Source organism: Ctenopharyngodon idella, chromosome 21 (assembly GCF_019924925.1).
Source record: "Ctenopharyngodon idella isolate HZGC_01 chromosome 21, HZGC01, whole genome shotgun sequence".
Classification (NCBI taxonomy): Eukaryota; Metazoa; Chordata; class Actinopteri; order Cypriniformes; family Xenocyprididae; genus Ctenopharyngodon; species Ctenopharyngodon idella.
Genome location: NC_067240.1, coordinates 27,446,898 through 27,515,965, shown reverse-complemented (window position 1 = coordinate 27,515,965; position 69,068 = coordinate 27,446,898). Strand labels below are relative to the sequence as shown.

Here is a 69,068-nt window from a genome sequence, read left to right as displayed (position 1 = left end):
ACTCATGAAACACTGTCTGTAAAGGTTAATGTTTTGTATTAGAAGAGTGGAGAATGTTAATAATATAATGACACATGCAAGTGTCTGACCATACGTAAAGCCACAATTTTAGAAACGTAAAATATTCATAAAGCAGTAAATTTCTTTTGCCTGTGTCACAATTATGAGGTAAATCCGGCCTGGCTCAGCAAGGCTGTATTTATTTGATTAAAAATGAATGTGAAATACTATCAAAAAACTTTTGTATTTGAACAAATTGAACTCTTTCCCCGCCACTGACGGAATTTTCCGTCATTTATGACACAACGCTTCTCTGGGTTAGGGCTAGAAGGGATAGAGCTACGGCCAGATTGTCCCTACTGGGCATGTGCATTTAGCTCACTTTCAAATGAAAATTAGCCCAAACTTTACTCACCCTCAAGCCATCCTAGGTGTATATGACTTTCTTTCTGATGAACACAATCGCTAAAATATTAATAAATATCCTGACACATCCTTTATAATGGCAGTGAGCGAGGATCAACGAGGTGTGGGCCGGCTCTCGGAGCTGAAGAAAGTGCCTCCATCCACATCCATCCATCATAAATGTACTCCACACGGCTTCGGGGGATTAATAAAGGCCGCGTTTTTGTAAAAAAAATATCCATATTTAACAAGTTATGAAGTAAAATAGCTTCTGACGCCAGTTTACACTTTTTTCATAAGTTGAATACAGAACAGCAGAGTATATTTAAAAATGTGTCACTCTATTACAAACTACTACTAAAAGGGATATTTTTCTCTAAATTAAAGGGGACCTATTATGCCCCCTTTTACAAGATGTAAAATAAGTCTCTGATGTCCCCAGAGTGTGTATGTTAAGTTTTAGCTCAAAATACCTCACAGATAATTTTTTTATAGCATGTTAAAATTGCCACTTTTTGGGGGTGAGCAAAAATGCGCCGTTTCAGTGTGTGCCCTTTAAATGCAAATGAGCTGCTGCGCTCGGCCTAAGAGGGCGGAGCTTCAAGAGCTCGTTCTCCCCTGTCAGGATTCAGTCAGGACACACTATAATGTCAGAAACTGTGAATATATGCTGCATGGAGATAGAACAGGTATAGTTTAGTTTAATTACGGTTATAACTTATATTGTCTTCTTGTTTTTATCCACTATATTATTACAAGCCTGTTTACCGACAAGTTTTATAACGTTTATTGTACTTCACACAAAATCTGAAGCGTCTGTTTTCACTCTAGAAAATCTCTGTAAGAGCTTAAGGGGTTAGTTCACTCAAAAATGAAAATAATGTCATTAATTACTCACCCTCATGTCGTTCCACACCCGTAAGGCCCTCATTCATCTTCAGAACACAAATTAAGATATTTTTGATCAAATCCGATGGCTCAGTGAGGCCTACATTCAAAGCAATGACGTTTCCTCTCTCAAGAAGAAATGTCATTGCTTTGAATGCAGGCCTCACTGAGCCATCGGATTTCAACAAAAATATCTTAATTTGTGTTCCGAAGATGAATGAAGGTCTTACGGGTGTGGAACGACATGAGGGTGAGTAATAAATGACATTATTTTCAATTTTGGGTGAACCTACCCTTTAAAACCCAGTGCAAGTGTGCATTAAAATATTATCCATAAACTCTCTCTCTCTCCTGCATTATCATCAACATACATAGTGAAGTACACAGAAACACTTGTTACAATTAACAGTAAACAAATATATAAAGACCTTATGCCTTTTCGGGTGGTGCTTAAACTTTATATCCGTAAATCAACTCCGATGAACCGTAATAAAGTGCTCTCACCTTCATTACTGCCGTATCCAGTATCACTCTGGAGACTGTAAGCTGGATCACGAACAGTTTGTACTGATCTATCCTTGAGTAACGCATTTGTAGCACAACCTCTGTTTTGTATTGTCTCTTTGTATTGACATTCGTTCACAAAGCAGTCCGGTGTGAAATGATTCACGCAGACATAAACGAATTTCGGTAGAGTTAAGGGAGCATTTTCTTCGAAAACAAAATTAATTCACCTCGTCTTTAGCGGCTCAGATTACGGGAGTAAATGGAGAGAGCTATGTGGATTAATCCATCCAGCTACAGAACACCTAAACGCTTGGGAGACATTCTCATCAGTGCAGCAATGGCGGACTGTGTACAACTCGCTGTGAACTGGCGGTTCTGTTAAATCTGATAACATTCGTGGGCGGGGCCTGTGGCTAATGTGACGTCACACTGCCAGGAACCTGCAAACAGCTTGTTCTGAGACACTGCTTATGATTTATGGGGATTAAAAAAAAAGGAGTGGTTGGATTTTTATCATTATAGGGTGGTTGTGTACACACACTGCCAATGCCAACACACATTTATGTCCAAACACCATGCAAAAGTGAATTTTGAATAATAGGTCCCCTTTAAATTCTGTCATTAATTCCTCCCGTCATTTCAAACCTGTATTAATTTCATTTTGGTTTGAAACAACATGAGGGTGAGTATATGATGGCAGAAGTTCCCATTTTTTTTGGGTGAACCATTCTTATAAACTATTTTCCTGTATGACGCTATAGTGACATTTGCTCAGACACAGAAAGAAAACTAAGAACACCACATGTAGTGTAAATCTGTTTTTTATTGCATAGGACACCGTTTTCCAAGCAACATAAAAAGCTGCTGTTTTTACAAAATAAGTTGTAGAGTCCCATTTAGAAAAGAAAATTTCCTTGTTTCATTTAAGAGGAACAGGAATTTGGTATCTGTAGCTGCCTTTAAAAGGGTTGGGAGGAGGTGTTTTTAGATAAAAACGAGAGAAAGAAAAAAACCTAACATCTGAGTAGAATGTTTTTTCCTCTTCACATTAATCCTGCAAGGGATTCTTTGAAAAATATGAAATGCCAAAAACCTTTTCTCAATATCGACATAAATACCATAAAGCACAACTTCATTACGGAATAACCAATTGGCCAACAAAAAGATTTCCGTTTAAGCACCGCAATTCTACTTCTGAAGATACACAAATATAAAACAAAGTACAAAAATAAAAGAATGTAAAGAAATCTCAAATATGATCAAAGTGCTGCATAAAGGTTTCATAAAAGGAACAGAAAAGTGCATTGGGCGTCGTTGATCCGCTTCCAATTATCACAGAATCACGTTAGCTTATTGACTGGAGGAGGGCTGTAGAGGAGGACAGGGCGAGGTCATATCCTCCAGTCCATGTCTTCCTGTTTTCATTGGCGTTTCCTCATTATAAAGGCACCAGAGACCATCATAGAAGTCATCCATGTCTTGGTCCCCGTCCGCTTTCTGTGCTTGTTTGGTCCGGACGGCGGTCTTTGTGTTCCCGTCTCCATCATCCCCATCCTGCATGTCATGTCCTCTGAACGCCAGCATGCTGGTGGCATCTAAAATGTACACGGCGTTTGTGGGTAAGGAGAGCTGGAGGCTGGTCAGGTACTCGTCCACCATCTCCTTACAGCAGATGAACTCTGTGCTTTCGATCTAGAGTGAATGCAAACATACATGTGAGTGAAATAATGCCATAACTGCAACAGCACCGACAAAACACTTTGAATTAAGTTGATTTTTCATAACTCATTGATAGATATTTGTTCTTGTTTTAATATAAACTCACTTCATTTTGTACAGTTTTTCAAGACGTTAAGACTAAGAAGTAAATGTATCTTGATTTAAAGGTGTTTAGATATTTGTATTGGGAAAGCAGGACAAAAATACTGAGGACGTATTCATTTTTTGCAATGCATGGAACATATAATGCCATGACTTTATGAATTCAAGACTTTCTGCTCTGATTTAAGACCTTTTCAAGTGCAAATTAAGACTTTAAGACCCTGTTAAATACAACATTAATTACACTGTTAATGTAAAAATAAAAAAAGGACATGTATTGGTTGTTGTAGTTCTTGATAGTGTAAGTAACATTTATTTAAAATGTGTCAACATTAAGTGTAGCTGAAACATATTTACAATAAAAACTGAGGACTTCATTTCAGCCAGGAACATTTACAGATACAGTACACCTTACTGAAACGCATCATGTCTCATGTAATCACTCAATCAGTGTTTCAATCGCGCAAAGACGTCAATAAAACAGCTTGCGAACAACGTACACGTAACGTCACATTTACCTCAGAAAAGTTAGTGAACTCGTTAGTCAGCTAGAAAATGTTTTAACAAATCAGTCATGAAAACAAGTTATTACAGCCACCATTTGAATGTTTAGATTTCAACAAGAATTGGAGTAGAAACAGAATTATATGCAAATTAAAAACTATTACTTTTATTTGAGGGTTGGCTCATGAACAAGTTATATTAATTAATTGATTGATTATTAAAAGTTTAATTTTGGTTTCAGTAAAATACATTTTTTGTGCATCACTATCAGTTACCCATAATATTTCATCAAGCTTATCAAGTTATATTGATTTATACAACAGTTCTTTCTGGTTCTCAAATCTGATTGGCTGAGAGGTCTTTCCAGCCATGCGATATTCTACCAATATCGCCCCGGGAACCGTTTCACCGTTTGAATCACTCCGCTGTCAGCATTCTCACAGCGAGTGTCATGGCGGACGAGCAAACCCACCATATTTTTATAGATACTACTGTTATTTTGTAACGGAATGTATTTTTAAAAGTTTTTTAGGCGAGAATTTAGACCTCAGATATGCGATTTATATGTAAACATAGCACCTATTTGAAAATTTGTTTAGACGTTTTCAGAGATGTGAGCTCCCGGCTGTCAGCGACATTCAGCGCTCAAGTACCCGCTGAGAACAGCTTCATCTCGGCCAGTGCTTCAGGAATTTGCCGCTAGCTTTTATGTAGATAGTGGTTAAACATGAGGTATAATTCATTTTAGGGATATCAAACGGGCAATCTTTGGTCTTATTAATATATTGCTCCAGAGCTAATAGATTTGGCTTAAGGGCTATATTAAGTTTCATAACTTTATATTTGCTTTGAAATTAAATCGTTTACTAACTAGAGCGCTGCTTTTGTCCATTTGACTTAACTGTTTTGCTTGTGTTTATTTCCTATTTTACTTCTTATACTGTTATAATGGCTATTGTTGTTAATTTAAATATTATTGTTAAATAAACAATATTTTATATAAATAACATGCCGTATTTTTTGGCATTGAGAAATAGTCCGTTAGTGATTTCGACTTCAGTGACAGTTACATTAATAAGGCATTAGATGGCGGCAAAGACTGTCTTTATGAGTGAGTCAGTCAGTCGCAAAGACTTTTATATTGAAATGGACTGAAACAAGGAAACAAGGACGTTGTTTTTACTTTAAACAACATCTTACGAGACGCAACTGACAAATGCATTGACTAGCGCTGTCATGGGAATGTCTTAAATGTTAAAAGGACAAAGATAAAGATCGCTTTCTCAGCGGACATTCAAACTGATTTTGTGATTATGAATATAATATTGACCTGAAGAATATCAGACAGATGCAGGTAATGCACTCGCTCAGGCGATCTCTCTCTCATAATACTCTACACATTACAGTGAGTTTCAAACGACTCAACGTTTCTTCATTACTAGTTCTAAAGTGACGTTTCTGAATTACTAATGGAGGCTTGGGCTCAACTGTTAAGTGAAGTAGTTCCTCACAAAAGAGGGTTTTAAAGACAATCCTTTGTTGTTCTTATTTATTTACGCACTTGTGCCGTCGAACTGTTGTATAAATGCAATAACACACTCGTAGCCGTGCGATATCACTCTATTCGGCTTACCTACGGCCGAACCACAGCCGTGCTGATATACAGCCATATCGCATGGCTACAAGTGTGATATTGTTCATTTGTATGCTTCACTACCTGTGCTTTCCTCAGCAGGTCGGTAAAAACAGAGAACCAATCAGGCGTCAGTCTCTCCAACTCCAAAGTGATGATGGCCAAAGCCAATATGGAGCCCTTGAACTGCCAGAGCTGGTGGCAGGCCATACAGTGCTGCACCTGCCTGGTCCACAACGATGCCTGGAGGCAGGGCCTGTTCTGAGAGCCGGCCCACACCAGCTGGGGATGCCTGGACATCAACAGGCCATGGAACTGGAGGGGAAAAAACAAAGCGCTTAACCAACGGAGACAACGCCACCAAAAACCCCAATCACTTACAGAGGCGTGGGTCTGTATCTGTACTCCTTTGACATGGTTTGTGTGTTAACCTCTTCATGAGTGGGCTGTAAAAATGTGCCGTGTTCAGTAGTCTCCATGTTTTTAAACTATAACAAGTCTCTGGCTCCAATTGTCTACATCCCAGTCCTGATATTTTGAGAATTGATTCCCTGATCGTGGAGTCAGAGCTGAATATGAGTTTGCGGATTCGGCTATTGGTTAACGTCAACCAACAGCCCAGCTGAAGGCAAGTTATTACACTGATCATCACTGATGAATAATTATGGAAACTTTTTTTTAATAATGTGCACTTATGAGTTATGAAACCAGGAAATGTACATTAAAGGGGTCATGACATGGAGTTTTTGTTGTTTGTTCAGGTTCACTAATGTTAATAAAGGGCCATTCTACAGAATTGGTGCAAACTGCTGTCCCACAACCAAAAAACACATTTAAAAAGCATTTAAGTATTAAATTTTTAGATGTTTACTAAGATATTTCTATTATCTGTTGAATCCGACAATAATATTTAAAATATCCATAAGTATAATATTTATATATATATATATATATATATAAAAATCATCATTTATTGGGTACTTTCAATTGCGAGGTGGCTGTCCCGAACCCTAACCCCTAGATTTCAACTTGTGAAAATGATATCGAAATAATTTTTGCAAATTTTTCCATTGTTGTTTTTATATATATATATATATATATATATATATATATATATTTTTTTTTTTTTAAATCATGAAACTATGTAAATAAATAAATAAATAAAAATAATAATTAATAATAATTATAATAATAATAATAAGTCCCGCATTTTCATGTCACTACTGAAACAGTATATGTTTATATATACTATACTATATGTTTATACATTCCATACACTATATGGCCGAGACTGATTTTTAACCACACTTCTACATTTTTGATCAGGAAATATTCCTGTGTCCCTCCCTCTCATAGTAGATAGGTACCATCATTTTGAGTTAAATGTGTCCAAAAGTCTGAAAATCTGTGTGTAACTTTAAGGAACGTCACTACCAAACACCTTTTTTCTGCAATTAAGCAAACGTTTTTGGGTGTTATTCCATAAAATATAGGTTTTTTTTTGTGTACAACTGTTCAGAACTGTGCTAGATAACCATGTGCTGATTAGCATCTTTGAGCTAGGCTCAAAAGTACCTAAAATTGTCACTACCGAAACAGTCACGACCGATAAAATGATTGAATAACACTCAAAAAACAATGTTGTCACTACCGAAACAGTCACGACCGAAACATGGTGAAGTTTCTTTGAGTGTTATTCAATAAAATTTAGTTTTTGTGTGTGTACAGCTGTTCAAAACTGTGCTAGATAACCATGTGCTGATTAACATCTTTGAGCTAGGCTCAAAAGTATCTAAAATTGTCACTACCGAAACGTGGTGAAGTTTCGGTTGTGACATTGTTTTGAGTGTTATTTGATAAAATTTAGTTTTTGTGTGTGTACAACTGTTCAGAACTGTGCTAGCTAACCGTGTGCTGATTAGCATCTTTGATCTAGGCTCAAAAGTATCTCAAATTGTCAACTGAAACATTTCATTGTTTTGGTAGTGACAAAACGGAACACAATCATTTATTTGGGGAAAATAAACAAAATTTTACTACAGTTATGCAAATCATTAGTGTTTTAGTATGCAAGTTAAAATTCTGTAATGTGATGTGGTCACTACCAACACATTACTGTCATTACCGAAAATGTGCAGTCATTACCGAAACATGGATGTTTTGTCAAAAATAAAGTATATTGAATTATCAACTAAGATGTTATGGTAGTTTTTGGTTCAATGTATATTCGAACTAATGAATCCTTAACTTTGAAATCAGTATGATAAACTTTATGCCTTTTACAAAGAAAGATTTGATTTAAAATACAACAAATCTCATAAATTACACTTTAAATATTGTTAAAATTGTAATTGTTATTGATTTACCTGTGAAAACTTAAAAAAACCCTTTTTAATAAATTATTTATTATTGTGTTTCGGTAGTGACAAATTTGGGGAGAAGAAAAATATTACAAAACTTTCTGAAAATACAATATGAGAATTAACTGCACAATTACTAGAAAAGTGTACCTTTATACAGTTTGAATACATACAAAATTTGTGGAAAAAGACATTTTTTTCAAGACGTTTCCAACTCTGACTTTGACCAATTCTGTAGAATGGCCCATATACAGTACCGCTCAAAAGTTTGGAAACAATACTATTTTTAATGTTTTAGAAAGAAGTCTCTTAAGCTCATCAAGCCTGCATTTATTTGATACAATAACATTGTAAAATATTATTACATTTTAAAATAATGGTTTTCTATTTAAAAATACTTTAAAATGTAATTTATTTCTGTAACCAAAGCTGAATTTTCAGCATCATTATTCCAGTCTTCAGTGTCACATTTGCAATAAGTTGTTTTTGGAGCTTGAATAAATAAATGTTTTGTTTATAATGAGGAGGATGTTTTAAGCTGTGAAACTTGCTTTAATGGCACTATGACCTCTTATATGTCAAAAGATCACAGCAATTTTGATTTCTCGTCATGATCCCTTTAAGAAAGTAAATAGGGCCGATTCTGGTTGTACATTTACTTTTAATGCACAAGTTTTATAGGTTCAGCCTATTAGAAAAAGAAATAAGCCATCTCAGTCGAACAGGAATGACACAATTGTTTCATGAGTTCAGGGTAAAATACATATATATATATATCGCCTTGTGGAATGTTTCGTTAAATGTTTACTGTGGAAGTGTGACTTTCCTTTGTATCTACGGCTGTATGTGAGTGTGTGTCTTTACTCCAAGAGACAGATGAGTCACATGGACCTTGTATGGTAATATATTTAAGGTATTCTAAATTGTGGATATTTATTTGGGAAGTTTAAGGAAATTTATTTTTGTATGCTATTAGATATTTTTTCATTTCACAAGCAATTATATTTCATTATTCTATGTGTTATGGACATCTAGATATCTTTAATATGACCTATATGGGTAGATCTCACAAAAACACATCACCCAAAAATCAGTTTGCATAAAGAAAATGAAGCGCTTTTAGGACCATCAAGATTTTTTTTGCATTGTGGCATTATTCGTCAGCACAAAAATAATGCAGTGCAAGTACTTTACAATTTAAGTAATATGTATATTGTTAAGTACATTGTTTCCACATGATAATGAAGACAATTTTTACATACAGTAACAAGAAGGAAAAATGTGCCAATTTGCCATGAAAACAGTTGAACGTTAGTTAGGATAGATTTAATTTTTCATGAATAGGGATGCAAAGGGGCAGAAAATGTCCGGAAACTTTACGGAAGCTTTCCAGAAAATGTCCAGAAACTTTGCGGAAGCTTTTTAAGAAAATGCCCGGAAACTTTCCAGGATTTTTGGAAACTTTGGTGAAATGTTGGATAGTTTTTGGATATTTACCAGAAATTTTTCACCCCTTTGCATCCCTATTCATGAATGAAATGCTGATACATGCTGATGTTGTTCATTCAACCGCCTTAAAATTGAAATTGTGTCTTTACAAAATTATTCCTGGTGATAAAATTAGATGACAAAAGATTTTTTTCTGAGCTGCACTTATAATGCTTGTTTAGACCAAAAACGGCCACTGAATGGGCAGTCTTGTTCAGAAAATATTAAATATGGCATCTATCCTGACTAATGTCTATACAGAAAAATCTTAACAGTCCAAAAAAGGCTTTGTTTTCTTCATCCAAAATATATTATTGTGATTTGGGATCAAATAAGGCCCAGGTTTCACGAGTTTCTCCCATTTGTAAACTGATTTTATCATTTTCTTAACTAAGATTTTGTTTCAGGATCAGGATCTTGCGTTCTTTTAAAACCACAGAAGTATTTATATTGGGGTCTCGTTCCATGTACTTTCTAATGGCTATTTTATGGCTGTCCGTGGTGTGCCAAAACAGCAACGCTACACACTCACTTCCATTCCCTTGTTTAGCGGTTGGTCTGATTGATCCAATCATGGCTAAATGCCTCAGCCAACTCTTTGCTACATTAACTTCCACTAAAAATTCATATTTTTGGATATTTTAACCGAACCCCACTATGTAGGAAAGACGAAGTATGAAGATTGAAGTTGCGATTTCTGAGAGTATATTAGTACTGGAGATGTTTGCAGGGTTATCTATCTGCTTTACTGCTAAAGTTCAAGTCAGATCAGTGCCTTGGCTGAACACACACCTCGTACCGCCCTCGTATGCCATGCCACACGGCCACAGATATTCACATGCACAATGTTAAGGACCAAAAAACAAATTCTGCTGATGTTTGCAATGGGCACATCTAAAAAGGTTGTATGTTTTCCTGTGCTTTTTTTACCGTTAAGTTCTGATCTGAATACAAGAAAGATGGACCGTTTTATCAGTCGCTACTCACGATGTGAATGAAATCCATGGGCGTAGCGATGTAAAGGTCCCAGTGCAGCTTGTTTAATATGACTCGCTCCATGCGAAGAATCTCAGCTGTTGAGAATTTGCATCTGCTTTGCTCCAGCAAGTCTTTAACCGATGCAATCACCTGTTCAGCAACAAAACAAGAACAATAAATGCACTGGAATGGTTAAAAGTTGTGTGGGGTGTTTCTGTCGTTTCTGTATCTTGCCTCATTCTCCTCATTGATTTTTGCAGCGAGGATCAGAGACGTGATGGCCATGCATTTGAGATATTTCAACCGAGTCTGCAAAGAAAGAGGGAGCACTTAGATTCTGCAACCATCTTCTAGAAATAGGGCTGCTTGATTATGGCAAAAATCATAAATCACCATTATTTTTTGGTCAATATTGAAATCATGATTATTTAAAACGATTATTGGTGGGAAGGGTTGCCAGGTTTTTATAACAAAACCCGCCCAATTGCTACTCAAAACTAGCCCAATCACGTTTTATGGGGATTCCCCTGGTAAAAATCGTGTTCAGGGGGGTAAAATCTGCATTGTTTGGCTGGGTTTTGCTGGTAAAATTCACATTCCAGGGACTAAATTTCATGTTATTGGGGTCGCTTCAACCCGCGGCAACACTGTTAAAATCTCCCAATTCCGCGGGAAGCCCACGGACTTGGCAACACTGTTGGTGGGTGATATGATCAAAGTCTTATTTTAAGATACAAGTAATTTTAAATATCAGAGAAATTTCACAATTATCGATATTTCAACAAAAAAAAAAAAATACTACTAGGTTAACTAATGTAAGTAGGCTAAAAGGTCCTCAAAACAGTTACAGAAGACAAGTAAACAGTCAGCAATACAATAAGAACAAAGAAACTAATTCAAACAAAACAGACAAATAAATAAATAAATACAACAGAACAAAAATACAAATTAAATAAACAGTGCTTTCGGTTTTTACAGGATGATGTACTACCAGTGGTATTCAGATAAGTAATAACAGAAACTGAATAAAGTAATCAAATGTAAAATAACACTGCTGTATATATTAAATATAGACTAATTTCATCGGATGCTGCAACGGTCGTGATATGACGTCACGGTCTACAGGGTCTTCTACATGAATTTAACATTTAACATAGTAATACATTCAAAATGTTAAAATATACAACCTACTCGACTTTACTGCAAAAATATTCTTTTAATTTAGCCAAGAGGTCATGCCCTGACGAATTGATCTTCTACCGGTCGAACATCTTCACGTGATGCAAATTCGCAGGCCAGAGTTTGAACGCAGCGAAATGCAAAACTTTTCGCACAAACTTGTGTTTCCAGTCTGACGCATTCACATCTGTATGAATGGAAGACAATGGGATGAAAAGTGCAGTGTGACCGCACCTTTAAAGGGTTAGTTCACCCAAAAATGAAAATTCTGTCATTAATTACTAACCCTCGTGCCGTTTTACACCCGTAAGACCTTCACTGATCTTCAGAACACAAATTTAGATATTTTTGTTTAAATCCGATGGCTCCGTGAGGCCTACATAGCCAGCAATGACATTTCTTCTCTCAAGATCCATAAAGGTACTAAAAACATATTTAAATCAGTTCATGTGAGTACAGTGGTTCAATATTAATATTATAAAGCAACGAGAATATTTTTGGTGCGCCAAAAAAAAACAAAATAACGACTTATTTAGTGATGGCCGATTTCAAAACACTGAGGAAATGTCATTGCTCCCTATGTAGGCCTCACTGAGCCATCGGATTTTATCAAAAATACCTTAATTTGTATTCTGAAGATGAACGAAGGTCTTACGGGTGTGAAACAACATGAGGGTGAGTAATTAATGACAGAATTTTCATTTTTGGGTGAACTAACACTTTAAGACATAACCGACTACATTTACGAGGATACTCGCTAAAACAGCTTTTCGGCATTTTTGTGTGTAGGCTATTTGACCATTTAAGCGCGTATCTGAAGCCCACAGTATACTTTGCTTATAGGATTAGTTCACTTCAGAATTAAAATTTGCTGATAATTTACTTACCCTCATGTCATCCAAAATGTTCAGCTCTTTCTTTCTTCAGTCGAAAAGAAATTACATTTTTTTTTGAGGAAAACATTCCAGGATTTTTCTCCATATAGTGGACTTCACTGGGGTTCAACGGGTTGAAGGTCCAAATGTCAGTTTCAGTGCAGCTTCAAAGAGCTCTACATGATCCCAGACGAGAAATAAGAGTCTTATCTAGAGAAACAATCAGTCATTTTTTTTTTTTTTTAAATTAAAATTTATATACTTTTTAATACTTATATACTTTTTCTTATAGAACCACAAATGCTCGTCTTGCTCTGCTCTGTGATGCGCCACACATTACGTAATCATGTTGGAAAGGTCACGCGTGACGTAGGCGGAAGTACTGATCCAGTGTCTACAAAGTGAACATGCAAAGACTAAGTCAAACGGCCTTTACAAAAAAAAAAAAAAAAAAAAAAAAAAAAAAAAGTAAAACAACGATGTCGGAAGATTTTGAAGTTGGAGGAGAAAATGAGATGGAGTTTTTCACGTGTGACCTTTCCAACGTGATTACGTAATGCGTGGCACATCACAGAGCAGTGCAAGATGAGCATTTGTGGTTAAAAAGTATACAATTTTTTATTTTTTTTAGAAAATGGCCGATGTTTTCTCTAGATAAGACCCTTATTCCTCATCTGGGATCATGTAGAGCTCTTTGAAGCTGCACTGAAACTGACATTTGGACCTTCATCCTGTTGAACCCCAGTGAAGTCCACTATATGGAGAAAAATCCTGGAATGTTTTTCTCAAAAACCTTCATTTCTTTTCAACTGAAGAAAGAAAGACATAAACATATTGGATGACATGGGGGTGAGTAAATTATCAGGAAATTTTAATTCTGAAGTGAACTAATCCTTTATGCGCGTTCCGCTCCGTCTCGGAGCACGCACACAGAAAGCCGCCTAGGGAACAGTATCTCTTTTGCAGCTTAATACGCTTTTGATAACACTGTTTAATATCAAACACATCCCGTGATTTATCAACAGTAGACTGCATTTTACAACACTATTCTTGTTTTTATAATCATTGGAAGCCAAACGATTAATCGCACAGCCCTAGATAGAAATGTATAATAGTTTCACCTACTTTGACTGTTGCAAGCAGGCTGTTGAGAACACAGACTCCCAAAGCAAACGTCTCCGAGGAAAACTTGAATGTGCTGCTCATTTCTCGCAACCACACAATCACCTCATGGTACTGAGGAGGGCTGATATCTGAACCCTGAAAGCAAATGTAGAGCTCACATTTGTTTCTGACACCTGTGTTCCCTAGTGAAAAGACCAAACAGCATGATCTTTCTGTTTCAGAAGCCTGCGAATTAAAAACATGCTTCCACCTGAATGCAACCGTTCTTCAGGACAGGAGCCCTCCAAAGACGCATTTCTCTCGCCAGGGTGTTGAGCAGCAAAGTGCCCAGACGCTGACTCTCTTCTTCACCAGGAGGTTTCATGGCTGATTTGAAAACTTTTCCAATTGAAGTAATGCCTGACAAAGAAATGTACAGTGATTTAGCAGATGCTTTTATGCAAAGTGATTTATTCAAGCAAGGAAGGCAGTGTATCAGTCAATCCTTTTACCAATCATTTAGTGAATTTTCTCTTCTTTGGCATCCTGATGTTGGGGTCTATGCAATGCAAAATGGTCCCAACATCAGGCCTACAGCACAGTGTTTACAATCAATGTCCACATCTCATTAATGCGTGTTGGAATTTACTAAAAATGAATAATGCACGCTATTTTAACTGCAACAAGAACATAAGGAAGCAGAAAACATAATTTGGGAGACAATGTGAAACTAAAAGCGCACAGACGATATGGGCGGGTCGATCTGCATCCACTTGTAAACAAAGACATGGAAAGTTTTGACACATAAATTACCTTTGCAAAAGGAAACACAGCTTCTGTCATTGGCGTCCACTGCATAAATATGCACAAAATCATTCCTCCATGTCTGAAAAAGAAGCGCACTCCTTACACAACAACAGATTTAAGAAATGTTTCACTTCAAACAGCAGAACATTAATACAAGACTAACATGTGTAAAACAAGTTTTTGCAGCACGGAATGTCGAGAAAGAATTACCTTCGGAGGATGTAAGAGACGAAAAGCTCGTCAACAACTACTTCAGAGTCCAGAATCTGTTTTTGAACCAGCTTGACTCCGCCCGCGTATTTGAACCCACGCTGTCGACCCCGCCCATAATGTGACATCACGAGCGTTTGCCCCGCCCACACACTCGTCACCCACGTACTGAATTGTGTTAGTAGGTCGCACATACGGGTTCTGTTATATAAAATGGTTGAATTCATTACAGTGGGTTCATGTATTGTTTTCAGACCTATTTTTATTACATTATGATGTTTCATCATTAATTTATTTAATTATAAAAATGCCAAAATGTGTCTATTAGGGGTAGAGATATGGTGAAGTAGCTTAATTTAAAGGGATTTAAATTTATTCACCCTCATGTTGTTCCAAACCTGTACGAGTTTCTTTCTTTTGCTGAACACAAAAGAAGATATTTTAAAAAACGTTTGTAACCACCACAGTTAACGGTAGGCTAGCCATTGACTACTTCCATAGTATTTTTCCCCCTACTAGTCAATCGCTACTTCAGCTGTTTGATTGCCAACATTCTTTAAAACATCTTCTTTTGTGTTCAACAGAAGAAAGAAACTCGAACTTAAGGGTGAGTAAATGATTACACAATTTTCATTTTTAGGTGAACTATCCCTTTAAGAACATAAGTTAAAATGCCATGATATAAAACATGAGGGATGTGTGGATTTTCTATTATTATTTTAGGGTTACAGATAATGTGAATGAGGCTATGGGGGAGAAAGTGTATTTTGTTATACTGTTATTGTGTTTGTTCTGATTCTTCGTCTTTCCATCACTAATTACTCACAACTAAGTATCAATAGGCAATAATTTTGCTTATTACGCAGAGATTAGGCTACGTTTATTTGTTTATTTAATGAAGGATCTCTTCATAGAAGGAAACTCCAGCTTCTGCTGTCGTCTTTTGTCGTGTATCTACTGACACCTACTGGATACAAACATGTCTATTCATTTCAAGAAAACTATGGTATATTTCTTCTACAGAGAGAGCACAGCAAATGTTGCATGCGTCCCCATTTGCTCTAACAGCAAAATAAATGAACCCACTATTAGGCTACGTCTCAACGACTCCCTAAAAGAAGACCCTTCACAGTAACCGTGCGTTCACACCGCCGGCGAGAGCGTCAAAGTGACAGGAAGTCATTCATTTTCAATGTGAGCCAGCGGCGAGCTCCGGCGAGAGCGGCGCGTCTTGGACGGTGAGAGCGTCGAGGAGAGTTGAAGTCAGGTCAACTTTATGGTAATGAGCTATGACGCGATTCAGCGGCAACCAATTGGAATGTAGAGGTCCTCGCTTGAGAGGATTCCGATTGGTTGCCACAACTTGTCATTTACGTTGACCCTCCCGCCGGCGGCGGTTTAAACGCACAGTACAGCGTTGTTGGCAGGGCGGCCAAGGCGAATTTTAACGTTATCGCTGGAGTTCACTAGATTTACGATGTGAATTATTGATCAACTGCATCGTCACAATCTGTTAACCCTGTCGCGTGGTGGTCAAAAATGATATATTTTAGTTCGATAATGTTTTTTTATTTCATATTTGGTATTTTTAGGGGATTTTTTGTGGTACTAAATTATATTTATGGAATAGTTATGATCCATTTATTATCTGTTAATCACTTTTTTTTGAGCATATAGTCCTGAAAATGAAATTTCCAACTAAAACTGTCGTAACTCTTGAATGCTTTGGAGCACAGACTTAAAGGATTAGTTCACTTTCAAATGAAAATTAGCCCAAGCTTTACTCACCCTCAAGCCAAGTGTTTATGACTTTCTTCTTTCAGACGAACACAATCGGAGATATTTTAATAAATATCCTGACGCATCTAAGCTTTATAATGGCAGTGAGCGAGATCAACGAGTATGAGCTGAAGAAAGTGCCTCCATCCATCATAAACGTACTCCACACGGCGCCAGGGGGTTAATAAAGTCCTTCTGAAGCGAAGCGATGTGTTTGTGTAAAAAAAATATCCATATTTAACAAGTTATGAAGTAAAATAGGCTATCTAGCTTCCAGACCACCTTCCGTATTCAAGTATTCAAGCCTTTATTAACCCCCCGGAGCCATGCGGAGTACATTTATGATGGATGGAGACACTTTCTTCAGCTTCATACTCGTGACCCCTGTTCACTGCCATTATAAATGGCAGTGATGCGTCAGGATATTTATTAATATTTCTCCGATTGTGTTCATCAGAAAGAAGAAAGTCATATACACATAGGATGTCTTGAGGGTGAGTAAAGTTTGGGCTAATTTTCATTTGAAAGTGAACTAATCCTTTAAATACTGCAGCAGATTTATTAGGCTCTCTTATTAGGTCTTTATATTAGGTATTAGGTCTCTTTTTACAGAATGAACTTGGCTGATTATTGCTAAAGTGAAAAAAGTTTTAAAAAGTGAACAAAAAAGTTTTTTTTACGTTTATTATTAAAAAAAATTCACAAAAATACTATTCTCAATTCTTATATAATATATATATATATATATATATATATATATATATATAAAACATGTTTTTGCTCTAAAACTGTGAGAAAATCAAAGCCATAAATCTAAAAAAGTTTCAAATTTGAGGTTGATATCTCAAAAAATGAGCTTTCAGTAAGATTTTGTTCGGGTGCAGTACCAAACCTTTCCACTAGATGAAATTCGCTTCTCATTCATTTCCAATGTGGATATTTTTGACCCCGAAAATTCACACAATTTTTTTTTGTAAAAACATTAACCAAGTTTCATACAATTCTGATGAAGTAAAAAAATTCTAAAAAACCAAAACATGACATTTTTCAGTCAAAAATTACCTAAGGCGTATTTACAGGTACTGGTCATATAATTAGAATATCGTGAAAAAGTTTATTTTTTTATTGTAAATTATTTTAAAAAATGAAACTTTCATATATTCTAGATTCCCTACATGTAAAGTAAAACATTTCAAAAGTTTTTTTTTTTTAATTTGTTGATTAGAGCGTACAGCTAATGAAAGTCCAAAATCCAGTATCTCAAAATATTAGAATATTTACATTTGAGTTTCATTAAATGACCATCCCTACAGTATAAATTCCGGGTATCTTTTGTTCTTTGAAACCACACTAATGGGGAAGACTGCTGACTTGGCAATGGTCCAGGAGACAATCATTGACACCCTCCACAAAGAGAGTAAGTCACAGAAGGTCATTACTGAATGGGGTGGCTGTTTACAGAGTGATGTATCAAAGCATATTAAATGCAAAGTTGACTGGAAGGAAGAAATTGGGTAGGCAAAGGTGCACAAGCAACAGGGATGACCGCAAGCTTGAGAATACTGTCAAGTAAGGCCGATTCAAACACTTGGGAGAGCTTCACAATGAGTAGAATGAAGCCGGAGTCAGCGCATCAAGAGTCACCACACTCAGACATCTTCAGGAAAAGGACTACCAAGCCACTTCTGAACCAGAGACAATGTCAGAAGCATCTTACCTGGGCTAAGGAGAAAAAGAACTGGACAGTGAACAGTGGTCGAAAGTCCTCTTTTCAGATAAAAGTAAATTTTGCATTTCATGTTGAAATCATGGTCCCAGAGTCTAAAGGAGGACTGGAGAGGCACAGAATCCAAGCTGCTTGAAGTCTAGTGTGAAGTTTCTGAAGTCAATAATGATTTGTGGCGGCCGTGATGTCTGCTGGTGTTGGTCCATTGTGTTTTATCAAGTGCAAAGTCAATGCAGCCATCTTCCAGGAGATTTTGGAGCACTTTATGCTTCCATCTGCTGACAAGCTTTATGGAGATGCTGATTTCCTTTTCCAGCAGGACTTTAGCATCTGCCCACAGTGCAAAAACCACTTCCAAGTGGTTTGCTGACCATGATATTACTGTGCTTTATTGGCCAGCCAATATGCCTGACCTGAATCTATGGGATATTTTCAAGAGAAAGATGAGAAACAGTAGATCCAACAATATACAGATGATCTGAAGGCTCAATAGTGCCTCAGCAGTGCCACAGGCTGATCACTTCCATGCCACACTTCACTGATGCAGTAATTTGTGCTAGGAGCAAGTCATTTGCTGTAATATGTCCTGCCGATCAAGTATTGAGTGCACAAAAGAACATACTTTAAAGAACTTGAACTTTGCTGTTTTGCAAATCCATTTTTTGATTGATCTTAGGAAATATTCTAATATTTTGAAATACTGGATTTTGGACTTTCATGAGCTGTACGCTCTAATCATCAAAATTTAAAAAAAAAAAAACTTTTGAAATGTTTTACTTTACATGTAGGGAATCTAGAATATATGAAAGTTTCATTTTTAAAAATAATTTATAATAAAAAAATGAACTTTTTGATGATATTCTAATTATATGACCAGCACCTGTACTTGTTGTAGGCAAAGTCACATTTTATTTAAAAAAATCTAATAAATTATTCAATGCAAATATTTTTTATTACTTTAATATTTATAGTTAGAAAAAATACATTTAAATGCGAAAGAACGACTTTGCCATATGCAAATTAATCATCTTTGTCTTTTCTGAGGAAACGATTATGCATCTCCGTACTTTCTTTCAGCGAGCAACATTTGGTTTTCTATGACACACAATGCATTGTTGTTGCAAATTCTGACTTTTATCTGTTTTAATTGTTGTTCTACATGCTTATTTAGTTTCTATGATACGTGTCAAAACTATAATAATGTTAATGGTGGAAAAAAAATACAATGGACAAACACGAATCTCTGGCTCTCAGGAGGAGTCGCTGTATGAATCTTTGTCCTCATAGCTTTATTTGAGCTGCTCTGCTCAGGCGGATCTGTGTCTGTAGATGAAGGACGTGATGCTGTAGTTCATCCTCATCCATTTGTCATAAGAGAGGACCATAGGCACAAAATCATATCATGGCATCAGAAAAACGTAAGTACACGTATATTGCTTTTTGCTATTTGACAGATTAAAACTGAGCATGTACTGGTGATATCAAATGTCTGACTGTAAAAAAGATGACATATATTTAGTCTACTCATCAGATGTTCTTCATTAAATACTTCATCCTATTACATCTGTCTAAAGATGCCAAACAACATTTCTGCCTTTTCATTATACAATAAATCCCTGATTAGGCTAATTTGATTACTTAATGACATTTTTTATACAGTAGTGTGGAGTAACATCAGGTTCAAAGTTCAGATTTTTTTTATAGCTGTCGGTATAAAATTATAAAAGTTATTTTTGTGCAACTAGTATTTTTAATACTAGTAATAATCTGCAAATAAATAGTTAATGACTTACTAATGAATGTGTCATGCCTTGAAACTGAATGTATTTGTCTGATTGCTCTCAGTAGGATGTGAAATTGTCTGCTGATGTTTTTAGGGTGTCAGTTCATGACGGCGACATGAGCTGCAGAAGAAAACAACCTGATCTCTTCAACTCAGAAAACACAGGAAAGCCACAGAAAGACAGTTTGTTCGCTCTTCGAGTCGTCTTTCTGGATGATAGTGAGCATGTTTTTGAGATGGAGGTGAGGCGATCCTGCCTTTGATTCTCAGCACCATGTCTGAGAGAGAGTTAAAGTCACATTTTGAAATAGCATGCAGGGTAACTCCATTTTATGCCATGTGCTGAGGGGCATTTATTGCATCTTTTCAGTGGGACAATAAGTCACCAAAGTGTGTGTGTGTGTGTGTGTGTGTGTGTGTGTGTGTGTGTGTGTGTGTGTGTCTTTCTGTTGAGTGGTCCAGAATGCCAGGACAGTTTGGCTTAAGGGTTTGGAGAGAAAATGTATGTCAGCATCCCAATTTTTCTGCTCACGCTTGAATGTATCTCCCAAAAGACACTCCGTAACCCTCATCCTATGTTATAAATTTTCACTGCAATAACATACATCTCACAAATGTGCATTCAGAAGTTAGTCATTGGCTAAAAGGCTTACAAGATTTTGATGAACAATATTAACATTTCACAGTTGTTGTTGCTTTTATTTTCCTAAATTCTCATTTAACGGTGGCTGATATCATGGACGAGTCCATAACACCAGTATAATGACTATTATGTTTTTCTTTCAATGTAAAAGAAATAGATGCTTTTGATTTATTTATTTTTTTAGCAAAGGGTGCTGGGAAAGGATTTCTTCAACGCAGTATGTGGACACCTTAAACTTGTTGAAAAGGAATACTTTGGGCTCGAATTTCGACATCATTGTGGCAGTTTTGTAAGTGCTATATTTATTGATTATTTCTTAATGAGACACTAATATATTACATAAACCCAGATGTTGCTGTTAATATAGTTTGACCTGAAGTCATTTTCTTCATAGGTTTGGCTGGAACTGCTTAAGCCTCTTGCAAAACAAATTAAAAGTAAGTCTGTAAATATGATAAATAATAAACAACCCATACGTAATGTTTTGCCATGTTGTTCAAAAATATGTTGTGCATACAAATAGTTGTATATTTGTTAATTTATTATTTATATATATTTTTATATATAGGTTATTATATTGTTTTAGGCCTGGTTTTACCTATATAAGTTTAGTATTTTTTATGCTTCATTTAATAACAAATCCCAAAACAGTGCATCTTATTCAATAACAGTTGTTTGGATTATTTGTAGGTCTACTTTTATGCACAGAAAAACTTTGCGCAAGTAATTTCCATCGAATGCACGTGTACGCGGATGTATTTGTTCTCTGGTCCAGCAACCAACAACGATTCTACAATCCAATCCAATAAAAACATTTTTTCTTGTTTGCGATGCCATTTCACTCGGATATACGTCACAATAGGGAAGAAAATATGATCGCAACTTCTGTTTTATGCCCACTTTATTGAATTTGAACAAACTGTATGCTGAAATAAGCACAATATTAACAACACTTAAATAAAAGCATGCTGTTTATCAGACCTGTCAATCAGATGTGTGCGGAAGTTGTGTTCGGAGGCTCTCGGCACGTTTGCAGCATTATAAGAAAGAAAAGAAAGAAGTGGTATTTTATTTCAAATAAAAATAAGATAAAGGCCTGGTTTCATAGACAGGGCTTAGATTAAGCCAGGATTAGGCCTTCGTTCAATTAGGACATTTAAGAAACTTTAATAAACGTACCCTAGAAAAAACATCACTAGATGGCAGTGTTATCTTGGAACGTAAACTGAGTCGGAGAAGCGCAAGGTGAAGACGTGTGCATCGCTAGTGTTAGCATTAGCAAACCCAGCTCACGAGACGATAGAATTATTCCGCTCCCGCGGCATACAGAGCTGAAGTATGGACTCATTTTGGCTTCAGCTATAAAGAAGCCACTAAGGAAATAGACAAGAGTCATTTTGTTTGCAAAATAGTCCATGTTAAAATCCAAATACTCGGGAAACGCATTGAATCTGAGAGCTTAACATCCCGACGTTATCCGCGTTGCTGAGAAGCGTTTCGATAGAATATGTGATTTGTACTGCACGCTTTCCTCTCAGTAACAAAATAAACACACAACAAAATTGGCAGCAGAAAGAAAGCATCTGATCATGGCGATTTATTCAACAGACTGCTTTAAAGCAAACAGCTTTACAGTATGAAATATAAAACAAACAGTCATTCAGTCATGGAATGGACTATGCACTTTCTGTTGTTAAATAGTTTAGAAATTAAAAACAGCTATACTGTGATCCTTTAAAACATACACATAAAGAATTCTGCAGTCACTTTACTATTTTCCCTTTACATCGACTGCACAAAATAGTGATTAGTGATATAAATACAAATTATACTGTCTTGATTAAATAAAATAAAGTTGCTTGTCAGGTTTTATGCATATAGTGGTGTGTTCTTTATGACCATTTAAAAAAAAAAAAAAAATTAAATAAAAAAAAAAAAAAAAGGAATATCGCCTTTCTTACAATATCACAATATATCGTATCGTAACCCCTGTATCATGCTACGTATTGTATCGCCAGATTCTTGGCAATACACAGCCCTAGTCTTTATTCAGGCCGATTCACGAACACGGAACACACGCATAAACAAGAGGCGGGATTTATTACACGAACCAGTCATATCCAATCATAACCGATCATATCCAATCATAGCACGATGGAAGCGTTGCCTCCTCTCATGTGACTTTCCCTCATTCATTCTCAATTACCCCCCACTAAACCCAGCGCACGCTTTAGGGGGTCTGTTAAAAGTCAATGGGATCAAGGGAGGAACTGCCACTGTAACTTTACCTGCGGGTGTCGCTGTTGGACAGCGTTACTTATAATATCGAATATTTTCTCATCCAGATTTTTTTTGAGGAGGCACTGCCTCCCTTGCCTCCTCTGAGGAAAAGCCCCTGCTCTTCATGTAGTCTGAGCAGCGCTCAGAACTTTCCATTGTAGATAACATAAGCGGTTTCATTTGGAAGCTTGTTTTCGCCACGGAATAAAACAACTGAAAATATATTTGTGACTTTTTTCTCGCAATTGCGAGATTATATCCTGCAAACTTCTTTTCTCAGAATTGTGAGATATAAACTCGCAGTTATCTTTTAAATTGTTTTATTCTGTGGCGGAAACTAGGGCTGCACGATTAATCGTAATTGAATCGAAATCACGATTTGGCTTAGTGCGATTATGACATCGCAAAGGCTGCGATTTTTATATGTACACAGCGTGTTAGTGAAGAGCTGATCTGTGATCAGTAGTAAATGACGCTCCATCTGAGAGCACTGCATTAGAAAATGCAAAACACGTCAAATATACAAACTTTACAAACAGCCTTTATGAACTTCTTTTCTAACAAAAGACAACATTTAATGTGTTTTTACTCCAAACTCACTTCATAACGTCAGTTGAGTGTTTGAAATAGCATTTTGATTAGCATTGGATTATAAATATACTTTATTATTACGGAAATACCTGAGAAGGCTTGAAGAAAACATATAAACCATGTATTGTTGTAGTCGTGTGTTTATTTTATTCATGTTTAATCAATCAAAGTGTTTCTACCTTCTTTTTATTCAGTCACAGCGACAGCATGATGCCCATTGGGATTTCCTGGAACAGCGTTTGTTACATTGCGTATATTTGGAGTATCTGCTCAAGGGCGCCCTCCGGCGTCCAGTATGAAACAGACATGTTTAGCGCCAAGTAAAGCTCACTCAATCCTATTCAGGGTAAAAATAGGAAAAATAATTCCTCTCTCTAAAGAACTTTGAGGGGAACATATAATCAATATGTTTTTCTCCAGCGTACATAAGTGTACAGGGGTTTTTTTCCACAGTGGATGCATAAGAGGCACGTAGTTCATATTAAATACATGGACTTTTTTTTCGAAAATGGCCGATGGTTTCTCTAGATAAGACACTTATTCCTTGTCTGGGATCGTGTAGAGCTCTTTGAAGCTGCACTGAAACTGACATTTGGACCTTCAACCCGTTGAACCCCAGTGAAGTCCACTATAAGGAGAAAAATCCTGGAATGTTTTCCTCAGAAACCTTAATTTCTTTTCGACTGAATTGATTTGACTTGATTTTGCATACCTCCTGACAAAAATAAAGAAATTATTGAGACAGATTTTTATCATCATAATATAATATTTGATAATAAATCCTTAGACCTTTCTAATGATTTATAGACATACTGCTTGCATGTTAACAGGTAACAGGTAAGTTTTAAATATTATTTTCTAATTATTATAGTTATTTTTATAATTAAATATTAATGCTAAATACTTTAATAATGAAAGTTATTACAACAGTAATATTTCTTATTTGGTTTAATATTTTTATTTAGCAATAATGATAATAATAATAATAAAAATAATTAGTCAAAATAATATATTAGCACAAAATTTCGGCAGCCCTACAAACAAGCAAAATAAGCCTGGTATTGTTTATATATATATATTTTTCATTTGTTTTATAAAATCGCATTTTAAATCGCAAATCGCAATTAGATTTATTCTCCAAATCATACAGCCCTAGCGGAAACAAGTTTCCATAATAATATCCTCTCATTTGCTGGCAGCGCACACACACTAACACAGGCTGCATTTTCCTTTCAATTCACTTTATAACAATATCTAAAATATGGCTTATAACATTAGTTTCTAATGCCACCAAGTATGTGATTTTACAGGGCCATGTGGTTTTAGCTGGTTCTACATATTGTGTGAAAACGTGAACAGGTTTTAATAGATTTTACCCACAAATACGGCATACAGTACTTACGGTTAGTGAATTGTTATTTTTTGTATGAATTTCTATCATTTACAGTACAAACAACAAAACCGATATTCTCCTCTTCTTAAAACAGAAAGAAATGGTGTGACCTTCCGCTTCATAGTGAAGTTTTTCCCACCAGACCCAGGACAACTGCAGAGAGAGCTGACCAGGTGCCACACACACACACACACACATACACTACATGACAAAACACAACAGACAATCAACATCTTCTGGTCTCCTGCAGGTATCTGTTCGCACTGCAGATCAAACAGGATCTGTCCAATGGCAGTCTGACCTGTAACGATAACAGTGCTGCTTTACTGGTTTCCTATCTTCTCCAGGGTATGTAGAGTTTCTCCTGTAGCTTGTCTTTGATATGTGTGTGTGTGTGTGTGTCTGAAATAATGCCTGTGTGTTTCTGCAGCAGAGATCGGGGACTATGTCGAAGAGCTGGACAAGCAGCATTTGGAAAACAAGAGGTACATCCCAAACCAGGACTGCCTCCACAGAAAGATCACACGCTTCCATAAGAGACACAGGTAACACTGTGTGAACAGACCTTTATGAAAGACACACACACACACTGCGAAGAGATTTTGGAAGCACTTTACTTGAGGCCTTTATGTATAATGCATTATAAAGATATTCATAACCATTGTAATGCATTATATATTTTCATAAATAATTGTAACCAAATTTCAAATGCATTATATCTGTAATTTCCTTGTTACAGGAATGATATTGGTTGTGTTTTAATGCATTATATTTCCTGTGAAATGCTGAATAGCTGTATTATAATGTTTTACAACTGTGGTTACAGTTATAATGAGAACATATTACGATGCATTAAAGTGTTAGCAAGATTTTTTCTCGCTATCTGCCAGTAGTATGTCTTAGTAAGATGATATTTAAATGTTTAAATCATCAAAGCTCTGTAGTTTTTATTGTGGGGGCAAAACAAAACAGGCTTCTATAGTTGTAATTTCAAAGGTATTTTGCGTGTATTCAGTACATTTCGTAGACTTCCACAGTAAGTTCATTACACTTGATGTTTGTTGGTTTTTACATAAAACAAAATCATTTTCTGTGGTACAGTAACTCACACTTTGTCTCACATTCTGACTTAACATACTATAACCTTAAAAACAACTCAGAGAAACGATAAACCCCTGTATTGTCCCGTGCTGCAGAGGTCAATCCCCAGCTGAAGCGGACAGTCAGCTGCTCGAGGTCGCCCGTAAACTGGACATGTACGGTATCCGACCTCACACAGCCAGCGATGGAGAAGACATGAGGATCAATCTGGCTGTCACTCATTCTGGAGTGCTGGTTTTCCAGGTATAGGCTACACAAATAATAATAAAAAAATAATAATAAGGCCATTACAGAATATTGGCAGTTTTAACATGACTCAACATTGTCAAATTTTCACATCCAACAAACGTCTGTTAACTACTATCTTCTATGTTTTTATTTTAGGGAAATACCAAAATAAATTCTTTCAGCTGGGCCAATATTCGTAAACTCAGCTTCAAGAGAAAACACTTTTTGATAAAACTTCATGCACCGATTGTGGTAATTATTGTTGTTCCATTTTAAAAAGATGGAAATCTGAAAACTATTCAGCAAAATATCCATTGCCGTTTCTGACATCAAATCGGAAAACGTTTTTGTCGTTGTTTCTGCTCAGGCGTCCTGTAAGGACACCGTAGAATTTGCCATGGCCAGTCGTGACGTTTGTAAGGCCTTCTGGAAGATGTGTGTGGAGTACCATGCCTTCTTCCGTCTGTCTGAAGAACCGAAGGGCAAACAAAAATCGCTCCTCTACAGCAGGGGATCTTGCTTTAGATACAGGTAGATAACATTACAATACTATAGTATAGTGACATTTAATGGATTAGTTCACTTCAGAATTAAAATTTCCTGATAATTTACTCATCCCCATGTCATCCAAGATGTTTATGTCTTTCTTTCTTCAGTCAAAAAGAAATTAAGTTTTTTGAGGAAAACATTCCAGGATTTTTCTCCATATAGTGGACTCCCAGACGAGGAATAAGGGTCTTATCTAGTGAAACGATCGGCCATTTTCGGAAAAAAAAAAAAAGTTATATACTTTTTAACCACAAATGCTCATCTTGCACTGCTCTGTGATGCTCCACACATTACGTAATCACGTTGGAAAGGTCACGCGTGACGTAGGCCGAAGTACCATGGTAGGACAAAAAACTCTCATTTCATTTTCTCCTCCAACTTCAAAATCGTCCGACATTGTTGTTTTACCTCTTTTTTTGTAAAGGCTGTTTGACTTAGTCTTTGTGTGTTCACTTTGTAAACACTGCCTACGTCACGCGTGACCTTTCCAACGTGATTACGTAATGTGTGGAGCATCACAGAGCAGTGCAAGATGAGCATTTGTGGTTAAAAAGTATATAACTTTTTTTTTTTTTTTTCCGAAAATGGCGATCGTTTCACTAGATAGGACCCTTATTCCTCGTCTGGGAGTCCTTTGAAGCTGCACTGAAACTGACATTTGGACCTTCAACCCGTTGAACCCCAGTGAAGTCCACTATATGGAGAAAAATCCTGGAATGTTTTCCTCAAAAACCTTAATTTCTTTTCAACTGAAGAAAGAAAGACATGAACATCTTGAATCATGGAAATGATGAAGGCAGATTGAGCACTTCTGTTTATCAGCCAATCACTTACATATGTTGGACAATATCAAACCAATTAATCAGAATGATTTGGGATTAAAGAAAAATATTGTCATTACACAATTTGCCACCAACAGTGGAAGAACTCAAAAGCAGCTGTTGGACTTCGCGAAGAAATCTGAGAAGAAGAACTTACCTTTTAAGAGGTGAGAAGTGTCTAGAAACAGTTTTAAAAACTCATATTTCTGTAAAAAGTGCCCATGTTTAAAATAATGAGTTGTTTTGTTTCCTTCAGAAGGTACTGTAGAGACTACTATAATGACCGACAATGTAGATCCTCGCCTGACCTGCTGACTGATGTTTCCAAGCAGGTACATAAAGTATATTAATAAAGCTGGAAGGTGTTACTCATTTTCTGACACAAGGCAACGTCTCCTCAACACAAGGGTATTTAAATGCCCCACGGATCAACTATAATGTATGAACATAGTCGTCATTTAACCAAAACACTATCCTATCCATGTGCTCTTCTGTCGGTCTTGTCGGTGTCGTTGCAGTTCTGGCATTATTTCTCTCACATGTATGTTTGCATTTGCTCTAGATCGAAATCACAGAGTTCATCTGCTGCAAGGAGATGGTGGACGAGTACCTATATTTGAAGTATTACTAACCACATATAAGTTATTCTTAATTTTACTTTATATAAATCAGTAAAAATTTCACAGCAAAAAGACACGTGAACCATAAACGTGAAGGTGGACGTTTGTACAGTTATACTAAAAGACTTTTACTTGCTAAAAAGTCTAAACTATCAATCAGACGACAGAAGGGATGGAGAAGATTGTGTGTGACAGGTTTATCAGCAAAGTTTTGATCAAGTTGATCATTTAAAGGACTTTTGTTTATCAAATATATGCAGTAATGGCTGTTTTGTCTGACTGGTTGAGAAGTTGAGAAGTACATCTTAAACAGACGGCTTGAATGAACTAGACTTGAATGAACCATATGGTGCATTGAAAATTGGATACTATGTCTTTTTTTTTTCATCATATTTTTGTCAACTGTATGTTTCAATTGGTCCACGATTCGATTCATATTTTTTCATTTTGTCTTGCTTATCACTAGCCCCTTTCACACAGCAATCCCGGTAAATTACCTTAAAATTACCAGAATGACTTTACCTGGTAAATACAACAATATGCTGTTTACACAACGGTGTTCTGGCTTTTTACCGGTAAAGAAACCATTCACACATCAGCACCAAAATACTGGTAAATTCCGTGATGTCAGTCATCAGAACTTCATGAGGAAAAGCGCTTTAGTTTTACTATCAGTTTTCACTATCGTTGCTCACGGCAGAATGTTCAACTTTTCAAACGCCAATGCAGGCGTCAGCCAATCAGATCACCATATGCAAATGCCCTAGTGCAGACGCTAGCCAATTGCGTTCATGCAACACCGGAAAGTAATATGATTGGCTGTTGTCACTATGACGCCTCCGCCAAGCGTTGACGCCGACGCCCCGTGTGAATGCAGCTTAAGGGGATGATCAAACAGAACATGTTTTTGCTTTTGAGACAGGAGATACTCATAATAGTATTAAACTGCAGAGAAATTAATGTAAAATAAGGCTGGATCTCAAGAGCGATGCTGCGAGATGTGGCGCAACGGTCAAAGATGTCCATCTAGTGCATTTTTACATTGAAAACTATTAAAAAGCAGTGGAGCTTACTGTAAACAGCACGGAGTAATGACGTCATCTCCATAAGAGCTTTATGATTGGCCCAAAGCAGACTTCTAAAGCCCTGGGTATACTACAGTCGTACACACAGCCTTGCAAAGTATGCTTCATTTGACTCATACGCGTACACAGGCATTCGACGTATGCACAGTTTTGAGCAATCCGGAAATGTTGGGACATTTCTTAAATTTGAATAAAATGAAAACAAAAAGACTGTCAAATCACATAAGCCAATATTTTATTCATAATAGAACATAGATAACATAACAAAAGTTTAAATTTTTACACTTTTATCCAGTAAATGAGCTCATTTCAAATTTGATGCCTGCTATAGTTCTCAAAAAAGTTGGCACGGGGGCAAGAAATAAAAAAAAAAAAAAAAGATTCAACTGGGAGAACATCTAGCAACTAATTAATGATTAAAAGACTGGAATGCTTTAAAAACAATGTTTCTCAACATCAAATCGCAAAGGCTTTGCAAATCTCATCATCTACAGTGCATAACATCATGAAAAGATTCAGAGAAACTGGAAAAATCTCTGTGCATAAGGGACAAGGCCGAAGACCTTTATTGGATGCCCGTGGTCTTCGGGCCCTCAGACGACACCGCATCACTCATCGGCATGATTGTGTCAATGACATTACTAAATGGGCCCAGAAATACTTCTAGAAACCACTGTCGGTAAACACAATCCGCCGTGCCATCTGCAGATGCCAACTAAAGCTCTATCATGCAAAAAGGAAGCCATATGTGAACATGGTCCAGAAGTGCTGTCGTGTCCTGTGGGCCAAGGCTCATTCAAAATGGACTGTTTCAAAGTGGAAAAGTGTTCTATGGTCAGACGAGTCCAAATTTGACATTCTTGTTGGAAATCACGGACGCCGTGTCCTCCGGGCTAAAGAGGAGGGAAACCTTCCAGTGTGTTATCAGCGTTCAGTTCAAAAGCCAGCATCTCTGATGGTATGGGGGTGCATAAGTGCATACGGTATGGGCAGCTTGAATGTTTTGGAAGGCACTATGAATGCTGAAAGGTATATAAAGGTTTTAGAGCAACATATGCTCCCCTCCAGATGACATCTATTTCAGGGAAGGCCTTGTGTATTTCAGCAGGACAATGCAAAACCACATACTGCAGCTATTACAACAGCATGGCTTCGTCGTAGAAGAGTCCGGGTGCTGAATTGGCCTACCTGCAGTCCAGATCTTTCACCTATAGAGAACATTTGGTGCATCATTAAATGAAAAATACGTCAAAGATGACCACGAAACTCTTCAGCAGCTGGAAACCTATATCAGGCAAGAATGGGACCAAATTCCAACACCAAAACTCCAGAAACTCATAACCTCGATGCCCAGACGTCTTCAAACTGTTTTGATAAGAGGAGATGCTACACCATGGTAAACAGTCCCAACTATTTTAAGACCTGTAGCAGGCATCAAATTTGAAATGAGCTCATTTTGTGCATAAAATTGTAAAATTTCTCAGTTTAAACATTTGTTATGTTATCTATGTTTTATTGTGAATAAAATATTGGCTCATGTGATTTGAAAGTCTTTTAAGTTTTCATTTTATTCAAATTTAAAAAATGTCCAGACATTTCCAGAATTCGGGTTGTACAATCCATGTAAACATCTTTGTATTCTTTTATGCTTGAGTTGTACAAATGAGGGTACTTTCTAACCTTTTCACACAATCTCTCGTCTATGTAGGCCTCCAATGTCACTGTAGCTTGCATGCGTTCCGGTCTGTTCTGTTTATGTAGGTTTTCTTCGACTACCTTATGAATTGACGCCCCCAGGGCACAGTTGCCACCTTGTGGATAAACTAATTACTACAAAAAAATTAAATGCGCATGTGCGACCTGTGCGTACAAAGTACACACAGTTACAAAAACTTGGTGGTGCACGTACAGTACGCACATACTCTTCTGATGATGAAATTTGCGCCACACGCACTGTGCGCAGACCCTCGCGTATACTTTGGGCTTTACGTCAACGCATTCTGACTTTGTATATGCTCATAGAGGTAATCTTTATGCTCCGTTCACACAGCATCATACCGGTAATTTACCCGTAATGTTACAACTTCCCTTACTAGTAAATTGCCAGAACCAATGTGCCGGTATTTCTGAAACACACATGATCTCTTACCGGTAATTTACCAGTAAAGACTGTATGTATGTGTGAAAGGGGCTATTGATAAAACAGAGGTTCTTTGCGTTCTGACTGTGTGTTGCAGGCATACGAGCAGTCGTGTGGTTTTCCTCATGCGGGCTGTGCTCCAGGCGGGAAGCGGAGTCAGTCGGCCGTGGAGGTTCTTGTCTCGTCCGAGTTCGAGGATTCTCAGGCGTCTTCCCTTCAGCCATTCCACTCGGAGGCAGACGCAGGGCCTGATGTACAGTGGGTGCACAGGAGCGACCGGAGAGCCCGGTGCAGATGCTGCGCTTCACAGCGCGACCGTCCCAACAGACGGCAGCTGGTGCTGCTTTACCCAAACCACCCTCACACCTGCCTGCACCTTCATCCGGTACCACTGGTGCCGGTGTGTCCGCTGAGCGCCTCGTTTGCTCTGGATCACGCTTGTGCTCCAGTCCTGCTGCCGTGCTGCAGTCACACCGCTCATCAGCCATCGCCCGTGTGCTTTCTAGACGACGCTGTGCGCTCTTCCAGCTTCTCCGGATCCTCGTATGGCTCCCCGGCCCTTATAAACTGGCAGCAGTATTCCGGCGTCGGTTGGTCTACGGTGCTTGGAGCAGCGCCAGGCTTTTACTTAGCGGGTAGCTTTGGAGACAGAGATTGCAAAGACTTTGACAGGGAAGAGTTAGGCCACTTCAGCGACGACTGCAGCTACCAAACGGGACTTCCTCGCCGCTCGTACAGCCAGTCTGACATGAAGCTGTTATGTGAGCCTGCCGAGTTTCGACCACTGGGTCACTATCCTCACCTTTCACGACGGCAAGGCCTCTCACGGCCTACGTACCTGCCGCTGCACTCGTCTCTCCTGCCGGAGCGACCGACAGAAGGAAGCCGGTCAGAACTGAGTCACAGTGACTCGGACTCGGACGCCTGTATGTTCGTCCTACTGCCCCGGGCTCAGCCGACTGGTGCGGTCTGGGCCTCTGGCACGCATGCGCATTTCCTCTGGTAGCTTACAGCTGGATGAAGAGGAACATTTGTCTAGTAATGAAGAAGGTACAGCCTCTGCATCAGCTGTCAAAGCTAAACACAAGTCCTGAGTTACACAGGGAACATGGACGACTGTGTACTACAACAAAGTCATTCAGTTGCACCCAAGGAGGGTTGTCAGTTTTTCACAACAAAACCCATCCAATTGCTACTCAAAACTAGCCCGATTGCGTTTCGGGGGGATTCTCCGGTTCCAGGGGGTAAAATTGTTTTTGGCAGGGTTCCCCTGGTAAAATTCACATTCCAGGGGTTAAATATCATGTTATTTGGGGTCGCTTCAACCCACGGACATGAAAAACAACCCGCGGCAACAGTGTTAAAGTAGCCCAATTCCAAGGGAAAACTGCGCACTGCACCCAAGTGTGCTGCACAAGTCCTGAAAAGTGAAGCCAAAGCATTTCGATCACCCCCTGGTGGCCGGCTGCAGTATCGAATGGGACACGAGCCAAACTTCCAAAGATTATTTCTGTCATTTTAGGTAGCTCTTATGACATAGATGTATGTTCAAGTGTTCGTTTTCCCAATAAATTTGGTTTTAGTTAGTTATTAGATGCTAGAAAAACGGGATGTAACTTCATGATTGACAGCTGTGCTTGCGAATGAGTCTGCGGGAGTGTGGGCGGGACCTTGATGCCGCGGCTCCAAACGACGTAATCAGCAACGACTGTTACTGGGATATTTTGGCTTCATTTTTCTACAGTGGAAGGAATCGGAGCGGCATTTTTTTTGTAATTTTTTTACAGTCTGATACCATCTAGCCAACTGCATTAGCCATATTATAACCCTAAAGCCTGACATATGAAATATAACAGTCAGGAAAACAGTAGTGGCCAAAAATGACATCTTTACCCTTTTCTCAAATATTACTGAAAATTTGTTAAAGATTTTGTAATCATATTTTGTGTTTGGAGTCAATTGTTTTATTTGTGATAACGCAATGAAACATAAGAAATTGTGCGGACATCATCTTTGGCCAGTTTGTCGTACAAAGAAATGATGAACACAAGAAAAACAAGAGAGAACCAACAAAATATTAATAACTGATTATGTTGTAGATGATGCATACTTTTTCCTGTCAGCTTTTTGTTTTTCTATGCATTTTTTTTTTTTGCATAGTAAAATAAAACCTGTAGCTGTAGATTGTTTTTTCTTGCCAAATATTAGTTTTAGATAAATGCCTTAACCAAATTTAGTGTTTTGTTTTTCCTTCATATTTAAAAAAAATCTAAAATATTTTCTTCATATTTTGATGGTTTAATCGAACTTGTAGGGTCATTAAAAACAAATATCCCCTCCAGACATCACTTTTGGCCACTAATACAGTTTCTTTTAAAACATAGTTTTTATTCAGAGGCTCAAACTGAGCAAAAATATGCAGTATGGTGCAGCTGCTGTTATTTATATGGACAAAAAATAAGATGAAATTCTGATAGCTTGTGATGTAAAATTATACATGGCTCTATATCTCCCAATAATATATTTAGTAAGATGATATTTAAATGCTCTGTAGTTTTTATTGTGGGGGGCAAAAGATATGCAATGCAATACAATGATGACTGAGAGATATAAAATGTTCCTCAAAAGCCTGAACATATCCAGTATTTATACAACCCGAATTCCAGAAATGTTGGGACTTTTTTTTAAATTTGAATAAAATGAAAACTAAAAGACTTTCAAATCACATGAGCCAATATTTTATTCTCAATAGAACATAGATAACATAAAAGTTTAAACTGAGAAAATGTACACTTTTATCCACTAAATGATCTCATTTCAAATTTGATGCCTGCTACAGGTCTCAAAAAAGTTGGCACGGGGGCAACAAATGGCTGTAAAAGCAAGAAATTTTGAAAAGATTCAGCTGGGAGAACATCTAGCTACTAATTAAGTTAGGTTAATTGATATCAGGTCTGTAACATGATTAGCTATAAAAGGGATGTCTTAGAGAGGCAGAGTCTCTCAGAAGTAAAGATAGGCAGAGCTGTGAAAGAGTGCATAAAAAGATTGTGGAATGCTTTAAAAACAATGTTCCTCAACGTCAAATTGCAAATCTCATCATCTACAGTGCACAACATCATCAAAAGATTCAGAGAAACTGGAGAAATCTCTGTGTGTAAGGGACAAGGCCGAAGACCTTTATTGGATGCCCGTGGTCTTCGGGCCCTCAGACGACACTGCATCACTCATCGACATGATTGTGTCAATGACATTATTAAATGGGCCCAGGAATACTTCCAGAAACCACTGTCGGTAAACACAATCCGCCGTGCCATCTGCAGATGCCAACTAAAGCTCTATCATGCAAAAATAAGCCATATGTGAACATGGTCCACAAACACTGTAGTGTCCTGTAGGCCAAGGCTCATTTAAAATGGACTGTTTCAAAGTGGAAAACTGTTCTATGGTCAGACGAGTCCAAATTTGACATTCTTGTTGGAAATCACGGACGCCGTGTCCTCCGGGCTAAAGAGGAGGGAGACCTTCCAGCGTGTTCTCAGCGTTCAGTTCAAAAGCCAGCATCTCTGATGGTATGGGGGTGCAAAAGTGCATACGGTATGGGCAGCTTGAATGTTTTGGAAGGCACTATGAATGCTGAAAGGTATATAAAGGTTTTAGAGCAACATTAAATAAAAAAATACATCAAAGATGACCACGAACTCTTCAGCAGCTGGAAACCTATATCAGGCAAGAATGGGACCAAATTCCAACACCAAAACTCCAGAAACTCATAACCTCGATGCCCAGATGTCTTCACACTGTTTTGAAAAGAAGAGGAGATGCTACACCATGGTAAACATGCCCCCGTCCCAACTATTTTGAGACCTGTAGCAGGCGTCAAATTCGAAATGAGCTCATTTTGTGCATAAAATTGTAAAATTTCTCAGTTTAAACATTTGTTATGTTATCTATGTTCTATTGTGATTAAAATATTGGATCATGCAATTCGAAAGTCTTTTAGTTTTCATTTTATTCAAATTTAAAAAATGTCCCAACATTTCCAGAATTCGGGTTGTAGATAATCAAGTAAACTTGCTTCAGTCCAGTAAATATTACTAACAATATCTAAGTTATTCTTAGGTTTACTTGATAAAAATCAGTAAAATAAATATGATCTATTGCACATACTGTGTGATTTCATCATTTTAAGCAGTACTGACAATGATAAAGTGTGCAACAAATCTGAAATGTTATCAAGAGGGAAAAAAAAAGCACACACACTGAAATGTCATAACTTAAATCTTTATTTGCCACACCAAACAAAAACTAATTTGTAACAGTTGAAGGAAAAAAAAAAAAAAAAAAGGAAGAGAACAGCATCTGTATGATACAGCCTAGAAAGATTTCTGTCTGGCGTCTTTAAATTTACAAAAGCTCTGGTGAAGAAATGTACAAAACCTAGCTTCTGCATCTACACTTCTATAAAGAAATATACAAATCTCCTACTAAACACCTTTATTATTGCTCTAAAATCTTCCAGCAGTCTGGCACCGTGTGAAAACGTCGTCTTAAAGCTGTTCGAGAAGACAATGACATCATATACATAAAAAAGGTGAAGTTTAGGCACAATGGGATGCAACGTTGGCACAGTCTCTCCAAGCCAACGGGAGCAAACGACGACATCACCACCGCACCCGCAATGGCACCCTTGTGTTTCTATACAAGCTTGGCGAAAAAAGAAAAGAAAAATCCCTCATTGCAGGAGATTATATAAAACATAAAGAAGGATTTGCATTGAGCATGAACTCTATACTGCTGACTAGCATGGACTTGCTGTCACTTTGGGTAGCTTAAATGCATCAGTTAGCGTGTAGAAACGTCCCCATCGGTTAAAGAAGCAGGATCCCTTGAGATCGACTCAAAGTAAGAGGAATGTCTTTGGAGCAAGAGAGCTCTGAAATTAACAAACAAACAGGCCCACCCCATACAAAGTGTGCGCAAGTGCATATTTCCTTCAAAAAATACAGTATAACTCTACTCTTGTATAAAAATATTAGCTCAAAAAAAAAAAAAAAAAAAAAACTGTAAAAGAGGGAGAAATGAAGGGCAAAATATGTTGATAACAGTCCTGTATAATATATATATATATATATATATATATATATATATATATATATATATATATATATATAAAATTAAAGTTGCCAATTAAAAGAAAAACTGAAATTCCCTATAGTTATGAGTCAGAAATGGAGGTAGCTTTTGCACAGCAAAACTCCTCTTGTTTTTCTAGCAGTTTAAATCTTGATCTTCATTAACCAGGAGCTGTTTTTGTTTTTTAATGATTGCGTAAATGAGGTATTTCTATTCATTTTGACTGATATGATATGCATGTAATCCCATACAGCAGTTCTGCAATGCTACAATAATAAAGAAATCCCAAACCAAGACGAACAGAAAGGCACTGTTAAACTCCCAAACATATATATTATTGATCATAGTTTAAAATCTATAATAAAGTAATGGATCGGGACGTCAAATACATATAAATAAATGTGAACCAAAAGATTTTGCTAACGCTCTACTTAACCAGTAAGGATATTTTTGTGTCTTTTCAAAGTAAAATGTTGAATAAAATAACAGTAACACACATCCTTGGGCACCAGCAGAAGACTAATATAAAAGCATGTGGCAAAATTGTATAAATACAGTTGAACACACACTATATTTATATATAATATATATTTCCATTCTTTGGGACAAAAAGAGAAGACTTCCTTTTGGTTATGATCAGATAGTGTGTGCGCGTCCGTTCTCTGTACAGGTGTGAGTGTGTTAAGGTGCAGTCATCAGGGCTGACAGCAGATGGTGGTGTTTCCACTAACTCACAGAGAACCTACAGACACAAACACACAGGCAGAGATGAGGATCAAAAACTAGCTATAGATCAGTAAATTGGCCACACTGATATTTGATGCTGAAATGTTCGGCATTGAAGAGGTGTGGCTGCAATAGAGAGCATTTTTATAGAAACTGGCAAATAAAATCAATAATTCCAGCATAAACCTGATAAATAAAGGCCAGTTACTAGAGCAGAAATGCAATGTGGAACAAACATGATCACACACACACACACACACACACACACTAGTGTTGTTAAAAGTACCGGTACTTCGGTACCAAGTCGGTACTGAAATTTTGAAAATGTGACGATACCAGGATTTCTGTAGTACCAGGAGTACCGAGTATCCAGGTATATTCGGTACCCACTGATAGGGCTGTGCAGTATTTTACGTGAATATGACACGAGTGAAGCACAAAGCTTTGTTTACAGAAGAAATAATAGGTTAACAATTAAATGTGACATCACAGCCATGGAAACATTTTGGTTCAGGCCGAATGAGAGAGGTCCACACATTTAAGCTTTGTCGGGTTTGTATTCTGTTTAGTGAATCGTGATCTGGTCACCCGATTAGCAGAGAATTTAATAATATTTCATTAGTTATTCCACTGAACATGGAATCTCTGTTTCTTTTCCCAAATCTTCACTCACGCAGGAGATTATAAACGTTTCTTCCTTTGGTTCTCTTTTAATTAGGCCTTATATTCGCATTCTTTACTGTGGTAAAGTAGAAAAAACACTGTAGGACAGAAACCTTTTTGCTTGCACGTCAATCTCTATTTAAAACAGTTTGTGCTTGTTATTAGACTTTATAAGGCGGGTCAAGTTTATTTGTATAGCGCGTTTCACAAACACCGGTGATTTTTACTTTAGCTTTCTCTGGCAGCGCAAAATCAAACACAGCCTGAATGTGTGAAGATAAAACTCACTCTTCAGACCTTTTACAACAAGTGTCAGCTGCTTGTAACATCAGATAATATTAAAGAAGATAACATGAAGATATTATTAAAGAGAGATGGTCTCTTTCCTGCTCGTGTCCCTCGTCCCTCTCAAAGAGCAGAGCGGTAGTCTATATGACGCATCTTTGTGTAGAAATAAAAAACAAATGTTTTTTTTTTTTTTTTTTAGAATAATATTCAACTTTCTTATTATTTAGGTTACCATTATTTACCGATATTTATTTCATAGTTTTACAGGCTGTAGTGTGTCGTTTCATTGAAGGAATAGCTAAAAGAATAAAGCGTTTGTTACAAAATGGATGTTTGAGCAAGTTTTTTTTTTTTTATATTTCAAAAATTATTTCATTGAGGTATATATATACACACACAAACATACACACAAGCTCCAAATATTTATATGTATGATTACCATATTTAATATGTTTTTTTAAATAGGCTATATAAAATAGTAAAATAGTTCCAACAGATTTTGCTGTGGTACCGAGAACCGTAAAATTTTTATGGTATTGGTACCGACTACTGGAATTTTGGTACCCTGACAACAGTAGCGCGCACAAACACACACACACACACACACACACACACACACACACACACACACACACACACACACACACACACGTCTTCACTCTTCATGCCTGTTCACATCTGCCTTTGGTTTTATTTACTTTAAAATTAATTTCTTATTCTAAAAAAAATATTCTCATTGATTATTTTTATATTTTGAATTACTGAAATAATTTGTGACTACAATCAAGTCTAGTCTTTTTGTGGCAACTGGTGGCATTATTGCAAATGTATGTGACATTATTGCAAAAATAAGACAAATGTATATGAAGATACAAATGTACACTATCAGTGAAAAGATTTTTTTTATGTTTTGAAAGAAGTCTCTTCTGCTCACCAAGGCTTCATTTATTTTGATCCAAAAAACAGCAAAAACAGTAATATTGTGAAATATTATTACAATTTAAAATATCTGTTTTCTATGTGAATATATAGTAAAGTGTAATTTATTCCTGTGATCAAAGCTGAATTTTCAGCATCATTACTCCAGTCTTCAGTGTCACATGATCCTTCAGAAATCATTCTAATATGCTGATTTGATGCTCAAGAAACATTTCTTATTATTATTTATGTTGAAAACAGTTGTGGACATTTTTTTTTTTTTTTTTTCTTCAGGATTATTTGATGAATAGAAGGTTTAAAAGAACAGCATTTATTTGAAATATAATCTTTTGCAACATTATAAATGTCACTTTTGATCAATTTAATGCATCCTTGCTGAATAAGAGTATTAATTTCCTTAAGTTCTTTCCAAAAAAAAAAAAAAAAATCTTACTGACCCCAAACTTTTGAACAGTAGTCGTGTATAATGTTACAAAACCTTTCTATTTCATATAAATGCTGTTCTTTTGAAATTTCTATTCAAAGAATCCTGAAAAAAAAATAAAAGTAAAAATTGTACATAACTGTTTTTAACATTGATTATAATAACACATTTTTTTTGAGCAGCAAATCAGCATGTTAGAATGATTTCTGAAGGATCATGTGACACTGAAGACTGGAGTAATGATGCTGAAAATTCAGCTTTGATCACAGAAATAAATTACATTTTAAATTGTAAAAATATTTTACAATATTACTAATTTTGCTGTATTTTGGATCAAATAAATGAAGCCTTGGTGAGCAGAAGAGACTTCTTTTAAAAACATTAAAAAAAATCTGACTGGTCAAAAGTATATTCACAAAAGCTGTTATAGGAGCACATCCAGAAAAATAAATGGATCTCTATGGGCCTCTGCTGGACAGACATGGTAATTACAGTCAGGGTTCCTACACTTTTTCCATTTCAAAATTCCATTCCAAACCAATCCGTAGATTTTCAGACCATATTTAACAAATGGTTCATACAGCATTATTTCCAGCTTTATATTTGGAATAAAGTACAGTCATTTGTCCATTGATTCTCAAAGTGACTACATACAGAGCCCCTAAATAAATAAATAAATAAATAAATAAATAAATATATATATATATATATATATATATATATATATATATATATTTTTTTTTTTTTTTTTTTGGATATATTTTTATTCGTGATTGCAGGACACTATAGTTCATTTATGTAAGTGAGGACAGCAGAATAAAGTAAACTGTGACATATTATACCCAAAAATTCTTCATACAGTGGACTACCAGTAAAATTAATAAAAAATTTGGGACCAAAAATTATTCAGACACTTTGACCTGACACTTTTGCTTAAGTGTTATCTGACATAATTAAGATTATTTTTTTCTGACACAGTTTAACTGAGATTTTGTCATATTTTATTACAAATTTTTAAAACTATAGTGAATAAACTGTATTAATGAATAAAACGTTCAAGGTGTCTGAATAACTATATATATATATATTTGCATGCACACAAGTAACTTTTTCGTGCCCTTAAGAAACTATTCACATGTGCACTGAAACTTTTTGCGTGCTTGCACATTGCAATTTCTAGTTTTATATTTATATAAACTATAACCTATTTTCTTTGTACGTCTCTGCCATCTTATTATGAAGAAAACGAGAGCATGAATGCACATTAATTAAAATAGATCTATTTTCCTTATGGTAGTACCTCTAATATCAAGGCCTAATGTCCATTAACACATCTTCTGTGGCGGGAGAAACCATGACATGAAAAGGGCTGATGGCACAATACGGCTATGTGCACTGTCCTATTTGCCAAGTTCAAGGGGCTATAAAAAAGACTGGTACTATAAATAAGTGTTCACAATTTGGCTTTCGTTAGGGCAGTACGTCATATTTCAAGGCCTTAGGTCTGCTTTAATGCATACTCTGTGGCAGCCGAGAAACCACACTGCAAAATGTGGCTCAGTGTGCATTGTCCTATATGCTAAGTTTAACGGTTTAATCATTAGTTTTCTTTTCACGAAAATGTAAATTTTTCATATGCATGCTAATGGTGTAGTTGAGGATTTTTGCACTAAAAAATTAATGAATATCCCCTCAAACACAGCATCATCATGCAACAAGAAGCTCATGCTCAGGACCGTTTGCAAAGCCTGTGGATTGCAAGTAATATTTAGCTTCTTGCACAGACCGATTGTCTCGCTTCATAACACCTCAATGTATCGTCAGGAATTGAGTATTAATTTTGTTTTGCCTGTATATATTTTTGGACTCTCAAAGTGACGGCACCCATTGATTTGCATTATATGAAACACCACAGACCACGGTTCAGCTCAAAATCTTCTTTACTGTTCTACTGAAGAAAAGAAGACACCTACATCTTGGATGGCCTGAGGGTGAGTAAATTAACAGCAAATTTTCATTTTTGGGTGAACTATCCCTTTTAAAAGGAGACATAGCACCAAAACCAGAGTTTCGGACAGAGGGTGGAAAATCATTATGACTGTTTTTGCACAAGCTCCATATGGAGAAAAAAAAAAAAAAAATGCATGGCATGACCCTTCAATGTTTATTGCTAGATAACTACACAAATATAAACAGAATTAAGACTCTTAAATTCAAGAACGCTGAGCACCATCAGAAACATATCATCATGTAGTGTGTGTCTGACCTCTGCACTCTCTCCAGGATGTGGCTGATCATCCTGTCTGTGACACCGGGACAGAGGTCCTCAGCCACGTGCAGGCTCTTCTCCAGCTCCTCCAGAACACCTCTCGTCATGTCATCATCTCGGTGCTGTGATTTCAGCTACAAAAAGGTTCAACAGTCATAACCAGAAGGATTTCATGTGTCATTTCTGTTGACCTCTAGAACATGAGAAGACTAGCTCCCCTACCTCAGAGAAAACAGGAGCCATGACGGTGGTTAAACTGGCTGACTTCTTCTGCAGTTCTTCGTCCTGAAGGGAGGCGATTAAAAACACAAACATGTTCTCGGTATTCAGAGTTTCAACATTAAATATCCAAATCATCATCCAGAACTAACCATTCCATTGGGCTGCTTCTTTTCTGGCTTCTTCTTTCGCACGGTTGTGAAGGACCATTCAGGAGACGAGTCGATGTCCTTACTGCTGGGCTCCCTGTTAGATCATCAGGAACACATGGAGATGTTCAGCTCAGAGTAGTTTGATCCATTTAAAACACACGTGAGAAAGTTTCTCAGAGGAAGACCTTAGTTTTAAACCCTTGAAAAGCAGCTGCACAGTACTGTATGTGGCCCTCAAGTTTGTGATTTTATTTGATTTTATGACAGGGGTAAATTGCAATCGTGGATTCTTTAAAAATCAAGTACTCTAATGCAATGGAGGAATCGTGGCAGCCCTGATCTAATCCAGTCGAAGTTACTGCTTAAAGATTTGGCCATTGATTCTTAATTTCTCAACAGAATTAGCCAGTAATTACTACTTAATAACATCAGGAATTTTAGTGATTGAAAGCAGGGTGTGCAAAATGGGTGTCCTTATTCTGATTTGTAAATGATTCTGTACTTACGAGTCAGAGTCTGAACTCGATTCTCCATCACTGTGGCCCTCGGCTTTCCAGCGCTTCAGTCTGTCAATGAGCTCGGAGAGGTAGGACGTCTTCTTGGCATATTTAACAATGAACTTGTGCTTCAGAAGTTCCTTCGCTGTGGGCCTCTGAGAAAGAAAGATAATGACATTTGATTAACTTTATCACTTTACAAACACATCAGTATGAGTTAGTGTTGTTATAGCAGTGCACTCATTGTATACTGGCAACCAACGGCTCAAAATGTTCCCAGTGCCACAGTATTTACAAAACGCCACAGCGCTAAACATTCTTACATGAGAAAGTCACTTATGGAGCAACGCCGCTGCGGTGCCGTTCACAGAGAATATGAGCTACCCTTTAATTATGTGCATTGTAAGTGAACCACATGACCACCTTGTGTGATGATCTGAGTTGGGTGGACTTTAGAGAGGTCTGGGTTTGTTTTGCTATATAACAAAACAGCCTCTGCAATAATGACACTTCCAAACAATGTGGTATTGCTATACTACCAGGGTTATTATAGTTAAAAACCAAAACCATAAAAAATTTTTTTTGGAAAAAATAAAATGAAATAAATGTGAACTAAAAAAAAAAAAAAAAAAAAAGAAGTGATGTCCGGTCTAGAAAAATTGACATCTTCACCCTTTATTCAAATATTACTATAAATGTGTTAAAGATCATATTTCGTAGTTGTGCTTGGAGTCGATTGTTTTATTCGTGATAATAATGCAATGAAACATGCCAAATTATGGCAACATAAATTTTGGCCAGGTTTTTATACAAAGAAATTATGAACGCATGCAAAAACAAGAAAGAACCAACAAAATATTAATAACTGATTTATGTCGATGTATGCTTTTTCCTGTCAGCTTTTTGCATAGTAAAATAAAACCTGTAGCTGTAGTTTGCCCTTTTCTGCCAAATAGTTTTGTCAGAAATACCTTAACGAAGTTTAGAGTTTTGATTGTCCTTCATATTTAAAATATATAAAACATTTTCCTCATATTTTGATGGTTTAATCGAACTTGTAGGGTCCTTAAAAAGGGATCATCACTTTTGGCCACTCCTGTATATTCAAAAATTGAAACGTTTTATTTAAGCTGGCTGCCAAGTCAACATTTCTTATTTACGTTTAGTTTAATGCTAAATACTAATACTAAATAATTTCAAATTAAACTAAAATAAAAATTATATATACATAAAACTAATGAAATTAAGCTAAAACCTAACTAAACCTAATTAAAACTTAAACTAATTCAAAATATTAATAAACTACAATAGCATCTCAAAGATACTAAAATAACACTGGATACTACTTTGGTATTGTGATACTTCAGCTGATATACCAAAATTAAAGGATTGGTTCATTTCAGAATTAAAATTTCCTGATAATTTACTCACCCCCATATAATCCAAGATGTTTATGTCTTTCTTTCTTCAGACGAAAAGAAATTAAGGTTTTGCACTGCTCTGCGATGCGCCACGCATTACGTAATCACGTTGGAAAGATCACGCGTGACGTAGGCGGAAGTACCGCGGTAGGGCGAAAAACTCCTCAAACTCAACATCAAAATCATCCGACATCGTTGTTTTACCTTTCTTTGTAAAGGCCGTTTGACTTAGTCTTTGTACGTTCGCTTTGTAGTCACTGGATCGGTACTTCTGCCTACGTCATGTGTGACCTTTCCAACGTGATTACATAATGCGTGGTGCATCACAGAGCATTGAAAAATGAGCATTTGTGGTTAAAAACTATATAATTTTTTTTTTTTTTTTAGAAAATGACCAATGGTTTCTCTAGATAAGACCCTTATTCCTCGTCTGGGATCGTGTAGAGCTCTTTGAAGCTGCACTGAAACTGACATTTGGACCTTCAACCCATTGAACCCCAGTGAAGTCCATTATATGGAGAAAAATCCTGGAATGTTTTCCTCAAAAAACAAAAAAACAACTTAATTTCTTTTTGACTGAAGAAACAAAGACAAACATCTTGGATAACATGGGGTGAGTAAATTATCAGGAAACTTTAATTCTGAAGTGAACTAATCCTTTAAGGTACTGTGCACAAGTACAACATTCCCATTTCAAATGTAAAAGCAATGCTTTAACTGTGCTTACAAATGTAGGGTCTTTGTTGAGACAGGAGTCCACAAACTCTTTGAATATCTTGGAGAAGTCTCCGTTGAGGGTGGGTGGCGTGTTCTTGGGGATGTGGAAGAGAACTCTCATGGGGTGCATGTCTGAGTTTGGGGGCTCGCCCTTGGCCAGTTCGATGGCAGTGATCCCGAGAGACCAAATATCAGCCTGAGAGCAAAACATATAACTTCATGAGGTTGAACACATATAGAGTGTGCCATAATAAAATGCCTTTTAGAATAAAGCAAGAAAGAGTGAGACATTTGTTTAGTTAAAATATCTATATATTTATAAAAAAAAAAAAAAAAAACAACAACTTGATTTGATATAAGCTTTATAACCTTCCTTTAACACAAGGAAAGCATCTCAAATAATATGAAGGAATTTTAATATTTACATATATAAATTAAATATATCCACTTCTTTGGCATCCTCATTATGTTTTAAAGATTAACATTGTAAAGCCTGACATACAAAATAAGTCCAATTTTACTGTGCAAAATGTTCTATTAAACAAATAAGACAAAGTAAAAAATTAAATACTAGTGTTGAAGAACTACTATCTGCTTATAAATATTGATTTCCATTAGTATATCTCTTAGGAAAATTATATTTCAATTTTTTTTAAAATCACTTCATGATGATTTTTGGAGACGACTGAATGATTGATTTATTGTGGTGGGCATGAATCATAAACAATACAATTATGATTTTAGATATCAAAAGCATCAGCTATCGACAATATCAAGAGGATTTGGCATTTCGAATTAAAGTATTAAATTATTATTAGGCAGCTATTATTATTAAATTAATATTACAATTCATTTGCCCCGGCATAATTTCATAATTTTAATCACCGCATGACTGACGCTCTGCGTGCGAGGATAATAAAAGCTTAGATTAGCTTTCCCTTCATTGGAAATGTTTTAAAAACATTAAGGTCTAATAAACAATTAATTATATAATTAAAATGATATAATGGAAATATATAATAGGTTTAAACACTGCAATAATCAGTCATCAATGAAATTAATAGCAGCTTCAGGGCTCGACAGTAAGGACTGCCTGATAGTCCGGGGAGAGTGTAAACAGCGCTCAAAGGAACAGTCACCCTGCCCGACCGGGCCAGTGCTCTATAGTCACAAAACTTTATCATCTGCATGTTTTTAAGCCTTGCCAATTTAAATATTCAAGTGCAAGAAGACATAAAAGAGAACTCAAATTTGTTACTCACCCAGAAAGCTGCTTGTCTGAATTGAGTTCTCTTTCACGTCTTTTCGCACTTGAACGGACAAATTTATACAAAATTATGTCAAACTGCCCACCTTGGCGAGTATCCTCGTAACACAGTCGGTTTTGCCTTAGATGAATGTAAACAGTCGATGTGTAACACTATATTCGATCTGGGCAGTCCCTCTTAAAATGACAGCAGCCTAATAAACCTGCTGCCATCTGTGTTTTTAATGTTAATCAAACAAAAAAAAAAAGGACAAAAAAACATTTTCACTCACTGCTCTAACTGATATGTATGTTTATATATGGATAGGTGTTTACATGTAACAGTTTAACCTTTAATAACTGCACTGAGCTTCATGCTGTTTCTTAATAATTAGTGGTTTGCATAACAGCGAGTTGAGCTTTAAACTCATTACGGCCCTGCTCTATAAAGAACGGCATGATTATGGAAACATGTACATTCAGGGAGTTGAGATGATAAACAAGCCTGCTGCAGGTGTAGTAAGTGTTTAAGGTGTGCTGGTTAAAGTAGATTCAGCAGAAAGGATCTTACCTTCGAGTCATAGGCAGACTGCTGGATGACCTCCGGCGCCATCCAGAATGGTGTACCCACAAATGTCTCCCTTTTGATCTGTGTGTCTGTCAGCTGTCCTGCCACACCGAAGTCTGCCAGCTTCACCTCACCAGACTCAGACAACAACACATTGGCGGCTGTAACCATGTAAAAATAAGAGACGATGAAGAAAAACAGATGCGGCAGCTTTTACTACTACTTGAGTGATCTGATGAATTTACATTTTACCATTTATTAAAGGTAATAGGAACAGAATAAACATCATAGAGAGAGAGAGAGAGAGATCATGTGTCATGTAGTCAGATGGATTATTTCAACATCTTTGCATTACATTACTATGTTTTAATCCTAGAAAAGTATAGAAATGGCATTTTATATATTTTTTTCTTAAGTAACAAGAGATCACACTTCAAAGCACATCCTTTGATTTCACATTTTACTGCTGAAAATATTCTTTTTCCCTCATTCAAAATTACATTTTTAAGACTGAAATCCACCTCAAAAGAAGAAATTATATTAATAACACAAAATTATTGAACAAAAATTGCAGACACAACACCAATCAGGGCAGCTAATTGCAGACTAAGCAGCCGGAATCTACCTCACCCTGCACAGTTCAAACAAGTGGAAAAACAAACGAGAGTGGAAAAACAAAGTCGTCACACCCACCCATCCAAGCAGACACAAACATTCTTCACATGGAGACAAATGCTCTGCGTACACACCTTTTATGTCCCTGTGGATTTTCTTCTCAGAGTGCAGGTAGTCCAAACCCTTTAAAATCTCTTTCAGCATGGTGGCTATCTGGTATTCGTCAAAGGGTCCAGCTCGCAGCTGCACACACACAAACACAAAATAGAGTGTGTAGGGCGCATGACAGGCAGGATCAGTTGCATTCTGTGGCTGTGGAGGCTCACAGATAAAGTCAAAGGGCTTACCAGGTCCAGAGCTGAACCTCCTCCCAGATATTCCATTATGATCCATAGTTTACTACCCTAAAAGAAAAACAACAGACAATTAGCTATAAACATCTTCCGTTCTGACTGAGTGTATAGTTAATATAGTCTAAGGCAGTTTCATGAATCTTTTTGACTGGCATTCAGTTGATGATACAGGAAACACTGGCCAGCATTAATTTCTAACTTCTGCTTTCAAACTGTGGACCAACAGTTGTTCTTTTGTTTTATAATATATAATGTTTATACTTGAAAGCTTTCTTATGTACAATGTATAGCATATCCTATATTTTCTATATAGCCTTCAACTTGGAGATCACTAGCCAGGATGTGGCCTGTTTTTTCAATATATACATAAAGTTGGTTTTTTTAATTCAAATAATTAAACTAAAACAATCATCAGATTAACTTAAAATAATTGTTAGTTGCAGCCCTAAGTTTCTTATTAAATATCCTAAATACAAATAAAACAATGGCATGTAGCATTCAGGTATTAGAAGATGAACATTTAAAAGGAAAATTTCACCCCAAAATGAAAATCATTATTTATTCACCCTCATGTTGTTTAAAACTTGTATACTTTCTATCTTCTGTTTTTTTTTTTTTTTTTTTTTTAATGAAAGTCAATTGGGACCCAAAACAGACTACATCAAATATGGCAAGACAAACCTGAAACATCAGCTAACCTCAAACATCATTGGTTCTCGCATGTCACAAGACATAGGGCCAGATTCACTAACAGCTTGTGCCAGCGCAAACCCTCTTTTGGTGTTAAAATACTATTGTCAGGATTTACTAAAGACACGCAGTGAAAAATTAGCACTGAAAAGGCGTGGACACATTTGTAGGAGTTTCCCTTTCAGATGCAAAATTAATGGGAGGAGAATATTTAAATGAATCATGCAAGGTGATTTACTAAGGTTTGCGCTAGTCAATTTACTGGTATTTGTGCCATTATTTACCATCTTAAACCAGATGCTAATTTGCGCTACTCTTAATAGATTGCATTGGTCATCAAGCAAAAATGATCCGGCTGCGTCTGTTCTTTAATTTGCTTGTCGTCAGTAGATCACGCACAGAACTTTACACTCCCATCAGCGCTTTTTTAGAATTGCGCTCTCATGCTAACTTGCCCTGTTTAGTAAATTTGGCCTATAGTCTTTGTATGTATATTGTTCATCAATATTTTAATTTGATTTAAGAGCAAATTCAGTAGACTTAAAATACACCCGTTCATCAAACTCATATGAATTTTCATGATGACTTTGTCCTCTTGGGTCCCATTGACTTTAATTATATGGAAAAAAAACAGTTGTAAAATTCTTCAGATATCTTACTTTGTTTCACACATAAAGCAAGTTTGAGATGACATTAGGGTAAGTAAATGTAAATGAAGAAAGTAAATGGTATCATGATAAGATTTGAAAAACTCCTGATAAATACTGTAATGTGCATAATACAGTTAAGTGAAAGATGGCAGCACCAATCTGTCATTTAGATAACATTATAATAAGAACAAGGCAGAGCCAGAGAAAATTTTTGAATTTAACAAATCTGAACCACTGGCCTGGCTGGGCAAGTAGAACACATCCTTAGTGATGAACCCTGTACATCTATATTTGTATTATATTGTTACTTTAAAAACAATAGGTGACTACACACAAACAATTGACCAAATGAATTAAAATGAATATACAAGACTTTGCATAGTGGAAGTACAGAAAAAGCAGAAAAACAGGAATATATGAACAGTGTTCAACAATGGTTGAACCACATGATAATACCACTGAAAATACCGCTTTAATACCACAGCAAAAACTAATACTAGCCTAATTAATCTAAGTAAAAAGCTCTCAAAGATTATTGAAGACAAGTAAACAGCCAGCAACAACATATGAAGAAACAAAGAGACAAATGACAAGCAATAGGACAAATAAATACAATAGAACGATTCAAATGAAATAAACAGTGCTTTAAGTATTCAAGTACATCTATCTATCTATCTATCTATCTATCTATCAGGTATGAAATACTACAGAAACAGAGTGAAGTAATAAAATATAAAATAAAAACACCACATTCTTCATTGTATGAATTGAATATAAATAGATTGTTATTAAAGCTACTAAAGTTAATAAGTCAAGAGCAGGGAGTGATTTTTGTTGGTCCAACCAATCCAACCACCCAATCAACTCAAACAACAACAAATAAAAAAATAAATCCCACCCTACATTTTTTCTTGTTTAAGAAGCTGTTTCAATCAGATATACGTCACAATAAGGAAGAAAATCTATCGCAAATCCGTTTCATGTGGACTTTAAGGACACAAACAGCAGCAGGTAGGCCGCTGTCACTTTATGGACTAATGTACGGATCCAATATTTAGATATCCGATTTTCTCCCACCTGTTTAGGTTCACTTAAAAGGATCTATTAAGTCTCTTTTTACAAGATGTAATATGTCTTAAAGGGTTAGTTCACCCAAAAATGAAAATTCTGTCATTAATTACTCACCCTCATGTCGTTCCACACCCGTAAGAGCTTCATTCATCTTCAGAACACAAATTAAGATATTTTTGATGAAATCCGATGACTCAGTGAGGCCTCCATTGAGAGCAAGTTAACTTAGACTTTCAAATGCCCAGAAAGCTACTAAAGACATATTTAAAACAGTTTATGTGACTACAGTGGTTCAACCTTAATGTTATGAAGTGACTAGAATAGTTTTTGTGCGCCAAAAAAACAAAATAATGACTTTATTCATCAATATCTAGTGATGGGCGATTTCAAAACACTGCTTCATGAAGCTTCGAAGCTTTATCAATCTTTTGTTTCGAATCAGTGGTTCGGAGCGTGTATCAAACTGCTAAAGTCACGTGAACCATTGAAATGTTGAAACACTTGTGATGCAACGAAGCCTCGTTTACAGAAATCACGTGACTTTGGCAGTTTGAGATCATTTGATACACACTCCGAACCACTGATTCAAAACAAAAGATTTGTAAAGCTTCGAAGCTTCATGAAGCAGTGTTTTGAAATCACCCATCACTAGATATTGTTGAATAAAGTCGTCTTTTTTTTTTGGCACACAAAAAGTATTCTTGTCGCTTCATAACATTAAGGTTGAACCACTGTAGTCACATGAACTGTTTTAAATATGTTTTAGTAGTTTTCTTTGAAAGTCTAAGTTATCTTGCTCTCAATGCAGGCCTCACGAGCCATCGGATTTCATCAAAAATATCTACTGTGTTCTGTTAATGACAGAATTTTCATTTTTGGGTGAACTAACCCTTTAGGCATCCCCAGAATGGGTCTGTGAAGTTTCAGCTCAAAATATCCCACAGACTGTTTTTTATATCAGTGTTTCCCAACGACACAGTTTTGATAAGTACAAAAAAAAAAAAAATCCCACAGCACACCACTAAAGATCTAAAGTAACAAAACTGCAATAACATGCATTGCTTCAAATGGCATTAAAACTGGATATCAAAAGTAGTACTCTTGAGCTGAAGTCAGGTATGAACAAGATCATATCGGTAGCTATATGATGTTGTTGATGATGATAAAACCACAGATTTACCTATCACCGTCAGGCGGAAACCTTTTTTTTTTTTTTTTTTTAATAATTAAACTGTCAAAGTTGGTATTGTGGATTTATATATGGTCAGACATGCATGCGTCATTAAAACATTAATATTTTATTAAAATCAAACTCAAATGGAGTTCAATGGAATCAATGTTTTTGACTGACAGAGAGGTGGAGTAATGAAGTTTGACTGACAGTTTAAGGATCTAATGGAGTTATGAGCTTTAAATATGTCATAATAGTGTTTTAATAACTTTTTAATTATAAAAAAAAATTAAATGTGGTTTTGTAAACAAATCAGTTGTTAATTTTAACCTTTAATATTTTAGTAAGGTACCGACTGACAGAGGTCCCTGTATAGCTTAAATCTGCATGTACACAAGGTCCCCGGTCATTTTTGACCTTGATGCAGACTTATTTATTGGAAACACTGACCATCAATGTGCACACACACAAACACGCAAAGTGGCCAGACAAAATCTCTGAGCATACGTTGTGTCTGGCAGCCATCCAGAAATACAGGTATTGTGACATAGCACAAAGGGTTTGGCCATGAGTCAGTGGCATCAAATCATTACAAGCAAACAGACCAACTGCTCCCAAACTCCCTATTAAAGAATATCCACAGCCATCTTTTGTAGTCATTTCCATCTAATGGCAACCATGCATACTACGCATGTTCTAGTGTTACACACAATGCAGTATTACAGTGCTACGACAATATTGTGGTTCTTGTGCCTCAAAATACCACCAGTGCCGCAGTGTTTTCCAAACAGAAGCACTGTGATTCTCCACAGTAAATATTTTCATGTGGCACTGGAGCTGAACAAACCCAGAGCGTATTATGTAACGGAATGAAACTGACCGCGGATACGCATTTTTTAAAGAACTTGACAGTGTCTTAAAAAGCCCAACACAAGAACACAAAAACACATTTTCAAGATTTCAAAATGTCTTATATTGTACAGGCCTGCAACTAGAGTTGTCAAAAGTACCGGTACTTTGTTACTAGAGCTGTGGAATATCATCGTTTTTACAATGCATTCCGCAAAAAAATTGATTTTTACAAAAAATAAAAAAAATAAAAATGCAATTAAATAGGCCTATAATACATATTAATGTGCTGTTTTATTGTAAATCATGTGGGCTACTCTTATTATATTAATAAAAAAAGTTGCATGTCATAATGAAGTAAAGCATTTGCCTCTAATGTTTCGGTTTTTATGAAAAGAACATGCATGAATGTGAAAAAGTGCAGGACGTGCTTTTATCAGTTATTAAACACAATAAGCCAAAAATAAGATCTTGATGTGTTACTCACGCCGACTGACACACACCTGAAACGCCGCACAGAAAGACGCTTCAATGTTTGTTTGTTTTTTTGTGAATTTTCTGTGGAGCGCTCAAAGGTTTCTATTTACAACTTGTTTGGTTAAACAAGAACAAAAATCAGTTATTGAGCAAAACGGTCCCCCCACCTTACCCGATTTGCAACGGTAAACTTATAAAATGATTTACAATGTGAGCAGTCGGGTCCGATTTCCTGGGAAATGACAGTATGAGGTCATTCGTCTTTGTGTGGTTACATCACGTCCGTCAGGCTTCCCACTCTTTCATGAGCACCAGATTCAAGGACTTTTTAAAGCACCTTTTATTTTATATCAAGCACAATAAACACAATAAAGGTGGGTTTGTTACTTCCAATCTGGACAGTATTAAAGACCTACTGTCTATTATTACTACTGACAACTAAAATTCAATTTAAGGGGCATATGATTCTCTTAAAATCCAATGAGGAGAGTGTGTGAGAGAGAGACGGGTTTAAACCAGATATGCAATTTGTAGCTTTTTTATTCCTGCTTTTAACATTTATTTCACACTGGTTTTAGTTCTCTCCATTTTTTTTATGAATCATTACTTGATTAAAAACATTAAAATATGGAGAGAATATTATATAGGCCTACACGAACTTTGCAATGAAATGACATGGATAAGATAATTGTTAGGCATTAAAAATATTCAAAATATTATCTGTTAACCATCTGTACAGAGTATCTGTACAGGTTTTTAAAAATTAATTTTAAGGCCGATTTTAACACCTGCACAAACATTAGTGTTTCTGGAAACATCCTAAACCATAAAATGATTGTAAAAACGATTTCAACAGCAGATCAAATAATACAAGTTTTATAAAAAAAAAAAAAATATGTAAAAAAATTATTAAAAACACACATTTCAACCACATTGATTTTAAAGGGTTATTTCACCCAAAAATGAAAATTCTGTCATTAATTTCTCACCCTCATGTCGTTCTACAGCCGTAAGACCTTCGTTCATCTTCAGAACACAAATTAAGATATTTTTGATAAAATCTGATGGCTCAGTGAGGCCTCCATTGACAGCAAGATAATTAACACTTTCAGATGCCCAGAAAGCTACTAAAGACATATTTAAAATAGTTAATGTGACTACAGTGGTTCAACCTTAATATTATGAAGCAACGAGAATACTTTTTGTGCACCAAAAAAACAAATTAACGACAGTATTATTCTATTTATGATGGGCGATTTCAAAACACTGCTTCATGAAGCTTCGAAGCCTTACGAATCTTTTGTTTCGAATCAGTGGTTTGGAGTGTGTATCAAACTGCCAAAGTCACGTGAACTATTGAAATTGCGAAGCACTTATGACCTAACGAAGCCTCGTTTACTGAAATCACGTGACTTTGGTACTCCGAACCACTGATTCGAAACAAAATTCGTAAAGCTTCGAAACAGTGTTTTAAAATCGGCCATCACTAGATATTGTTGAATAAAGTCGTTATTTTGGCGCACAAAAAAGTATTCTCGTATATTCTCATATATATATATATATATATATATATATATATATATATATATATATATATGAGAATATACATATACATATATATATATATATATATAAAATGACAGAATTTTCATTTTTGGGTAAACTAACCCTTTAAGAAAATGCCTGAGTCAAAATTATTGATTATACACATTCATTTCAAATGTTTATATTAGAGATGCACCGATGTATCGGCCAACAATCAGTATCGGCCGATAAAAGCTATTATTATCACTATCGGCCATCGACCGATTGTTTAAAAACTGCTGATGGTCAGGGCCGATTATATCCTGTCAATCAAAAGGGTGCGGAAAAACGTGTTCAGACTGCAACTCATACATACTGTGTGTGAAGAAAATCACTCGTGTTGAATTTCTTCTTCTTCTTGGCGGATGGCAAACCAGCTTTTGTGTTGAATTTTAACGCAGTTTAAAAATAGTGACGCTAAAGCAGGCTCTTTTTGACCCTGTGAATCACCCGTATTTCAAGCCAGGGTTGCCAGGTCTGCGTATTTATTTTTATTTTTTGCTACATCAAATATTTTTTGTAGCGCCCTCCCATCCAATAATCGCAAAAGGCTTTGTGCGTTGTTACTTCTGATAAGAATAAAGGTTTACATTTTCAAATTATGTTCATTTTATCATGAAATTCAAACAATAAATGGTGTTTTGACGCTCTTAAATGTGACGTGTCAGATCGCTGTAATGCCTCAGCTCAGGCGGCAGCGCGAGTCTTGTCTTCCTCTTCAATACAAGTTATATCTCGAAAAACATGCATGAATATCAAAGGTATGTTGAAAGATATAGCCTAGTACAACTTACCAGAATGTATCACGTCTCATGTAATCACTTTATTTGTGTTTCAACCGCGGTAAGACGTCAATAAAACAACTTGTGAACAATGTCAAATCATGTCAAATTTACCTCAGGAATGTTTTCCATTGTTCACAGTTCCTTAGCTAACTATCTATAAAAAAAAAAAAAAACACTTTATTTACTGTTAATTGTGTTTGTGTAAATTTGCCATGAAGACAGCAAAGTTTTATGCACACATTTCAGTTTTTATTTGAGTGTAATTATTATATCTGAAAATTAGGGGTCGCACGATGATTTCCAGAAATCAAAAAAAAAAAAAAAAAAAGGAAATTATTAGAAATAGCATATTTTATCAATAATTGTAACAAAATACTAAAAATAGACGTTAAATTTAAAACAAAAACCATGCAAATAAAAAAGCCATCAATCTTTTGATTTCCCTTCCCCTCGACCGTGACTCCTGAGGTGATTACGACATATTAGCAACAGCATCAGCTGCAGCAGGTCAATTTACAGCACCATGTTAAACATTCAGACATGTGCACGTTAGGCTTTAAGCTTCGGATATTATTTTGTAGAAATTAAACATTGGTTAATATCGACCAAAGACAACGCAGGGAGGCCAGCGGAGGAGAGCACCGCTGGTGTGTGTATGTATAATTATATATATATATATATATATATATATATATATTTATATATATATTATATATATGCTTTTTCAGGAGACAACGGTTTGAAAATGTCTGCTCTGAGGGTGTGGATGATGCTTGCACACAGTGGCAGTATCAGGAGGATGCTGATACCCCTTTTACACCAGAAATGTTCGTGTTCTGGAGCCAGAGCATGTGCTCGTGCAGGCGAACTAGAGCCCGTCACGAACCGGTCGCGTGTTTCCATAGACTTGATTCAATTCATAAAGCTCCGAAACAGTGTTTTGAAATCGGCCATCATGAGATATTGTTGAAAAGTCTTTATTTTGTTTTTTTGCCACACAAAAAGTATTCTCGTTGCTTTATAATATTAAGGTAGAACCACTGTACTGAAATGAACTGTTTTAACTATGTTTTTAGTAGCTTTATGGATCTTGAGATTGTCATGCTGTCTATAGAGGCCTCACTGAGCCATTTGATTTCATCAAAAATATCTTAAATAGTGTTCTGAAGATGAACGAAGGTCTTACGGTTGTGGAACGACATGAGGGTGAGTAATAAATGACATTTTTTCATTTTTGGGTGAACTAACCCTTTAAAACTGCAGTGAAAAGAAGTCTCAAACCCGCAGTTTGATATCACTGGTGTCTGTGACGTCACAAACTACCTTGTAACCAATCACGCTGGTGGGTTTTAGCATATCATTAACAGCGAACTAGCAGCAGAGTCTCGAGAGAAGCCAGATTATCCCAGTATATTTTTCTGTTACAAAAAATAGCAATATAGCGGGTGTAATATGTATATTACAATGTTATAATGAACTATATGCCTTTCTCCACTGACGTTCTGAATTGTTCAAAGCATTTGTAAGAATGCTGATTCTCAGAAGACAGCTGTCTGACTCGCGAAGGGGAACATGGTTTGTGTAACATTAGCAACACATTATTAGCTGTTTGATAACAGTCAAAGAAAAGGCTAATCATATTAATTAGCATTATGTGTCTGACGTTGTAAAGAGCGATACAATCTTGCAGCGTTTACCTCAGTAAGTTGACCGAGTGGATCTCTGAGCTGGTGTGAGTGAAGGAGCTAATTTGCATATTCATTGATCCGTGTATAATAAATAAGGCAAGGGTGTAGAGTTACATTCAAGCTATTTTAAGGCATGAAGAATTTTTTCACAGGAAAAAAAGTTTAAATATGTGATTTTGATGATCAAAGAGGAGTTTTAAGGGACTACAGGGGGACTTTAAAGCAATGTTTACTTTTAAAAAAATGGAATGCTACATGCTGTTTTACTGTATTTTTTACTTATATTATTGTCATTAATAATTATCAATTTAATTCATTTAATATTTTATTCGCAGATACAGTTCCAACAGTTTTACTATGGTACCGAGTACAGAAAACCATGGAATTTTTCTAGTATTGGCACAGACTACTGAAATTTTGTTATCGTAACAACCCTACGAGCATGTGCTACAGCTAATGTGTGGAACAGTAAACATCAATCCATACCTTTAGGTAAGAGCCATAGTATTTGGTGACATGGGGACTATCACACTGGCTGAGTACGGTGATCTCCTGTTGGATGTCTTCGATTTCGTCTTCTGCTTCCTCAAGATCGATGGTTTTGATGGCCACGACATTCTGAGAGCGGCGGTCGATACCTTTAAACACCTCACCGAACGAGCCCTTCCCGATGCGTTCTAGTTTAGTGAACAGCTCCTCAGGGTCTGTTCGACTGTTCTGGAAGACAAAGGTTACACAGAGTTAGTATGGGAGTTGGCTAGGTTAGATAAATAGGTATAAACAAAGACAAATGATTGCTTCACTTAAAGTATCTCAGGTAAGTTTGCAGAAATCGCATACTTGTGCTATCTTAGAAAATCTTTCATATCTGACACCATGTATTTAGAAACTAATTTAATAGAAGATTTCTCATTTTCTATAAATCATGTGTTTCACTGCACCAAAAGGAAGTTGCTTTAATATGTTCCTCCAGGTTTATAAAAGGTTTAATGTAACAATGAAGATCCAAGACAAGGAGTTTATAACAGAGAATGCCAATGCACACTAGGTTAGTCAATAATATTCCTAGAAACTTTGGGAGGGGAGCTCTATGAATCAATGTTAACAGCTGTTCAACTGGTATCAGTTACCTATTGCAGGTACAGTTATTTCACTGGATGAGGAAGTGAATCCAACTTATCCAGTCAATACTGATAAAAGTATAAGAGGCACATAGTTGCATGTTACAGTTAGCCTTTTTAGTCATTAAAAGTTTTGTTGTTTTGGAGTCAGTAGTTTTACTTCCATCCCTTACAATTTAGGGCTTCATATTGATGTTTAAATAAAAAAAAATTCAACACAGGGGGAAAACTTCACTTATCAAGCAATTTCACAAGAGGGGCTTTAAAACTACAGTGGGAGCACAGGTTTTGTGCGGAGCTTTTGAGTTCCCTGCATGCATTTTGGACTATAAGGCCAGAAACGTACATTATGCAAGAACATGGACATCGACACGAAATACTTCAAGCAAACAAGTTTGCTGTAGTGCTTAAGAAATAGCACCACAGTTAATAGATCTGTGCGGTAAACAGTAGACAGAATTTACAAGAAAGATTATAATGAAAAGTAATGGGAGTGGCACAAAGGGAAGCAGAGTTTACACTGTTTTGCCTGATGTTCTTGTTAAAACTATATATACACCAGTATAAATTTGATCATCTGTCTAAATATTACAGCAAGATTCCTTAAATGCGGCTCTGTAGTTTAGCTCCAACCCTGACGAAACTCACCTCCCTGTAATTTTCTGGTAAGTTTGAAAACTTTGAATATCTTGCTCAGGTGTTTTTGAATAGGGTTGGAGCTAAACTCTGCAGGGCTTTGGCCCTCAGGACTCGGTTTTGAGGAAGCCTAAGTTATATTATATTACAGTACAGTTTCTATCATAGTTATGACAGTGTTTCCTGTGATACTAATCATCAGCAACGCAGCAAAAAACAGACCAGAATTGTGAATGTGAGTTAACAGTTTGAGTTGAGTGTGATGAAATAAAACACCAACACATGTGCAAGTCTATCAATTAAGTTGTCCTGTGAGCAACATGAAAACAACAGCAACTGACCTTAAAGTCGTCGTGAAATCAAAATTGACCCTATTTACTTTTACTATTTACTAGTCTTGTGTTGAACAATTAATCCATGCAAGTTAATACACACAGAAAAAAAAATAGTTTGTCTTGGTAATCTTTAATCAAAATCTGAAAATTTGCTTCAGCTCTGGAATGGCGTTCCTTCTGTGTTGACGTCAGTTTGACGGCTTTGGTAGAATATCCTTAACTACTCAGTAAAGTTGGCCGCAACTTCCGGTTCATGGGGAATTTAAATCAAAGTAGCGCCATATTTAATTTTTGACAAATGAAAATGAGGCTGTTGATTGTACTGTTGTTTAACAACAAGCCAACTGTTCAGCTGATGAAACTAAACGTCTTTTTTTTGGGGAAAAAAAACCTTTTAGTAGACAAAAACTGTTTTAAAAGTGGTGTTTTGAAAATCACAAGTGATCTAGGCCCTTTATACAGTGTGAGTCTCATTTTCATCCTCATAAAAGTCAATATAGCGTCTACCCTGTAAGGTCTATTTTACAAATTATTCATTTGAGCTGTTTCTTTTAATAAATTCTCAGTTAAACCCAATGTATGCTGCACTTGTCCGTGTTCAGGTATGTCTCAAGGACAGTGCATTTGACGTAACTTTGTGCACAGTTTGTGAGCAGCCAGATTTTTATAACCAAGCAAAAAAAACAGAGCACGTGCAAGTTTGTGGAGTACTGCAGTGCAGTCAAAGGTCTCATGCATCAAACACTCACGGTCAATGCATTTTACTTTGAAAGGCTCAACTGTGCGGAACCTGAAAAACAATATACCTGGGCCTTTTCCGGTTTAAATCAGTCTGACAGTTCCTTCACTGAATGAATTCACTGAGTCTGTTGTCGCGATTAGTGAACCTGACTCACTTACTGAACTACAATGATTAATTTCAGTGATGTGTCTCGCAATGAAGCAACCTGAAGGTTCATGAAGGCTTCAGAACTAAAGAAAATGCTCATCAAACTCAACTAAAAAGAGAAAAGCTTCATTGTTTGTATAGGAAAAACAATGCCAAACATATGTGTTATCTATTGTTTTCACCAATATTTTGCCGATCACACTGCCTCTGTCATCTTATCTGTTCTCCGTGTCGGAGGTGATAGCGAGGCTCAGGCAGCTGCTTCATACACAGAGCAGACATCGACAGGTAAAAAAAAGACATCATTCGAGGCGATATAGTGTTTTCCTGACAACTACAGACAGTTTGGAAGTCCAAATGCACAAATATGAACATGACAGCATGAATTGGTGCACGCTCACAGCTAGCGGGATGCGGCAGTCGCGAATGTCTAGTTCGTTTTCACGGAAAACACGTTTTTAGCATTCCACTGCGCTCTTTTTCCATGCGCATTTGACCGTTGCGCTCGCATTGTTCACAGAATATTGTGCATGACGTGGCGTTCAAGTTAAAATAAGTTCTTAAATTTATGAAAAACACGCCTCTAGAAAAAACAGATTTAGCAGAAGAAATGGCCCGTTGAGGCATCTGTGCCTTTGTTCATATAGACATCTGACTGCTAAGTAGGGTTTGTGTTTGAGTGTGCACCCTTACTTTACTGAGAAAAGGTGGTCAGGGAAAAATCTGTAGATGGAAAATCTCCATAAAAAAGGTTTATTTATTATTCATTCAACATTATTATTATTTTTTGACACTTCAATTTCAGTATCTAAACATTCTTAAAGGATTGGTTCACTTCAGAATTAAAATTTCCTGATAATTTACTCACCCCCATGTCATCCAAGATGTTCATGTCTTTCTTTCTTCAGTTGAAAAGAAATGAAGGTTTTTGAGGAAAACATACCAGGATTTTTCTCCATATAGTGGACTTCACTGGGGTTCAACAGGTTGAAGGTCCAAATGTCAGTTTCAGTGCAGCTTCAAAGAGCTCTACATGATCCCAGACGAGGAATAAGAGTCTTATCTAGAGAAACCATCAGTCATTTTCTAAAAAAAAAAATAAAAATATACATTTAACCACAAATGCTCGTCTTGCACTGCTGTGTGATGTGCCACGCATTATGTAATCACGTTGGAAAGGTCCGATCCAGTGTCTGCAAAGTGAATGTGCAAAGACTAAGTCAAACGGCCTTTACAAAAAAAGGTAAAACAATGATGTAGGACGATTTTGAAGTTGGAGGAGAAAATGATGTGGAGTTTTTCGCCCTACCACGGTACTTCCGCCTACGTCACGTGTGACCTTTCCAACATGATTACGCAATGCATGGCGCATCGCAGAGCAGTGCAAGACTAGCATTTGTGGTTAAAAGTATATAATTTTTTATCTTTTTTAGAAAATGAGCGATGGTTTCTCTAGATAAGACTCTTATTCCTCGTCTGGGATCATGTAGAGCTCTTTGAAGCTGCACTGAAACTGACATTTGGACCTTCAACCCGTTGAACCCCAGTGAAGTCCACTATATGGAGAAAAATTCTGGAATGTTTTCCTCAAAAACATTAATTTCTTTTCAACTGAAGAAAGAAAGACATGAACATCTTGGATGACATGGGGGTGAGTAAATTATCAGGAAATTTTAATTCTGAAGTGAACTAACACTTTAATAGTAAAGTTCATTGTCATTTGAAAGTGTGTAGGCCTACTTGCATTATTCTGCTGTTATATTATGATTATATATTCAGTGGCATAACATGGACTTTAAATGACGCGTATCACAATTATTTCTGGAACAATATATTGTCCAATAAAAAGTAGTTATCATGACAGGCCTAGATCTGACAGCAGCTGCATCACAAACTGCAAATAAATGATTTCACAATGCCTTGTCTGTAAATGACGGTTTTATATGGATAATGTTTTCAAAACACTTACTCATGTGCAATAGCAAGTGGGCGTTGACACTGTATCCTATTCAGTGATGTTAGCCAATCATAACAGTGGACGTTTACTGACAAAACTTAAAGTAGCTGTTCCTTAAAAACGGATCATTTCAGACACAGGGGCAGAATGAGGGTTGAAAATCAGTTTTTTCTGCATATATCATTGTTTTTGTGTGTGTTAACATTACAAGTGAGCCTCAAGGAACATACTAAAATAAAAAAAAATAAAAAAATCCATGGCATGCTCCTTTAATCGGTTAAAAGATTTTGCATTCCTAATTGTTATCTATTAAAATTCTAAGAATATGGTGATATATTTTTCCTTGTATTCTAAATGTAAACATGCGCAGTCACAGGTTATGTGGTAAAAGATTTTACTTGCTCTGTTGCTCATCTAGTTAAATTTTATATCCAATTAGACTGGTCATCTCCAAAGCGCTTTAGATTCAGTGGAGCAGCAGTTTTAAACTATATCCTGCTTCAGCGCCTGTGTGCGGATCTGCGTCCCTCTGATAAACCGCTGTTGCACAGACTGGTACGTTATTGACTAAGCTATCTGCATGTTAACAAGCTCACATGTACCCCCACAAGATTTATCAGCTGGATGCATTTCCTCCTCTGACGGCTAGACAAACATGGCAACAAAGCAGCACCCCTCAGGGCCTGCAGAAATGCATTAGGGATAACGCACCAAATGCACGTGGGTACAAGCTACATGACACAACAAGCTTTCATCAAGTTTCTTCAGAGTCTTCTCCTCTTACGCTGTACCTGTCTAGCTGACTCAGGCGTTAACCACAAGAAACCAGGGCTCGAAACACTTCCTTGCGGGCCACACCCAGACACTACGCCTAAGACTGACACTCCTTCATGCTTCTGGAGCTATTAGCACACCGATTCTATGAATGGACAATTGCGTGGCCTGTTTAAAAGGACGAAACTGCCCTTTAAACCCTAGGAAAACTCATAAAACAAACATTAAAAAGGCCTGCCACAAGTGCTACATTAATGAGCAAAGCCACCTATCTGCCATGCATAATGATTAACAACACAACCCTCAGTTGTCATAGCAGAGAAGTGTGTTATTCCTGGAGGGAGCACATTGCTTGGCTGTGGTCAGTGACCTTTCTGACCCCCGCCTGCTGGCAGAAAAGGAGTGTAAGTGAACTTCTAATGTGCTACTATGGGTTTTTTGGTTCTGGTTCCAAGCATATACAGAGCGTGAAGTTGTGACAGCGGCCACAACACGGAACCTCATTCACACTTCCTGTGCTGCAAGTAAGACTATTTCTTACTGTCACACAAAAAGGCTTAAAAGACAGGGATTACATCACTGTCCTAGATCACGGGAAGCAAATGCAGACTCAGGGAAGGCAACAAGAGAGCGAACACTAGCACACCTTATACACAAATATCTGCTGCATCATTACACCAGGTGCATATCAGAGATGACCAAATACACACTGATCCAGACTACAATAAAATTATATATATATATATGACGCATTTAAATGTAAGCCTCATATATTTATACATTATAACAGTTCTTTCTGGTTCTAGAATCTGATTGGCTGAGAGCAGCGCAATATTCTAGTGATAATATTTTTCCATGCTGTATAATCTTTTGTAACATTATAAATGTTTTTACTGTCACTTTTAATCAATTTAATGCATCCTTGCTGAATAAAAGTATTAATTTCTTCAATTTCTTAAAAAATATATAAAATTTAAATAAAAAATTCTTACTGACCCCAAACTTTTGAACGGTAGTCGTGTATAATGTTACAAAGGCATTCTATTTCAAATAAATGGTGTTCTTTTGAACTTTCTATTCATCAAAGAATCCTGAAAAAATTGTACACAACTGTTTTCAACATTGATAATAATAATAAATGTTAGCTTATTAGAAGGATCATGTGACACTGAAGACTGAAGTAATAATGCTTAAAATTCAGCTTTGATCACAGGAATAAATTACATTTTACAATATATTCACATAGAAAACTGTTATTTTAAATTTTAAAAATATTTCACAATATTATGGTTTTTTTTTTTTGTATTTTCTATCAAATAAGTGCAGCTTTGGTGAGCAGAAGAGCCTTTTTTTGAAAAACGGTAAAAATCTTACCAATCCCAAACTTTTGAACGCCAGTGTTATATATATATATATATTAGAGATGTACCGATATATCGGCCAATAATCGGTATTGGCATAGTAATATCAGCATCGGTACAAACAGGGCCGATATTTCCTGTCAATCAAAAGCAGGGAGGAAAATGTACTGCATTTGGGCTTTGTGTAAAGAAAATGCTAAGAAACCAGTTTGATGTTCAATATTAATAGTAATTATATGAATTAATAACATTCAGAAAGTTAAGATATATTAATTTTATCTTCATAATTTAGTTAATATGATTTAATATTAATTTGAGTAATGTGTGTTTATAACTGATACCAGTTACTCTGAGTTGATGAAATAGAGAAAGTTTTTATTTGCATTTCTTTCCAAATATAATGTTTAATTATTAATTAAAATGAAATTATCATTAATTTAAAAGAAGGTATAAAAGGTAGAACCCCCAAACTATCGCTATCGGCAGATATCACTCTGAATAATCGGCTATCAGTGGAGAAATTTAGTATTATAGCATCTCTAATATACATAATGTTTTGTAACATTATAAATGTTTTTACTGTCACTTTTGATCAATTTAATGCATCCTTGCCAAATAAAAGTATTAATTTCTTGAATTTCTTAATAAAAAAATAAATAAAAAAATTCTTACTGAACCCAAACTTCTGAACGGTAGTGTATAATGTTACAAAAGAACATGTTGGCACATATTATTCAATATATAGATTTTACTAGTATCAGTAAAATTTGTGTCCATTCACTGAGACATTATATGACAAAGCTGTAATGCTGTAATTTTGCATAATTTACAATGCATAATAATGCATAATATTAGTATGTAATAGTAGCCTATGTAATTAAAATGAATTTCAATAAATAAAACTATTGTTAAATCACACATTTATTGTTTGTCACATGTAGTAAACCATTTTTGTGCCATAGGTAATAGGAGGATTTTCCACCCGGCTACCACCGCAAGCATATTTCAAACCTGTGGGAAGCACTGTTTTATACATATATGACACATATAAGGCTATTAAATGTGTAAATGTGCTATTAAACTAATTATAATATTTTCCATGCAGTAGTAACTACAGTAAAAGCTGTGTTGTAACTGTGCTGTTATTTCACATATCAGAATGTCATAAGATTTAACGTGCAAATATCCAGCATATTGTATACTACAAATAATAAAAGTCATGGGAAAGAAAAAACAGAACTGTCTTATTCTGTGTTATTCAACATGAAGCAATTGTTTTTTTGTTTTTAAATGAACAAACACTGTTTCCCAATCTCTGCTTGATAAAACAACAGTCTATAACACAAGAGAATCTCACTGAATAGATAAAAGTATGTCATAACTAAAAGAGTAACGCTAAATTACTACAATATTGTGCAGGTATCAGATATTGCCACAGTACTATTACCACGTACCATGGTATTTACATAGCACTTTCAGGATTTTAAAATAATACCATGATAGATGCAAAATCATTGCCTTTCCATTGTCCAAAAACACGGTAATACCATAGTACTTTTTTTTTTGAAAGCGTTTATATTATGGTGTGAATAAAAACAGCAAGTGTTGAAGGACTGACAGAAACCAATGTAAAGGTGTGCTATGGATATGATTCATGAGTGTATTATGCTGAATGAGGATTAGTCGATGATGATGATGATGATGATGGCCTGTCGTTACCTTTTCACACCAACTCACCTGCATTCCAGGAACTTGAACAGCTACCGGCGACTGAGCCATCTCCACCCGTCCACAGACAAACTACACACCCAATAAACTCTCGGAGAGATACTTAGAGTTCTTTTCCTCACACTACTCACTATTAAATTATATATACTACTATATTTACACTATATTTACAATGTTCGTCAAACTCCTCGCGACGCCAAACTTGAGCTAGCTGCGCTCTGTTAGCTTTAAAGTCGACACTCGGTAACCATGATTCCTTCGTAAAGTGGACTTTTTTGTTGTTTATATTAGATCCAGACGGTCGTCGACAGCTTGTTACACGCTTTTGGTGGGAGTTTGCGCGGAGTTTGTTCTTCAGGAGATCTTCTTGGACGCCATGACTCGCGCTGCGCTCGCAAAGTTGTTTTGTGCTTCAGCTCTGGCCGTTGGGTGGAGTCGCGCGCTCCGACCGCGAGCACACAGACACTGCGTCACTAATGCTGCTGCCACCATCAGGGAGCTTTCGTCACACACACAGTTCTTCATGTTATACGGACACACACGCACGCACACACGTTTGTTTCACTGTATTTGCGAGAACAAATCCCTTGACATGTAAAAAGCTGATGGTTTGAATCCATTCACTGAATATAAGCTACAGAATCCGTGCAGGAATAGTGTAACGTGTAATAAAGTATGGTCTTGCTTTGAAGAGTACTGTACTTGACATAGAAGACATTCTAGTATACACATACATGAGCAAAGTTTTATTATAAATAATATTTAGCCTATTATTATTTTATATCTGCTACCTATGCAGTTTGGATGAATGGATTTTATGTGGGGTTTGGTAGGATGACTTTTTTCAAAATGGTTGCCACAAAAGTCACAAAGATTCTTACCATTCCGATGAAGTTACAATTTTTAAAATTTCAAAACTTTCAGAAAGAAAAAAAGCAAAACATTTCATTGATGTAAAAGTGCTGGTAAAATCACATTATGAAATAAATGTTTTTCTCCAAAACACATTGGCCACAATTATTGGCATCACCAATATTAAAATATATTCCCATTCATATTTACAATTTTTATCACACCAGAGAGACGAGGAACATGAAAGTGTCCAGCCATGACTTCTTATAAATATGAGGAAACACAAAGGACGATTTCAAACAACTTCTTCGGAGCTTTACGAATCGAATCAGTGATTCGGATCTCCTATCAAACGGCTAAACTGCTGAAATCACGTGACTTTGGCGTTCCGAATCACTTATTCGATTCGTAAAGCTCCGAAGCAATGTTTTGAAATCGCCTATCACTATATTGTTGAAAAGTCGTTATTTTTTTATTTTTTTTGGCGCACAAAAAGTATTCTCGTCGCATAGAACATAGAACCACTGAACTCACATGAACTGTTTTAAATATGTTTTAGTAGCTTTATGGATCTTGAGAGAGGAAGTGTCATTGCTGGCTATTCATAGGATTTAATCAAAATATCTTAATTTGTGTTCCGAAGATGAATGAAGGTCTTACGGGTGTAAAACGACATGAGGGTGAGTAATAAATGACATTATTTTCATTTTTGGGCGAACTAACCGTTTAAAGTATTAACATTTTTAATGTCGTTTATATGTCTATGTGGTGTTTTTAATATGCTTTAAGACAAATCATTTGCAAATTCATAAGTCGACACCATTGCTGAGTATTTTCTCCTTAAAACTGCAATCAGTGGAAAAAAGACCGTCTCAAACCGGCGGTTTGAAATCGCTGACGTCACAAACTACCTTGTAACCAATCACGCTGGTGGGTTTTAGCATATCATTAACAGCGAACAGGGAGTCTCGAGATAAGAAAGGTTATTTTTCTGTTGATACGAAAAATCGTGTATGTTATGTTATATAACTATATGTTATGTGTCTGACGTTGTAAAAAGCGATACCATTGTGCAGCGTTAACCTCAGTAAGTTGACCGAGTGGATCTCTGAGCTGGCGTGAGTGAGTGGAGGCGGGGCTAATTTGCATATTCATAGAACCGTGTATACTAAATGAGGTAAGGGTGTAGCGTTACATTCAAGCTATTTAAAGGCATGAAGAAAAATTTTACAGGAAAAAACGTTTAAATATGTCATTTTTTGTGATCAAAGTTGAGTTTTGAGGGATAAAATTATTGACTACAGGGGGACTTTAAGAAGTTTCAATCAACTAAAGATGTTACGGATCTGCCTGGAAGAGGACGTGTGTCTGTATCGTCCTAATCTATGGTGAGGAGGAGAGTTTGAATGGACAAAGACTGGAGCTGGAGAATTGCAGAGATTATTTGAGTTTTGGGGTCTGAAAAAAAAAAAAAAAAAAAAAAAGAGCAAACAGCACCTACATTACCAAAAGGTGTTTGAGAGGGTTTCAAGAAAAATCCTCCTCACTCATCCAAAAACAAACTCATATTCTGTTGTCCGATACTGGAACTTCAAACGGGACCGGCTAAAAAAAGACTAAAACTAAAAACTATTTTTCTGCTGGAGGTCCTGGACATCTTGTTCAGATACATGGTATCATGGATTCTATCAAATACCAACAGATAAAAAATCAAAACCTGACCACTTCTGCTAGAAATCCTATAATGGGCCGTGGTTCAGGAGTGAAGAAACTCGCTAAAGACAAAAGAGCTCATGCAAATCTCATGTTGACAGATGTTCTTGTAGTTCAGGTTTTATAGTGCATGTGAAAATCATAAGTCAGATAGCTTAGAAGAGTAACATCTCATCTCTCCTCAACAAACCACATGACTGAGGCAGAATGAGTTTTAACCCTCCTATTGCATTCGGGTCCGTTCTGACCCGGAAGAGGTACTTTTTTTTTTTTTAATCCAAAGTTTTAGTACAAAGATGAAATTTTGTAAGTGTGTTAGGACAGTCAAAATACACATCATTTATTTTTGTCAGATTTTTTAAACAAAAAATGTAAAAAATATAATCATTTCAACTAAATTGTTACATCTTTCTATTAGTCTATTAGTTAGATTTGTCTCAAATTACTTCTGTAAAATACATTTAGCCTTTTTCCCACATTCTCACACATTCTTCCTTCTTACTGAAACTGCATTTTGTTTATAAACATGCTCACGCATACACACACAATAATTCTGAAATTAATAAAATGACAAACAAATCAATGTGTTAATGTGTGTGTAGAGCAAAACTTCACAGACCACATAGTCTAAATTTGAAAAACAAAAGAGGGTTTGGAAAAGAAAAGCCCACATTTCACTTTGCTGCCACCTATTGATGAACCATTGCAGCGTGAAATTGAGATTCAAACTGTTTATCATAATTTTTTTTATATTAAAGGGTTAGTTCACCCAACAATTCAGTCATTAATTACTCACCCTCATGTCGTTCCACACCCGTAAGACCTTCGTTCATCTTCAGAACACAAATTAAGACATAATTTTGGTGAAATCCAAGAAGTTTTTTATCTCCCATTGAAAGCAACAAAATTACCACTTTCAAGGTCAAGAAAGGTACTAAAGACATTGTTAAAATAGACCATGTGACTACAGTGGTTCAATTCTAATGTTATAAAGTGACGACAATAC

General features: G+C 36.3%; 3 protein-coding genes across 3 annotated transcripts; 1 reads left to right on the top strand and 2 right to left on the bottom strand.

The window, feature by feature from the left end:
* Positions 1-2,605: 2,605 nt before the first annotated feature.
* On the bottom strand, positions 2,606-14,884 carry ccni2 (cyclin I family, member 2). The gene is made up of 8 exons (XM_051877448.1): positions 14,760-14,884; positions 14,556-14,628; positions 14,014-14,162; positions 13,764-13,898; positions 10,819-10,893; positions 10,594-10,734; positions 5,843-6,073; positions 2,606-3,492 (listed from the first exon to the last, which is right to left on the bottom strand). The coding sequence occupies exons 3-8, from the start codon at positions 14,125-14,127 to the stop codon at positions 3,151-3,153; spliced, it is 1,038 nt and encodes a 345-aa protein (XP_051733408.1). The 5' UTR covers positions 14,128-14,162; positions 14,556-14,628; positions 14,760-14,884; the 3' UTR covers positions 2,606-3,150.
* Positions 14,885-20,148: 5,264 nt separating this feature from the next.
* On the top strand, positions 20,149-34,218 carry frmd7 (FERM domain containing 7). The gene is given in 13 exon segments (XM_051877538.1): positions 20,149-20,289; positions 20,875-20,979; positions 21,085-21,127; positions 25,049-25,127; positions 25,205-25,302; positions 25,385-25,499; positions 26,151-26,298; positions 26,440-26,535; positions 26,651-26,814; positions 27,752-27,820; positions 27,910-27,985; positions 31,596-32,423; positions 32,425-34,218. Coding segments are annotated over 13 exon segments (2,115 nt in total). The 5' UTR covers positions 20,149-20,163; the 3' UTR covers positions 32,593-34,218.
* Positions 34,219-35,766: 1,548 nt separating this feature from the next.
* stk26 (serine/threonine protein kinase 26) lies at positions 35,767-65,994 on the bottom strand. The gene is made up of 11 exons (XM_051877537.1): positions 65,507-65,994; positions 57,183-57,413; positions 47,726-47,782; positions 47,513-47,621; positions 46,767-46,924; positions 44,960-45,145; positions 42,821-42,966; positions 42,315-42,408; positions 42,166-42,228; positions 41,941-42,077; positions 35,767-37,376 (listed from the first exon to the last, which is right to left on the bottom strand). The coding sequence occupies exons 1-11, from the start codon at positions 65,546-65,548 to the stop codon at positions 37,361-37,363; spliced, it is 1,239 nt and encodes a 412-aa protein (XP_051733497.1). The 5' UTR covers positions 65,549-65,994; the 3' UTR covers positions 35,767-37,360.
* Between the last annotated feature and the right edge of the window lie 3,074 nt (positions 65,995-69,068).

What these genes read in the sequence shown, in the direction of transcription:
- ccni2 (XM_051877448.1), bottom strand. Translation starts at nt 14,127, where the DNA reads ATGAAACCTCCTGGTGAAGAAGAGAGTCAGCGTCTGGGCACTTTGCTG. An exon ending in GCCTGCTTGCAACAGTCAAA is followed by an intron (nt 10,894 to 13,763) that starts GTAGGTGAAACT and finishes CTTTCTTTGCAG; the next exon opens with ACTCGGTTGAAATATCTCAA. An exon ending in CCATGGATTTCATTCACATC is followed by an intron (nt 6,074 to 10,593) that starts GTGAGTAGCGAC and finishes TTTCCCCTCCAG; the next exon opens with TTCCATGGCCTGTTGATGTC.
- stk26 (XM_051877537.1), bottom strand. Translation starts at nt 65,548, where the DNA reads ATGGCTCAGTCGCCGGTAGCTGTTCAAGTTCCTGGAATGCAG. An exon ending in ACTATGGCTCTTACCTAAAG is followed by an intron (nt 47,783 to 57,182) that starts GTATGGATTGAT and finishes TTTTTCTTTTAG; the next exon opens with GGTAGTAAACTATGGATCAT. An exon ending in TCAACAAAGACCCTACATTT is followed by an intron (nt 42,967 to 44,959) that starts GTAAGCACAGTT and finishes TTTCTTTCTCAG; the next exon opens with AGGCCCACAGCGAAGGAACT.